A 72,089-nucleotide genomic window follows, 5' to 3' on the forward strand; every position below is an offset into this window, starting at 1 on the left:
CTTCTAATCCTCATATATTACCAACATCCATTCTCACCAGAAATAAATTTGTTACTATAATTGATTTACATGGTGCATTTTTTAGTATTGCAGTTGATGAAGCCAGTCAATACCTTTTGGCTTTCACTTGGGAAGAAAATAATTCACCTGGCCAGTAATGCCTCAGGGTTTTACTCAATCCTTCTTGTTTCTTGCAGATTCTAAAGGCTGACGTGGATGATATAAGGTTCCCTAGAGGTTCTACTTTTTTGTAATATCTGGGTGATTTGCTTCTTTTCTCTCCTTCTCAAGCCTCCTCAGAGGAAGACAGCAACTAATTGCTATAGCTTTTAGCCTTAAAGAGACATAAGGTCACCAAAGGACTTTGCAGATCCATAGAGACTTCACAGTGTCCTAAGTTTCCCCAAACCCAAAACTAAGTGCCAACTGCAAGATTTTCTCAGGCTAGTTGGTGCTGCTGAAACTGGATCCCAAACTTCTCTTTTGACTAAACCTCTATATGTTTTACTCAACGATAACAAGCCAAAAGCAATGTTATGGGAAGACCAGGATGATATTGCCTTTAAAATCTTAAAGGGAGAATTTGATGAACTCATCTACCTTTGGGCATCCAAATGATCAGATTTCCTTCCTCCTTTCTGTACATGAAAAAGAAGGGAATGCCCTTGGACTACTCACTCCAAAAGACAGGGATGACCATTGACCCAGAGGCTGTTACAGACAGCAACTGGACCCTGTTATATGGGGATGCACTCCTTGCCTTAGAGTGCAAGGCCCTTTTGGTTAAGGCCACAGAGAAAATTACTGTGGGCTCTCCTTTAACCATTACTTGTGCCATATGCGGTAGAAGTTCTCCTGAATTCACATCACATTCAACATTTCTCAGCCAGTCACCTCACCTTCGAGGTAGTCCTTTTGTTAAGTATTCTTCACATAACTCTTTTATATTGCAGTAACCTTAAAGATGCTTACTCCTTGGAAGGAAAGTTATGACCAACCTAGATAGCATATTCAAAAGCAGAGACATTACTTTGCCAACAAAGGTTCGTCTAGTCAAGGCTATGGTTTTTCCTGTGGTCATGTATGGATATGAGAGTTGGACTGTGAAGAAGGCTGAGCGCCGAAGAATTGATGCTTTTGAACTGTGGTGTTGGAGAAGACTCTTGAGAGTCCCTTGGATTGCAAGGAGATCCAACCAGTCCATTCTGAAGGAGATCAGCCCTGGGATTTCTTTGGAAGGAATGATGCTAAAGCTGAAACTCCAGTACTTTGGCCACCTCATGCAAAGAGTTGACTCATTGGAAAAGACTCTGATGCTGGGAGGGATTGGGGGCAGGAGGAGAAGGGGACGACAGAGGATGAGATGGCTGGATGGCATCACTGACTCGATGGACGTGAGTCTGAGTGAATTCCGGGAGTTGGTGATGGACAGGGAGGCCTGGTGTGCTGCGATTCATGGGGTTGCAAAGAGTCAGACACGACTGAGCGACTGAACTGAACTGAACTTTAAAGCCTGCTACTCTTCTCCCCTCCCTCACTGACAAAGTCTCTCATGACTGCTTAATGCTGACGGACCACCTCCTGATGCTGTGATGATCTACATGAAATTTTTTTGGGGTGGTTTTGACTTCTCATGGATTGCTGATAGTTCTTATTTAGAAGGTGACAATGGCAAAGGTGACAACGGTCCAACTGTGTTGGACATGCTATTTTTGCTATTGTTGATGCTGTAGCTTTACATATGGCTATTTCAGCCCAACCAGTTGAATTATTTGCTCTTACTTGGGCTTGTACTTTAAGCAAGGACAAAACTGGCAATTCTTATACTAATAGTAGTATACTTTTGGAGTAGCTAATGATGTTGGAATATTGTAGAAGCAACATGACTTCCTTACTTCCAGAAGAAATAAATTAAAAAAAAAATCTGTTTAGGTCTTTCTCCCACTTTTGGATTGGGTCATTTGTTTTTCTGGTATTGACTTGTAGCAGGCTGCTTATATATTTTGGAAATTAATCCTTTGTCAGTTGTTTCATTTGCTCTTATTTTCTCCCATTCTGAGGGTTGTCTTTTCACCTTGTTTATAGTTTCCTTTGTTGTGCAGAAGCTTTTAAGTTTAATTAGGTCCCTCTTGTTTTTATTTCCATTACTCAGGAGATAGGTCATTGAGGATCTTGCTGTGATTTATGTCATAGAGTGTTCTGCTTATGTTTTCCTCTAAGGTTTTTACAGTTTCTGGTCTTACATTTAGGTCTTTAATCTATTTTGAGTTTATCTTTGTGTATGGTGTTAGGAAGTGTTCTAATTTTATTGTTTTATATGTAGCTGTCCAGTTTCCCCAGTACTACTTACTGAAGAGGCTATCTTTGCCTCTTTTGTCAAATTGTTTGTCAAACAATTGCCTCGTTTGTCAAAAATAAGGTCCCCATAGGTGTATGAATAAATCTCTGGACTTTTTATCTAGTTCCATCGGTCTATATTTCTGTTTTTGTGCCAGTACCATATTGTCTTGATGACTGTAGCTTTGTAGTGTAGTCTGAAGTCAGGAAGGCTGATTCCTCCAGCTCCATTCTTCTTTCTCAAGATTGCCTTGGTTATGTGGTGTCTTTTGTGTTTCCATATGATTTGTGATATTTTTTTGTTCTAGTTCTGTGAAAAATGCCATTGATAATTTAATAGGGATCACACTGAATCTGTAGATCACATTTGGTAGTATAGTCATTTTCACAATACTGATTCTTCTAACCCAGGAACATGGACTATCTCTCCATCTATTTATGTCATCTTTCATTTCTTTCATCAGTGTCTTACAGCTTTCTGTATATAGCCCTTTTGTCTCCTTAGGTAGATTTATTCCTAGATATTTTATTCTTTCTGTTGCAATGGTGAATGGGATTGATTCCTTAATTTCTCTTTCTGATTTTTCAGTGTTAGTATATGGGAATGCAAGTGTATTGATTTCTGTGTATTGATTTTGTATCCTGAAACTTTGCTAAATTCAGTGATTAGCTCTAGTAATTTTCTGATAGTATTTTTAGGGTTTTTTTGTGTATAGTATCATGTCCCCTGCATACAGTGAGAATTTTACTTCTTTTCCAACCTGGATTCCTTTTTTTCCCCTCTGATTGCTGTAGCTAGGATTTACAAAACTGTGTTGAATAATATTGGTGAGAGTGGGCACCCTTGTCTTGTTCCTGATCTTAGAGAGAATGCTTTCAGTTTTTCACCATTGAGAATAATGTTTGCTATAGGTTTATCATATATGGCCTTTACTGTGTTGAGGTAGGTTCCTTCTATGCCCATTTTTTGAAGAGGTTTTTTTTTTTAATCATAAATGGGTGCTGAATTTTGTCTAAGGGTTTTTATGCATCTATTGACACATACAGATGGCTAATAAACACATGAAAAAATGTTCAACATTACACATTATTTGAGAAATGCAAATCAAAATTACAATGAGATATCACCTCACACCTATCAGAATGGCCATCATCAAAAAGTCTACAAACAATAAATGCTGGAGAGAGTGTGGAGAAAAGGGAGCCCTCTGGCACTGCTGGTGGCAATGTAAACTGATACAGCCACTAAGGGAGACAATATGGAGATTCCTTGAAAAACTAGGAATAAAACCACCATATGACCCAGCAATCCCACTACTAGGCATATGCCCTGAGGAAACCAAAATTGAAAAAGATCCAGGTACCCTAATGTTCATTGCAATATTATTTACAATAGCTAGGATGTGGAAGCAATCTAAATGTCCATCGATAGATGAATGTATAAAGAAGCTGTGGTACATACATACAATAGAATATTACTCAGCCATTAAAAGGAACACATTTGAGTCAGTCCTAATGAGGTGAATGAACCTAGAGCCTATTATACAGAGTGAAGTAATGGACATGACTGGGTAGGGGATGAAGGAGAGGGTGGGAGTTATGGAGAGAGTAACATGGAAACATACATTACCATATGTGGGAATTTGCTGTATGATTTAGGGAACTCAAACTGTGCCTCGGTAACAATTTAGAGGGGTGGGATGGGGAGGGAGGTGGGTGGGATGCTCAAGTGGGAGGGGACATGAGTAAACCTATGGCTGATTCATGTTGATGTTTGGCAGAAACCAACACAATATTGTAAACCAATTATCCTTTGATTAAAAATGAATACATTAAAAAACAAAAACAAAAAGAACTAAGATCATGGCATTTGGTCCCATCACTTCATAGCAAATAGAAGGGGAAAAAGTGGAAGAAGTGACAGATTTTCTTTTCTTGGGCTCCAAAATCACTGCAGATGGTGACTACAGCCATAATATTAAAAGACATTTGCTCCTTGGAAGGAAAGCTATGGCAAACCTAGGAAGCATATTAAAAAGCAGAGACGTCCTCTTTGCCAACAAAGATCCATCTAGTCAAAGCTATTGTTTTTCCAGTAGTCATGTCCAAACATGAAAGTTGGCCCATGAAGAAGATTGAGTGCCAAAGAGTTGATGCTTTCGAATTGTGGTGCTGGAGAAAATATTGAGATTCTCTTGGACTTCGAGGAGATCAAACCAGTGAATTCAAAATAAAAAATGGTCTCTATGTTCACACTGACTCAATGGATATGAATTTGAGCAAACTATGGAAGATAGTGAAAGACAGGGAAGCCTGGTGTGCTACAGTCCATGGGGTCACAAAGAGTTGGATACGACTTAGCAACTGAACAACAATGAAGTTCACAAATTATAGGATGCAATACTTTTACCTGATGATTTATCTGTTAAGATTCTCAAGTACTCTAAACTTCACTCTCTAGATGCTAAGGGAAATTAACTTGCTGTTATTTCTGCAAAGAATGCTGCTCTTAAAAAGACCACCTTCAGCCAAAATGCTACCATGGTCCAAAGGCATATTTTCCCAAATGATAACTTAGAAAAACTGGCTACAGAACCCAACAATTGACCTCTGAAAGGGAAAAACAAGATTGGAAATCCAACAATTGTTGGTTGATAAAAAGAGAACGCTTTGGTTTGGACCAAATAACAACCCAGTCCTAAAATCCCCACTCCTCACCACTGTACAAGCACTAAACCAAAGATCTACTGACACAATGATAGCCTTCATGAATCAATATTGGTGGAGAAACATAAACAAGACTGTAAAAGTGCTGCCACACTTGTTCCAGTTGTCTGAAATATAACCCAGGGACGACTGTTCTTACTGCTCCCAGATGTTTTAAACTGCCTCATGGCCCATGAAAGTTCTGGAAAATAAATTTTATACAACTTTCTCCATCTTGTGGATATAAATATGTTTTAGTCATGATCTGTATGTTTTCACACTGGACTGAAGCCTTCCCTTGCAGGCACGGTACTGCCTGTTCTGAGACTAAAGTCCTTTTAGAAAAGATTATCTCTACATGTGGACCTCCCCTTGAACTTCATGGTGATCAAGGGACCCGCTTCACTAGGCAACTTCAGCAAGTTGTGCTGTTTGGCCAGTTTTACAACACTTTCACTGCTCTGGTTTAGTCAAATGCACTCACTAATGGCATTGTTAAAACTAAGCTGACAAAATTTGTACAGGCATTCTAAATGCTTTGACCAAAAGCATTGTTGTTGATCTTTCTAAATCTTAAATTACCCTCTTAAAATCTCACTTGATAGTCACAGGGCACCCAATAGTCACTTTGCTCCTGCCTTTTTTTTTTTTTAAACCTAAAGCTGATAAAAAAAAAAAAGAGCTATTCCAATATTACATACAGAAGTGAAAGTCCCTCAGTCATGTCTGACTCTCTGCAGCCCCAAGGACTATATAGTCTTTGGAATTCTCCAGGCCAAAATACTGGAGTGGGTAGCCTTTCCCTTCTCTAGGGGATCTTTCCAAACCAGGGATCAAACCCAGGTCTCTCACATTGAGGGTGGATTCTTCACCAGCTGAGCCACAGGGAAAGCCCAATATTGCAAAAACCTAATTGTTTCTATTGAAATTAACCATATTTTGATAGAGCACTCTTCATAGTGCGTTCTCAGGAGATGAAGACCTGAAGCATCACATCTTGCAACCTGGAGGTTTTGTCTTTTGGAAAACATACCTCCAAAAGTGTTCTCTTCCACCTCACTTGAGTGGCCACTTTCAGGTACTGCTAACCTATCCTTGGGTCACCAAACTCCAAGAAACAGACTGATGGATTCACAAGACACACCTAAAGAAAGCACTGGATCCTGACTGGACCTGCATGCCATCTGGTGATTTAAAAGTGAATTATTTCTTGGAGTTGAAGCAGGTAACATCTGTTAAGATAGTCTTCCCTGGAGATCAGAACCAGACCTGTTGGAAGTTTATCCCCACATCTTTGATGATGACATATTGTTTCAGATGATCTCCAACATCTATGATCTTGAAAACACATGGACGTTAGACTAAAAAGCGCCTGAGAATTCTTCCTTGTACCCCTCCTTTTAACTCAAATGTGACCTTAGTACGTTTCCAATCTGTTTATTTTCCCTCTGACATGGACACTAACCTACGAAAGATCCCTTCTGACACTGAGGGACAAAAAGCTGCTGAAACTGCAAAACCTAACTCTTGATCAGTGATGCTTTCAGATAAAAATCTTAATCAGGAGGGAGAAATGTAAAAAACTAATAAACAGAAACCTCAATTAAACAGAGTTGGGAGGCCAGAAGGGACAGCTCTTATGCCCTGCAATGGTAACAGAGCCCAACTGAAAGTACAAAGACTCCTCTTCTTTTCTGGCAACAACTTGGCCAGTGAAAAGTCATGGAATCTTTGTTTACTATCACACTCTCAAATTCCTTTCTCCCCTCTATAAAAGAGTTCTGCTTCTCTTGTAGCATGAAGGCTTGCATGTGGCTCACCACAGTTGTAGACCTTAAACTGCAATTCTCTGCAAATCCCAAATAAACCCATCTTTGCTGGAGAAACACCTTACAGTCTATTTGTTTTAGGCCAACAGTACAAACAGGGCTCAATTTTCAAAAGCTTTCTAAATAGATGAAAGATATTATTTGCAGAGACAGAGATAAAAAAGAAAGATAGGAAGATAGATAGATACTGAGAAAGAGGTATAAAAACCATCTGAGTGTTCACAATCTCGCCACAGCGGTCTTATTTTATATTCCCACAACCACTATGTAAAGTATATACTATTAGCCTGATGTCCCTTTCACGGATCACTACCTTGTCATGGTGAAGGGGTTTGTATAACTCCATGAAGCTATTAGCCATGCCATGCAGGGCCATCCAAGACAGATGAGTCATAGTGAAGAGTTCTGACAAAATGTGATCCTCTGGTGGAGGGAATGGCAAACCACCCCAGTATATTTACTGTGAGAACCCCACGAACTACCTAAAAAGAGAAAGAGATGTGACGCTGAAAGATGAGCCCCCTGGGTTGGAAGGAGTCCAATATGCTCCTGCAGAAGAGCAGAGGACAACTACCAATAGCTCCAGAAAGAATGAAGTGGCGGGGCCAAAGTGGAAGCAACACTCAGTTTCAGATGTGCCTGGTGATGAAAGTAAAACCCAGTGCTGTAAAGAACAGTATTGCATAGGAACCTGATGTTAGGTCCATGGGTCAAGATAAACTGGACATGGTCAAGCAGGAGATGGCAAGAGTGAACATCAACATCTTAGGATTCAGTGAACTAAAATGGATGGGAATGAGTGAATTTAACTCAGATGACATTATATCTACTACTGTGGGAAAGAATCCCACAGAAGAAATGGAGTAGCCCTCATCATCAACAAAAGAGTTCGAAATGCAGTACTTGGGTACAACCTCAAAAATGAGAGAATGATCTCAGTTTGCTTCCAAGGCAAACCATTCAACATCACAGTAATCTAAGTCTATGCCCCAACCACCAATCCCAAAGAAGCTAAAGTTGATTAGTTCTATGAAGACCTAGAAGATGTCCTAGAACTATAGAAGGTTCTATAGGACCTCCTAATACCAAAAAAAGATGTCCTATTCATCATAGGGGATTGGAATACAAAAGTAGGAAGTCAAGAGATACCTGGAGTAACAGGCAAGTTTGGCCTTGGAGTACAAAATGAAGCAGGGCAAAGGTTAATATAATTAGAGAGAATGCAGTGGTCATTGCAAACACCCTTTTTTCAACAACACAGGAGATGACTTTACACATGGACATCACCAAATGGTCAATATCAAAATCAGATTGATTACATTCTTTGTAGTTGAAGATGCAGAAGCTGTATACAGTCAGCAAAAAGCAAGACCTGGAGCTGACTGTGGCTCAGATCATCAGCTCCTCATAGCAAAACTCAGGCTTAAACTAAAGAAAATGGGGAAAACCACTAGGCCAGTCAGGTACTACTTAAATCAAATCTCCTATAAATATATAGTGGAGGTGATGAATAGATTAAAGGGATTAGATCTAGTAAACAGAGTGCCTAAAGAACTATGGACAGAAGTTCATAATATTGTACAGGAGGCAGCGAACAAAACCATACCAAAGAAAAAGAAATGCAAGAAGGCAAAGTGGTTGTCTGAGAAGGCTTTACAAATAACTGAGGAAAGAAGGGAAGTGTAAAAGAAGGGAGAGAGAGAAAGATACACCCAACTAAATGCAGAGTTCCAGAGAATAACAAAGAGAGACAAGAAGGCTTTCTTCAGTGAATAATGCAGAGAAGTAGAGGAAGACAATAGAAAGGGAAAGACTAAGAGATCTCTTCAAGAAAATAGAAAATATCAAAGGAACGTTTCATCCGAAGATGGGCACAATAAAGGACAGAAATGGTAAAGACCTAATAAAAGCAGACAAGATCAAGAAGAACACTCAGAAGAACTACACTGAAAGATTTTAATGACCCAGATAACCATGATAGTGTGGTCACTCACCCAGAGCCAGACTTTCTGGAGTGTGAAGTCAAGTGGCCTTTAGGAAGCACTGCTGCCAATAAAACTAGTGGAGGTGACAGAATTCCAGCAGAGCTATTTCAAATTCTAAAATATGATGCTATTAAAGTGCTGCACTCAATCTATCTGCAAATTTGGAAAACCCAGCCATGGCCACAGGACTGGAAAAGATCAATCCTCATCCCAGTTCCCAAGAAGGACAGTACTAAAGGATATTCAAACTACCAGACAATTGAACTCATCTCCCATGCTAGTAAGGTTATGCTCAAAATCCTTCAAGCTAGGCTTCTGCATTACATGAACTGAGAACTTCCAGATGTTCAAGCTGGGTTTAGAAAAGGCAGAGGAACAAGAGATCATATTGCCAACATTTGCTGGATCATAGACAAAGCAAGGGAATTCCAGAAAAGCATCTACCTCTGTTTCATTGACTGTGCTAAAGCCTTTGACTGTGTGGATCACAACAAACTGTAGAAAACTCTTAAAGAGATGGGAATACCAGACCATGTCATCTGTCTCCTGAGAAACCTGTATATGGGTCAAGAAACAACAGTTAGAACCTTGTATGGAAGAACTGACTGGTTCAGAATTGAGAAAGGAGTACGATAAGGCTGTTTATTGTCACCTTCTTTATCTTATACACAGAGCACATCATGTGAAATGCCAGGATGGGTAAGTTACAAGCTGGAATCAAGACTTCTGGGAGATATATCAACAACCTCAGATATGCGGATGATACCACTCTAATGGCAGAAAGTGAAGAGGAACTAAAGAGCCTCTTGATGAGGGTGAAGGAGGAGAGTGAAAAAGCCAGCTTAAAACTCAATATTTAAAAAACCAAGATCATGCCGTCCAGTCCCATCACTTCATGGCAAATAGAATGGGAGAAGGTAGAAGCAGTGACCGCCTTCCTCTTCTTGGGCTCTAAAATCACTGTGGATGGTGACTGTAGCCATGGAATTAGAAGATGATTGCTTCTTGGCAGGAAAGCTATGACAATCCCAGACAGTGCGTTAAAAAGCAAAGACATCACTTTGCCAGTGAAAGTGCATATAGTCAAGGCTATAGCCTTCTAGTAGTCATGTATGGATGTGAGAGCTGGACAATAAAGAAGACAGACTGCTGAAGAATTGATGCTTTCAAACCGTGGTGCTGGAGAAGACTCTTGAGAGTCCCTTGGACAGCAAGAAGGTCAAACCAGTCAATCCTAAAGGAAATTAACCCACCCTGAATATTCATTAGAAGGACTGATGCTGAAGCTGAAGATCCAAATCTTTGGCTACTTGGTGCAAAGAGCTGACTCACTGGAGAAGTGAGTCTAATTTCCCTAATTCTGGGAAAGACTAAAGCAGAAGGAGAAGAGGGTGACAGAGAATGAGATGGTTGGATGGCATCACTGATTCAATGGACATGAACTTGGGCAAACCATGGGAGATGGTGAGGGACAGGGAAGCCTGGCATGTTGCAGTCCATGGAGTCATGAAGAGTCGGACATGACTTGGTGACTGAACAACAACAAGCCTTATTCTAGTACTAAGGAAACGAAAGATCCAAAAGTTTAGGTAATGTTCCTAATGCTACATAGCTGATAATAGAGGAGATTGAAGTCTAGTACTCTGCAACTTTAAAGGCCATGCCCTAAAACACCACCTAGCAGACTTTGACTCCCAGTGCTGGGGCACTAGGTTAATAGGGCAGGAGATATCTGCCTTGGGACAATGTTTCTCAAACAATCTACAATGGGGGCCAGTCTGTTTCAGATCAGTAAGTTGTTTATCGCACAGGACCCAATGACATCTCATGCCATAAATGACTTACTAGCAAGTGAGCAACATCATGACTATTCCAAACCTGTTCAACGGATCACAGCCTGGGATGTTACAGCAAGGTCAAATCACCTTACCGGTTTCTAATGCTCACTCTCACCCTCTGTTTTTACCTTCTTGTGACTTGGTAGCAAACCATTCACAGAAAAGAAGCACTTTGCGAACCACACTCAGTATCAGTGGTGCAGGGCCCAGCTCTTGCAGGGAATCCAGGCCTCCAGCAGGGCCCTGAGGTCAGGGCAGAGATGCTGCCCAAGGAGTTATCATTCTTCCTGCTAGCCACGTAGTAGCAATCTCTAGGCATTTTACAACTCAGCGGATGCACAGCTGGCTCTAGATAAATAATTTGACAATGTCCTCATTCATGGGGAAGAATATCTATGACTCCTTTGAGATGCTAAATGAAATATTTTCAAAGTTTCCTTTGCTCTCCGTGTGATGTTAATTATAGTGTATTTATGGCTGTTGCTATGCGTTTTTGCCTAGGAGGCAGTTGAATCATTTAAGAGCTGCCATTTCAACAAGGACTTGTTAAGGTGTTTGGACATCCTCACTGTTGGTGATTGTGCCTATAATTTTTCTTTTCTTGGAGCACCCACGGGGATTTCTTTGTGCTCCCGGTAAACACGTGTATTTAAATAGTCTGCTTCTCTCAGGATTATGATTTTTCACTGGCATACAAACATTAGGATTTGCTGCTATCTTTTTCTGTCATCAGTCAACACCTGAGGAAACATGTTTTCCAATCTGCTTCTTGGACCCTTGGCTTATTTCCTTCTGGGTGACTTTGCCTCCCTGTTTGCATATGGTTCACCTCCACAAACACCTCAGAGCAGAAAACCACTGTACTTGCTGGCTTTTGTCTCAGGTGTGCTTTTTTGGTGCCACCTAGTGGCAAGTTGGAGAAGGCAATGGCAACCTACTCCAGTACTCTTGCCTGGAAAATCCCACGGACAGAGGAGCCTGGTGGGCTGCAGTCCATGGGGTCGCTAAGAGTTGGACACGACTGAGCAACTTCACTTTCACGCATTGGAGAAGGAAATGGCAGCCCACTCCAGTGTTCTTGCCTGGAGAATTCCAGGGATGGCGGAGCCTGGTGGGCTGCTGTCTATGGGGTCACATAGAGTCGGACACGACTGAAACGACTTAGCAGCCAGCAGCAGCAGCAGCAGCAGAAGTGGCCAGTTAGGTTGATTTCAGGCCTTGGAATTGTGACTGGTGAACTTGGCCTCGCATTGTTTAAGGAACACCTCAAATGTTTGAAAAATGGATATCTAGAATTGTTTGGTTTTTTTTTTTTTCCCCCCAAAAGGCCCTACTGAAAGCAGAGTTTTGAGAACCTGAAACTCATAGTTTTGAGTCAGGTTTGGGTTTGAACGCTGACTGAGACTTGCTACCTGGGTGACACTGATCACATTACTTAACCTCTTTGGTCCTGGCTTACTCAACATGCTGGTGAGGATTAAATAAATATTTCTGGAATAAACAGTACTTGGAAGAACAGTCAGACCTGCACCCAGGAGAAGCCTGGAAACATTTGGTAGATGACACAGATGACAGCCCTGCTGTCAGAGCTTCAGTCCAATCTAAGAGCAGAGCATCTCTGCCCAGGTAACCTCTGGCTCGGTGCATTCAGGTATATAGGGGTTTGTACGCACGTCTTCATAAATTCAGGACAGATGCAGAAAAAGGAAGGGCATGGAATTAACTTTCCACACCTGCCTTCAAACTTACCTATTCAATTCCTGGGCAGTGGGGAGGTCAAAGGCAAGGAGGACTCTGCCTACAGATTTAATAAGTTAAGAAAGGGCTGAGGCATTTCACAGAAACATCAAGAGAGGTACTTTGGTCTCCCCCACCCCCAGTCCTGATCTTCTCTCTACTTGAGGGGTTCATGTGACCAGAGGAAGGGGCAACTCTGCCCTAACCCAGGCTCTCCATGCCTTCTCCAAAGGTTCCAAGAATGCATAGGAACAGAAGTCTGTTACACCTGACACTGTGGGTTCCTCTGCAAGGAGAAGGGTGTCTGCAGGCACCAGAGGGGAAGACTCAGGTCTCACTCCAGGAGCTGCTCTGAGGGTTCCTCTTCCATCTCATTAAAAACAAAGTGTGACTTCAGATGTGATGCTATGGGGCGGGGAGTGTACAGTTTCTTGCGTGGCAGAAGCTGCACTTTAAGGAAAGGACACATGAAACTGGAGATAAATTAAGGACTGGCTCTTTGCCCTGTGAAAGGGTGCTTTGATGTAGAAAGAAGATTTGTCATGAAATTTAAGATACTGGATATATGACCTGAGCTACAAAATCTCAATTTGTATGTAACATTACAAGAACACGTGTCTTTTTTATCTAAAGCTCATCTAAATATTGGAAGCTGAAGAATAAGAGGCCATTATCATAAAATAATAGAAACTGAGTCCAGATAGGGAAAAGTCATGGACTTCAGGTCATGCAGACAAGGTACTGAACCCTGTCTCTGCCCTTTACTCTGAGTCACGTGGTCTTAGAGAGGATGCACATCTAAATTTGTTCAGTGGGCAGGAAACCACACACCTCAGGGGTCTCATAAGGAGTCCACAGGCATGTAGCTTTACATGGCACTGAGCGGGCTTTTAGCAAAAGTTTATTTTTTTCCTGTTCCCCAAGGAGTTGATCAGGATGGTATTCTCACTGCGTTTGTGTCTGTGTATGTGACTGTGTATTAGAGTCTGTGTATGTGTCTCTAGACAGACTTGTCTGGTTTCAGAGGGAGCAGGGTAACAGGCTGGGCTTTGGTCTATAAGAATCTCCTGTCTTTATTTTACAGCTGAGTGAGGTCAAAGTGAAGGCAATGGCTAAAATTCCCTGCCAGTCCAGTGGTTAGGGCTCCATGCTTCTATAGCAGGGGGCACAGATTTAATCCCTGGTCAGGGAACTAAGATCCCACATGCTGCACAGCAAAATAAATAAATAAATGAAATAAAAAGTGAAGGCAATGACTTGGGTTGCTCTTCAGTTGCCTCTAGAAGGGCCCCAAGTTTCTCCCTCTCATGATGTTAGAGAAAAAGTACTATACATAAGGTAAAAACATTAGTAGGTTGACAAGTCCCTAATATTTAGTTACCAGAAATCATGTGAGATTGTACTTTATCCACAAAGTTGACCAGGAAAGCTCCCGTGTTCTAGCCAGGTGGGTGGGAGAGGAAGGGGTCCTAGAAGCAGCATAGCCTTCTACTGCTTCCTTGTCCAGGATCCTGGAGACCTTGACCTCATCTGACCACATCCATCTGTGAATCTGTGCCATAATGTCGTGTCCGACTCTTTGTGACCCGAGGGGCAGTAGCCACCAGGTGCCTCTGGAATTTCTGTCCATGGAATTTCTCAGGCAACAATACTGGAGTGAGTTGCCATTTCCTACTGCAGGGTATCTTCCTGACCCAGGGATCAAACCCACATTTCTTGAGTTTCCTGCATTGGCAGGTGGATTCTTTATCACTCCACCACCTGGAAAGTCCACATTCATGCTTCCCTAGGAAAAAAGGCTGGGAAACCAGCAGCAGAGTTCTGAACACTTAAATATCATTCTCTGCTAAAGATGCACGAATATGCTTTATTTTCCACCTCCTCTTCTTTAATTTTTTTAACAAATATTATTATTCCTTTTGAAGATTTTAAAAATATTTCAGATATGAATGCACTGATTTATCTTGTCTTCCCTTAGTACCTCTCTGTTCCTGTTCTGTCTCTTTGGGGGACTGACTTGCTCACTCGTGAATTGTGGAGGCCCCTCTCTTTCCCCTTCACACTTTCTCTTCTCTCCCCAGGCAATATGACCTTCATCTGCAGTTTCAGGAGATGCCACCTCAAGCCTCCTAAATTCAAATTTCTGTATGAAACTCATGTCCAGTTACCCAATGGGTGTCCTTATGGCATTGTCCCACTGCCATCTTAAGGTCACCATGCCTTAGGCTGACCTTATTTCCTACATGGATCAGAAAGTTGCTCAAGCCAGAGACCTGCATGTCCAATTTTACTGCTTTCTCTCCATCAACCCTCATAGAGAGTCAATGGCTGTATCCTTGCTTCTGTCCCTTCTTATGGTCAGTTCAGGCTAGATCAGGCCCCTGCATCATCTTCCTAACGGGTCTTTCACCTTCCATTTTGACCTGCTCCAATGTGTTCTCCAGAGAACCACCAAGTGTCTTTTTTAAGAATGCAGGTTGGGATATTTCTTTACTTAGAAACTTGCAGTGGCTCCCACGCCCCATAGAAGAAGCCTCACTCTTCCTAGTAAGCCAGGAAGGGGCTCTGAGGTCTGGTCCATCTCCCTACTCTGCCTTCATCTCCCTCCACCACCATGCTGTATCAGCATCAGTGGTCTTGCAGCTCACAAGCTCATCATGCTGCTTCCAAGCTGTGTTCTGTTTCTGGAAAGCCTTTTTTTCTGCTGTACACTTGGTGGACCCAAATGCATCCTTAGATGTTAATTTTTCCTCTATAGAGTTGTCTCTGCCTTTCAAAACTGAATTAATCACTCCCCCCTCTGGGCAACTGCTGTAACTCACACCAATGTACCTCTATTGTTGCACTTGAAATTGCTTTTGATGAGTTCATTTTTCCCACTAGACTGTGAGTGCTTGAGGGCAGGAACTGAGTCATATTCATCTTTGTGTCATCAACTTCTGGCCCGAGGTCATATTGTCAATATTAAATAGATCTCATGGTTCAGACCTCAAGTGTTTCATAGGAGGCTTTCTGTGCATTTAGTAGGAAGAGGCACAGGAAAACCATCTGTTCAGCCCTTGTGGCCCTTCCTGCACAGCTCCAAGAATTGCCTTGATATCTGAGAGCTGTTCCCTGGCCTCCCCACAGCATTTTTCTCTGGTCTATAAACTTTCTGAACTATTTTTTCTTCTGAAACTGTGTTCTATTTTGCTTTCCAATATGATGGATAAGCTAACCTGGTCTAATTTTCACAAAGGTACCGATGGCTGATAATGACATAAATACCAACTATAGGCAGTATTTGTTGTTGTTTAGTTGCTAAATTGTGTCCAACTCTTTGCAACCCCAGGGATTGTAGCCCGCCAGGCTCCTCTGTCCATGGGATTTCCCAGGTAAGAATACTGGAGTGGGTTGCCACTTCCTTTTCCAGGGGATCATCCTGACCCAGGGATCAAACCCACATCCCCTGCATTGGCAGGCAGATTCTTTACCACTGAACTGCCAGGGAAGCCCCATAGGCAGTATGAATTTACATAATGTAACTGCTCCTTGGGTTATTTATGCTTTAGTAGAGATGGAAACCTTATTATTATTTTTTTTAAGAAAGTTGGTTTTGTATGCATATTATGTCTCCTGCATTGCAGGCAAATTCTTTACTGGCTGAGCCACCAGTGAAGTCCTAATATAGTATTATGGTATGCATATTACTGGGCTTCCCAGGTGGCTCAGTGGTAAAGAATCTGCCTGCCAATAAAGGAGATGTGAGAGATGTAGGTTCAGCCCCTGGGTTGAGAAGATCCCCTGGAGTAGGAAATGACAAACCGTTCCGATATTCTTGCTTGGAAAATCCCATGGACAGAGGAGCCTGGTGGGCTGCAATTCACGGGACAGCAAAGAGTTGGAGTGACTGAACACAAAGTATAGATATCAATACGAATATAGAAAAAGAATCTCAAATAATTGCTGAACTTTAGCTAAAAGATTTTTTCTAGCATAAGAGAGAGCAGTTTTTAAAAAACTTAAATATTAAAATATTCATAAAGAAAGTTATTATATAATATCAGGAATTAGAGTCAGTATATTTGTTTAATCACCCATTTCAAATTCAGGCAGTGTCTACTGAGTCCCTTCTTTCTTGCTATAATTTTGTTTAGGTCTCACCCTTTTGAAGTGAAAGTGAAAGTTAGTCACTCAGTTGTGTCCAACTCTATTTGATACCATGGACTGTAGAGCCCGCCAGGCTCCTCTGTCCATGGAATTCTCCAGACAAGAATACTGGAATGGGTAGCCATTCCTTTTTCCAGGAAATTTTCCCAACCCAGGGACAGAACTCAGGTCTCCTGCATGCAGGCAGATTCTTCATCATATGAGCCACCAAAACTCACCCTCTTACATGTCCTAATTAATTTGTGCCCATCATGATAGTTCCATTCACCTTGTTAGAGAATGAATGAGGTCAGTTCTGGCAATGAAATGAGGAAGGGGGTCTGCAGGAAAGTCTTGAAAAAAATTTTGCCTTTTTACTCTTCTTTTGGAGACGATCACATCTACATGGATATTTGTAGATATGCCAATCATGGAGAGGGGGAAAGTGAGGGCCACCCCAAGATGAAGATCACAGGGTGGACACGTGGAAGTTATCTGGATCCTTCATGACATCACAGCTGCTGAATTAACCTACTTGGAGCCTCTCTACATGGGAAGTTTTACAATGTGAGCAAGTAAATCTTCCTTCTTGCTTACTACAGTGGTTCTTTGAAAAGATCAACAAAATTGACAAACATTTAGCTTGACAGATGAAGAAAATGAGAGAGAAGAATTAAATTAATACAATCAGGAATGAAAGAGGGAGCTCCATTATTGACCTTACAGAAAGAAAAAGGATTATAAGGCCATCAACAATGGCATGCCAACAAATTAGAAAACCATGATGAAGTGGGCAAATTCCTACAAAGAAAAAAACTATCAAAAGTGACTCAAGAAGAAATAGAACACCTGAGTAAACCTATATCAAACAATAAGGTTGAATTAGTAATCAAAAAATTCCCCCAAAGAAAATTCCAGGACCAGGCTTCACTGGTGAATTCTACCAAACACTTAAAAGAGAATTAAAGCCAATTTCCACAAAGTCTTCCAAAAAATAGAAGAAGAAATACTTCTCAATTCATCCTAAAACAAGACAAAGACAACATAAAACCCATAGATTAGTATTCCTTATCAATACAGACTAAAAATCCTCCACAAAATACTATCACACTGATACAGCAATATAAAAAAGATTATACACCATGACCAATTGGGAAGTTTCCCAAAAATGTAAGGTTTGTTCAAGATACAAAATTTAATCAATACAATATTAATAGAATAATGGACAAAAATACATAATCCTCTCAATAGATGCAGAAAAAGCATCTGACAAAATCAACACTCCTTTACGTTAAAAACACTCAATAAACTAGGTATGCAATGGAACTTTTTCAACCTGAAGAAGGGCATCTAGGAAAAACTTACAGCCAATATCATACCTAATGTTTAAAAACTGAAATCATTCCCCCTGAGATAAAGAACAAGACAAGGATGTCTGCTGTCACCATTTCTATTCAACATTGTACTGAAGGTTCTAATCAGGGCAATTAGACAAGAAATATAGGGCATCCAGATTAGAAAGAGGAAAAAAAACAACCTATCTTTTTGCAGATAATATGATTATATATATGAAATCTTAAGAAATTCACACCAAAAAAATCATTAGAGCTAATTCATTCAGAAAAGCTGTGGGATAGATGATTGCTATTCAAAAGTCAATTGTATCAATAATCCTACATACTGGCAATGAACAACCCCAAAATGAAATTAAGAAAACAATTTTATCTACAATAGCATCAAAAAATAAGTAAATAAAAAAGCATCATAAATCAAATACTTAGGAATAGATTTAGCAAAAGGAATGTAAACATCATACACTGACAACTACAAAATTTCATTGAAATGGATTTAAAGGCTTAAGTAAATGGGACGATATCTCAGAAACTGGAAAACTTAGTACTGTTAAGATGACAAATCTTCCCAAATTGATCTACAGATTCAGTGTAACCCCTATCAATATCACAAGCAAATTTTTCTTTAAAAACTGATAAGATAATCATAACGTTTGTTTGGAAATGCAAGGGACTCAGAATAGCCAAAACAAATAAAAAAGTTGCAAGAGTTACATCTCCCAATTTCAAAACGTAGGCCAAAGCAACAGTAATCAAGACTGTGGAGTACAAGTGTAAAAGGAACATGCTGTTACCGTTGTTGTTTAGTTGCTAAGTTATATCCAACTCTTTTGCAACCCCATGGACTGTAGCCTCTGTCCATGGGATTTTACAGGCAAGAATACTGGATTGGGTTGCCATTTTCATCTACACTAGATGCATACATTAATGTAAAACAACTGAGAGTCCAGAAATAAACCTTACATTAATGGTCAGTTGATTTTTGACAAGGGTACCAAGATATTTTAATGAGAATAGTCTTTGTAATAAATAGTGCTGGGACAACTGGATAGCCACATATAAAAGAATGAATCTGGGCCCCTCTGTCATACTACATACAAAAATTAACTCAAAATAGATTATAGACCTAGGTGCAGGAGCACAAACTATAAAACTTGTAGAAAAAAATATAGGAATAAATCTTTGTGAGCTTGAATGAAATAATGATTTCTTAGATATAACACAAAACACAGAAACAAAAGAAAAAATAATAAATGGAATTTCATCAAAATTAAAACCTTTTACATTTCAAAGGTTTCCAGCAAGAAAGTTAAAACAACCCACAAAATAGGAGAACATATTTGCCAATCATACTTCTGATGATGGACTTATGTACAGAATATATAAAGAAATTTTGTAGCTCAAAAATAAAAAGATAAAATTAAAGACAAAATAAAAATTAAAAATGGGCAAAGAATTTGAATAGTCATTTCTCTAAAGAAGATATTGTAATAATCGATAAACACATGAAAAAATGTTGAACATCTTTAGTCATTAGAGAAATGTCTATAAAACCACAATGAGATACCATTTCACACAAACTACGATGGCTAGAATAAAAAAGACCAACATTAACACATGTAAGCTAGGATGTGGAAAAACTGGAAACCTCAGACATTTCTGCTGGGAATTTAAAATGGTGCAACCTTTTGGAAAGAATTGGGCAGCTCTTCAAACTGCTAAATGTAAAGTTGTCATATGAGCCAGCAGTTCAACTCCTAAGTATGTACCCAAGAGAATTCCAGCATATATCCACATGTAAACTATTCATAGCAGCATTATATGTAATAGACAAAAAGCTGAAACAACTCAGATATCAACTGGTGAACAAAAAAATGCAGTATATATCTATACAATAGAATATTTTCAAACCATAAAAAGGATCAAGTACGATTCATGCTACAACATCAATGAATTTGAAAAGAGTGTATTAAGTGAAAGACACCAGTCACCAAAGGTCACATAATGTATGAATTCATTCATATTTAATGTCCTGAGTAGGCACCTCTGAAGAGACAGAAGATAGACTAGTGGTTGTCAAGGGCTGGAGGTAAGCATAATAGAATGTGACCAATAATGAACACAGGCTTTCTTTTTGGGGTGAAGAAAATGTTCTGGAATTAGATAGTGTGATGGTCACACAATTTTATGAATGTACAAAAAGTCACTGAATTATATACTTTAAAAAGGTGGATTTTTAAGGATATATCAATATACCTTAATAATTTATATTAAATGTAGAGAGAATAGGGATAGTTTATTGAAAGTGTTTCTGTTTCATATTCCTCTCTCCTAGCCCTTCTTGGAGAAGGCAATGGCAAGCCACTCCAGAACTCTTGCCTAGAAAATCCCATGGATGGAGGAGCCTGGTGGGCTACAGTCCATGGGGTCGCCACGAGTCGGTTGCGACTGAGAGACTTCACTTTCACTTTTCACTTTCACGCATTGGAGAAGGAAATGGCAACCCACTCCAGTGTTCTTGCCTGGAGAATCCCAGGGACGGCAGAGCCTGGTGGGCTGCATCTATGGGGTCGCACACGACTGAAGCGATTTAGCAGCAGTAGCAGCAGCAGCCCTTCTAAAGAACTAAAATCTGTCTTAATAGAGATGCCCTCTGCCTGTTCTGACTGGCTTTGATCTTGAAGCTTTAATTGAAGTACTAATGGATTTAATGTCATGGACATTGGCTACTGCTTTTATGGTAGTAAACTATTTTATTTACCAAAGTATAACATACTCAGAAAATTGCACCAACCATAAGTACACAAAGTGAACATACTTGTTTAACTGTGAACCAGCTCAAGAGAAAGAGTATTTCCAGGATCCTAAAAGTACAATTTGTATATCTGCCCATTCCATAACCTTTCTATTTTCCCTAAACATAACCACCTGACTTCTAACACCATAGATTAGTTTCATTCATTTTTGAAATTTTATAAGTGGAATTACACATTGTATACTCTTTTCTTCCTGACATCTTTTGCACAGCTCCATGTATGTGAGATTCATCCATGTAGCTTGTTGTATACAACTATAGTTAAGCATTTTTTGCTGTACTGACTTCATTGCTTGTATAAATAAAAGAGTTTTTAAATTTTTCTGCTGTGATGAACATTCGGCTTACTACCATTTGGAGGGCTATTGTGAATAATGATGCTGTGACCTTTGCTGCATATAACTTTTGGTGCACATGGGCATGAATTTCTCTTTCTATAACTTTAAAAGATTTTTAAAAATTAAGTAATTTCCTGGACACATATATAGGACTTTATGGGTTATTGACCATGTATATATTTAAATTTAGTGGCTACTGTCATACAATTTCCTAAAGCATTTACACAAATGTATATTCCTATCAGCAGTAAGTGAGAGTTTCAGTTGCCTTACATATTTGTTGAACTTAGTTTTGTCAGGCTTTTAAATTGAGGCATCTTAAAAATTATACACTGGTATAGTTTTAATATGTATTTCTTTTAATGAGTCTGGGCACATTTTCCTTTCTTAAAAAACTGTGGTAAGAACAATGAGATCTACCCTTAATTTTGTTTTTCTTTTATTTTTTTGGAGGACAGATGCTCTATAATATTGGGTTGGTTTCTGCCACACATCAACACAGATCAGCCACAGGTTACCCTCAATTTTTTTAAATGTAGACTACACTATTGTTAACTATAAGCATAATGTTGTAAAGAAGATTGCTAGAACTTCTTTATGTTGGGTAATGGGAGACTTTATACTTATTGAACAGCAACTCCCCAACCCCCTCCCCCCAACCAGACCCTGGCAATCACCATGGTATTCTCTGCTCCTAAGAGTTTGACTATTTTAAATATAAAAGTGGAGCCAGGCAATATTGGCCCTTCTATGACTGGCTCACTTCACTAAATATAATGTTCTGAATGTCTAATTCATGTTGCTACATATGGCAGGATTTCCTTCTTTTTAAAGACTGAATAAAATTTTATTATATCATATGCCATGTTTTCTTTATCCACTCATCTGTCAATGGACATCTGGATCGCATCTATGTCTTGGCTATTAGGAATAATACTGCAATGAACATGGGAGTGAAAATATCTCTTTGAGATACTGATTTTAATTTTTTGGGTAAGTAAACAGAAGTGGAATTGCTGCATTTTACTTTTAAATTTTTTAGGAACTTCTATTTTTAATTTTTTAAGGAACTTCCATATTATTTCTGTAGTGGTTGCATTTTGTACATACATCCATATATATTTAATATATATACACACACAAATATACATACATACATAATGTACACACATCAAACCCCATTGAATTATACACACACTATGTATGTATATATACATATTGGCTTCCCAGGTGGCACCAGTGGTAAAGAACCCAACTACCAGTGCAGGAGACATAAAAGATGAGGGTTCGATCCCTAGGTTGGGAAGATACCCTGGAGAAAGGCACAGCAATCCACTCTGGTATTCTTGCCTGGAGAATCTCACGGACAGAGGGGCCTGGTGGGCTACAGTCCATATGGTCGCAGAGTCGGACACTACTGAAGCAACTTCACACACACACACATAATGGCCATCCTAACAGGTGTGGTTTTAATTTGAATTTCCCTGGTGATCAGTGATTTTGAACATCTTTTTATGTGCCAAAGAAGATATACAAATGGGAACATTTTCATCGCTTGTTGGCCATTTAAATACCATTTTTGTGACTCATTCAAATATTTTGTCTATTTCTAAACATATTAAATTGATGGGATTTAAAAACTCATTGGTAGTATTTCTTAATATAGTCTGGATATGTGTCCCTTTTAGTGACATACAGTGTATAAAATCTCCCATTTTGTGGCTTGTCTTCTTACACTCATAGCAAAGTCTTTTCATGAACAGTTATTTTTACCTTGCTCTAATTTGTTATCTTTTCCTTTATGGTTAATAGATTTTGTGTTCTTTTCAGAAATCTTTGACTACTCCAAGGTCGTAAAAATATTCTATTTTTTCTTGTAGATCATTTTATATTTTGCATTTATGTAAACAATTCATCCGAAATTGATTCAAAGTAGCAATTGGGTTTCGCTTCTTTATGTACAGATATCTAACTGATCAGCAAGACTTAATGACAGAATTGTCTTTTCCCTGCTGCTTTCCATGCCATACTTGTCATAAATCAAGTGTAATACTGTATGGGTCTCTTTCTTGGCTTTCTGTCCAGTTCCATTTTCCTATTTGTGTTTTCTTGCACCAATACCATACTGACTTAATTACTACAACCTTATTACAAGTTCTGGCATCTTTTAGACATCTTTGAATTTATCTTGAATATTCTTGGTATTTTACACTGCCATATCAATTTTAAAGGGAATTTATCAAATTATATACACTATCACACACACACCATATCCTGCTGAGATGTTGTCTGGGATTGTGTTGAATCTAGAGATCAATTTGAAGAGAACTGACACATTTACAGTATTAAAACTTCCAATTCAGGGACATGGTGTGTGTATGTGTGTATATATATATATGTATGTATATATATATATATATAAATTTATTGTCTTGTTTAACTTCTCTCAATAATGCTTTAGAATTTTCTGTGTAGCCATCTTGTACATCCTTTCTCAGATTTATTTCCTAGGCATTTGATTTTTTAATGTTATTATAAATAGTATAAACATTTTTCCAGCATAGTTGCTAAGCCCATTTCTTAATAATTTATCTATAGTTTGTGTTTCTAGTTACACAACTATCTCTTATGAAAATTATGACAGTTTTCCTATTTTAAATTTTTTCCCCTTGCTTTGTTAGACTGACTAGGACTTCCAGTACAATGTTAATTAGAAATTAATGAGTTTCATTATTGTTTCATTTCCAATTTAGAGGGAAGGTGTCCATATTTCACTAGTAAGCATGACATATGCTTTTAGATTACTGAAGATCCCATTTATCAATTAGGAACTTCACTTCTATTCCTAGTGTTCTCAGATTTTATCATAAATAAATGTTAAATTTTATCAATCTTTTTTCCATGCCTATTGAATAAAATCAAGTACTTTTTCTTTTTTGTAAATGGAATGAATAACTTTGAGCTTCAAAACTTAAACCTCCCTTGTACTTCTGGAATTAACTTTTTCACCATTTATTATCTTTCTCATATATTACTTGATTCTTTTTGATAATACTTTGTTTAGTATTGTTGAATCCTGGTATTGTTTTTGGGATTCATGTGTTTGAATCATGAATTCATGTTTGGTATGAATTCCTGTTTGGTATGTAACTTTCCCTTCTTGTAACATCCTGTATCAGGTTTTGGTACTAACGTTATCCTAGCATCAAAAAATGACTTAGGACACACTCTCCATTAAAAAAAAAAAGTCTTTGAAAGGGTTTATAGACAAGTAATAGACCTTCTTTCCTAGTGACACTTGACTTTGGGAAAATCTGAATCTTCCAAGAAGTCCGAGGTAGATGCATTGACCCTCACCACATTCCCTCTACCAGACTCAGATCTTGTAGTGCTTGGTTTACTTAAGCTTTGTGCACACATTTGTTTCCTTACTTTATTATTAGTGTTTGGTGGTTTCCTTCTCTCTCTCTTTTTTTTTTTGGAATATAATTGCTTTACAATGTTGAGTTAGTTTCTGCTCTACAACGGAGTAAATCGGTTTTATGTATACATATATCTTCTCCCTCTTGAACCTCCCTCCTACCCCTCCTTACTTTATTTAAAGTAGTGTTATTTCTCTATCTTTTGTCTAACTTTTCAGTTTTAATTAATTTTTACAGAGAGACTCCAGCAAAAACAATGGTATTTTTCTACCTCTCAGTGAAAAATCTTCTCCTCTATTTTAATATGGGAATCCTTGCTTTAAGACAAAGAAATGAATATGTCTCTTCTAGACATCTAAGATGGGAGAATGGAGGGACTGTATTTGGAGAAGCGAGGCTCTTAAGAGAAAGACCACAACATACAGGAGGAACACTGGATCAGGAGTTAGCAGGCCTGGGTATTTGACTATGTTTCCTCTCTCTATTATTTACATGAGGCACTAAACTTCTTTGAGCTTTAGTTTCTTTTCCTATAAACCACAGAGAATAACACCAACCTTACAAAATTCAGAGGATTAATGGGAGGATCAATATTATTATCAATAATATTGGAGTAAACAATATTATTCTATTTGCAAAATACTATAGAAATACAGTATGTTATTTTCATGCCTTCACAGTGAACACTCTGGAAAACTGTCAGGGAACACGAAACAAAAGAATGTCATAGCTCCTGTTGCCTTTTTATTCCATTTTAATGAATATCCCCCAGCTAATCTGTAGTCACAGAGGAGTCACATTAATATGGAACTTACATAAATCATAAACTGATACAGCAGCCTGGAAAGGCTTTAATCAGTTGCCTTCACTCCAAATTATTTTAAAACTTCAATAATGGCCAAATGAGCTGCATGGCAGTTTAATTAATTTGCATTAAGCCCAGAGGTCCTGAAAGAGTAGTGAGTTTATGAACACAACGCCTAAGGGTTCGGCAGGAGTATGTCAAGCCTGAATGGGTATCTGGGCTGGTTCCCTTCCATTTCTCCCAAGTCAAGCTGTGTGTCTGTGTATGTTGCATTCACATGATTTGTCTCCCTGTTTATTACATTAGAATTGGCCTTGAAGCCTCTGAAAATGAGCTCGCTTGCTGTCACTTGCTAAAGAAAAGCTTTGGAATTGTCTGTGAATTCCAATTGCCTCTGCTCTCATTGCTCCAGTTTCTATGGTTAATAGCGAGCTGACTGCATGCCATTTTTATTTTTGTAGAGGAGAATTGATGCCTTTTATTCCCTGCCCATCACACTGGCTTGGTCATTAGTATGTTACAATGCAAAAATCCCACTGGGTGATAGTGGCATTCCTGAACTCTTTCAGTCTGAGCCAGATGCTGCACTGAGTTGGCCCTGCTCATTCTCAACCTGGAGGCTGTCTTCTCAGGCATGAGTCTGGGCAGGAGTTATCACCCACATTACCATCTCTCTGAGTTTTGAGTCATACCCATTCCATCAAGAGACATTTATAGCCAAATGGTCAGGAGGGCAAAGAGGAAGAAAAACAAAGTAGGTAAGTAGAGTCATTTATCTGATTCATTGTATTGGTCTTCTATTTTTATATCAAATGCAGCCACCAAATGTGTGATATTTTGCAATGGCAGCACTAGCAAACTAGTTCAAGGGATAATAATGTATTAATACTACATATATCCCAAATTGTGAAGATTTAATGATGTGCAGTCTGTGAAGCAGGTCCAACAGAATCTGGTGTGTAGTAAAAAGAGTGGATGTTTACTGAACATTTCCTATCTAAGTGTAAGTCCTCTTGCTGAAATGACTTATCACCCTGGTATGTGTTTAAACTCTTTGTGACCCCATGGACTGTAGCCCACCAGGCTTCTCTGCCCATGGAATTCTCCAGGCAAAAATACTGGAGTGGGTTGCCATGCCCTTCTCCAGGGATCTTCTCCAACCTAGGGATCGAACCTGGGTCTCCTGAATTATAGACAAATTCTTTACTATCTGAGTCGCCAGGGAGAATGAAGTCACTCAGTCGTGTCTGACTCTTTGCGACCCCATGAAGCCTGGCAGATTCCTCCATCCATGGGATTTTCTAGGCAAGAATATTGGAGTGGGTTGCCATTTCCTTTTCCAGGGGAACTTCTTAACCCAGGTATCGAACCTGAAGTCTACCGCACTGCAGGCAGACTCTTTACCATCTGAGCCACCAGGGAAGCCACACTTATTGAACATTTCCTATCTAAGTGCAAGTCCTCTTGCTGAGATGACTTTTCATCTTGGTACTTGTTCAAAGAACCTAGGGTAGTGCTGTTACTTAGATCTTTCTGTATTGATATGAATGTAACATACCACTGTTCAATATGATGCCATGGGCCACATGTGTCTCAAGCATTTGAAGTGTGACTAGTGAGACTGGGAAACTTAATTTTTATTGAATGTAAGTGTAAATAGCCATAGCTACTGTATGGGAAAGTACAGATCTAGACCTCACTAGAAGAGGCCCATTTAAACTTGAAATAGTTACAATACGATCTCATCCATCAGCATGGGGTATCACATTCCTTGCAGTCCTCTAAGATAGTCTAGAGTGCCATCAATGTCACTGTCACGAAGAATCACAGTAAATCCCCTATATATGAACATCTAAGTTGAGAACTTTAAAAGATGTGAATGTGGGTCTGGTTTCAGCCCTTCCTGGAACCTGTCCCATCAATGTCAGACATGAATGAAATTGTGGCTTGCCCTCCATCTCCTATTGTTGATGATCCTTCAGCTCTACCATCTCCCACTTCTTCTCTTTCCTCCAGTCAATAACTCTTCTTGCCTGTTTACTCAACACTAGCCCCTATATGCCAGCTGTTGTACTGTACTACTGTACTTTTCAAGATAATACTGTAAGATTAAAAATGTTTTATTATTTGTTTGTGTTTTTTTATGTGTTACTTGTATGGAAAATATTACAGTACAGAACTATACAATATTACATGCGTGCATGCTCAGTTGCTGAGTTGTGTTCGACTCTTTGTGACCTCATGGACTGTAGCACACTAGGCTCCTCCATCCATGGAATTTTCTAAGCAGAAATACTGGAGTGAGTTGCCATTTCCTCCTTCGGGAGGTCTTTCCGACCCAGGGATCGAACCCAAGTCTCCTGGGTCTTCTGCATTGGCAAGTGGATTCTTTACCTCTTCACCACTTACAGTACTGTACTATATATAGCTGATTGTGTTAGTTGGGTTCCTAGGTTAACTTTGTTGGACTCACGAACAAATTGAACTTACGAATGCATTCTCAGAATGAAATACTCGTTCGTATGCAGGGCACTTACTATACACAATGTCAGATCTTAAGTACCCGGCACATAATTTAATTGAATGTGTTGCTATTTCCATCCAAACATGTTAAAATCTCCATTGTTGCACATTCTAGTGGTAGAAAATAATATTTAAAGAATGGCCTGAAAGAACCATAAAAGGCTTTTATTTGGCTATTTGAGGGAATTTTCATCTCTGCTCAGGTTTGGATGGATCTCTGTGGTGTAAAAAGGAAAAGTTGAACGTGGTAAGGAGTTTTCTGAACAGGATGGAGGTATGAAAGTGAGGCGGAGATGGTGAAATGTGGTTTAGAGGTGAGTAAGGATCTGGATTCTCATTCTTTGCTTTCAAGGGAGAGCCTGATGGAGAAGCCTCTGCTTTTACCTTAGTGGAAAACCATTACCCCATAGCTTCAACATATTCTGTTGTGTCAGAAACACAAGTCCAGCAGGAAGAGCTGATGGTAGGAAGAGGAGGAGGTCTTTACTAGTTAAGTCAGTATCTGTCTATCACATGGGTATCAATCCTCTAGGCAGGGAATCAGAGAAGGCAATGGCACCCCCACTCCAGTACTCTTGCCTGGAAAATCCCATGGACGGAGGAGCCTGGTAGGCTGCAGTCCATGGGGTCTCTGAGGGTTGGACACGACTGAGCGACTTCATTTTCACTTTTCACTTTCACGCATTGGAGAAGGAAATGGCAGCCACTCCAGTGTTCTTGCCTGGAGAATCCCAGGGACGGGGAGCCTGGTGGGCTGCCGTCTATGGGGTTGCAAAGAGTCGGACACAACTGAAGCGACTTAGCAGCAGGCAGGGAATATAGTGAGCAAAAGTTGATGCTGTCCTTGCCCTCATGGCACTAGCAGGCTAGTGATACAGACAAACATGATTACATAGTGACTCAAAAAGCCATGAAAGTGAAAGTCACTCAGTTGTGTCCGACTCTTTGTGACCCCATGGACTGTCCATGGAATTCTCCAGGCCAGAATACTGGAGTGGGTAGCCTTTCCCTTCTCCAGGGGATCTTTCCAACTTAGGGATCAAACCCAGGTCTCTCGCATTGCAGGTGGATTCTTCACCAGCTGAACCACAAGGGAAGCCCCGCAAAACTGTAGTGACAAGCAAAAAAATTTGCTGAGGAAGGAAGGTCTGGGCTGAATTCTACAGGATGAGTCCTGGCTTAGGGACTGCCTCCTGTGACTGACGATGAAAGAGCAGAAGATTATAATACTTTTCACCCAATATCTTAGTATTTGAGGTACTACATTAGCTACTAGTAGAAGATGTAAATGTGACTAAGATGATTTCTTCCTTTGAAGACCAGGGGAAGACTTGGAATGGGGTAAACTGGAGGAGTAAGTGTGAACAAAATAGATGCCAAGGCAAATGTTAGAATGCAGTCAACGTCAAATGGTGGGGGAGGTCAAGAGATGGGGTTCAGAAGAGGCAAAGATCTGTCCTGATGGCAACATTGGGAAGGCCTTGTTGACAATGGGCTTTAGACTGGACTTTGGAAAAAGACAGGAGAGGGTGGAGTCCCCTGCTTCAACTTAACCAAGTGGGCTTGAGCAGTGAACACCATAGCTGACACCACCCTACTCAAATGACAAGACCATTTTCCTTTTAAACTCAATATTGTTTCACGGTGGTGGTGGGAGGGCAGATGTGAGAAAGAAGCTCACCAGTGGCTGAAATTTAATGTTTCTCCTGCTAGGCAATAGAGATTAGAACTAATTTAAGTTGATACAGAAGAAGAATGAAGTGATCTTTGCTGTACCTTCAGTTCAGTTCAGTCGCTCAGTTGTGCCCAACTCTTTGCGACCCCATGAATCACAGCATGCCAGGCCTCCCTGTGGGTCTGCAATGAAAGTCAAACTTTTTTCATACACTGCATGAAAGTGCATGATTCCTACCCTCAGAGAGCTTACTATCAGGAGGATGGTTGGATAAAAAAATGTGTTAATATTTTCCACAATGTAGTTAGTGCCATAGATGAGGCATCTTACAGGACATTCAGAAGAAGGAAAGGCCACATGGTAGAACAAAAAAAGCTTTAGAATATGAAACGATATTGGTAATAGCTCAAAGAGAACAGTGAAATTTCATAGAGGGGCGGGAATGGAACTCCAGTAGGGAAAAGTGCTTGAACAAAGACTTGTGAAATGTCCTTGTTCTAGGGGTAGAGATGAATTTAATCCTTCTAGGGAAGATTGGCAGAAACACCTTGCCTTCCCCTATCTCAGGGTCTGACCATTCTTTACTGGGACAAATTCCCGCTGAAAATCAGTATGTTTTTCTTGTATTCCCCAGATCAGGGATATTTTATTAAGATGTACTTCATGCAGTTTGTATTTAAAAAATGATACAAATATTATTTGAAATACATTGTAATATTGGACATGCTTTTTATAAGATACAAAGGACCTTTAAGGACCCTCCCTTTAGACTCTGACTCATTGTCAATCTTCCTCATTTGAAAATCATCAGAGTTTACTTGGGGTTAAGATATGTGTATGGGGAGCTATGAGAGTTAATATTGGGAAGCTTTGGTCAGACTTGGCAGTTAGTACTGAGTGGACACAGAAGAAAAGGATAAGATCAGAGGACTCTGATCAGAGGAGGATGGACTTAATCAAGGAAGACATCTTGGGAATGGTACCATGAACCAGGCATTGATGGGCAAAAAGAAAAGACGGTGAAAGGATAGTAGGGTAGGGGGAAGGAACACCCATGTAGTGCTGCATTGCAGAATAAGCAGTTAATGATTAAATGAATGAATTAGTGCAGGTGATATGAAATTATTCAAGATCCTATGGATAGAATGAGCCACTGAGAGAGAGTTTCTTCAAAGATGAATGAGTCAAAAAAATGCATGGCTCATATTTGGAACTCTGTATGTTGACAGCAGATAAAGAAAAAAAATAGTATTGCTACTATCACATGAGAAGAAAAGGTGTCCTTGGGGCTAATTGAAATTGAGTGCTACCACCAGACTGGTTACATGGAGTCAGCGGGAGCAGCTGTTTGACTGAGGGGTAACCTGGGAATTTTATCTACTCTCAGCTAAAAATCAGAGAGGTCTTCTTTTCATGTGAAATAACCCCTAAAAAATCTCCTGGGTCTTCAGTAGATTAACTGGGAGCAAAATTCAGGCAGAAAATAGAGGCAACGGGCTGATGGGCAGGCTGTGGTATTGGCTGTTGAATCCAGGGTGTGGAGTTGGATTTAATTCAGCAGAAAATTATTTTCAGGGTGAGCAGTCCACCCAGTTGGACTCCCAAGACTGAAGCAAGAGTCAGTAATTTTGGTGGCCTCCCCGCAGTGGGAAGGAGGTTGGAGGAACAAGTGCACTAGTATTTAGAGGGAGGAGAAGCTTGTTTTATCTGAGATGTAGGGCCTCCTGCCTAAAAGTCAGTCACATAGAGTTCAACTTAGGCTGGCCTTTACTGTGGGGATGTGGCCAGAGAACACTTTGTAGGTGGCTCTTGCACCAGAGTTCTACTACATTTTAAAAGAGAGGGGAAAGCACAGTAATTTTCTAGAAGGTTTGAAACCTGGTCAGCTCCCTTTCTCTGTCCAGGTCCTGAATGATTTGAGAAGACAAAAGAGAAGCGGATAGAAGCCAGGATGGTGGATATGGCTCTGGGTCTGTCAATGCCTCCAGAGTTAGGCATGCTCCTCCCTCTCCTCACAAGCTGGAGAGGGAAACATGTTCTGGAGGAGTTCCAGAAGCCACCTGCTCCCCAAGGGCAGCTTATTCCCCAGAGGAGAGAAGAGGGGCTGAGATAAGCAGATCCAGTGGCTCTCAAACTTATCAGTCTGGCCCATGATGGTGTGTGGTGCCAGCAGCAGGAGGAAATAAGACTGTCCTCCAGGATCTGGCTGAACCAAGTGGTTTTCCTGATTCATTTAGAAACTGACTCAGGACTCAGAAGATGGCAGCTCCCTTCACTCTTCCCTTCCCCATCTCTTATAGATCTACTATGGACTTTGAAATCAACTGGATTCTCTGGGGACTATACAGCAAAGGCAGCTTCCTTCTGTGCTATAGTTCCTTACTATAAAGGGACTGGAATGAAGTGCCAGTTTCCTTGAAAAGGTATCTAAAAGTGTTTTAGAGGTTGAAAGTGAAAGTGTTAGTCGCTCAGTTGTGTCTGACTCTTTGTGACCCTATGGACTGTAGCCCACTAGGCTCTTTTGTAATGGAATTCTCCAGGCAAGAATACTGGAGTGGGTTACCATTCCCCTTCTCCAGGGGGTCTTCCCGACCAAGGGATTGAACTCGGGTCTTCTGCATTGCAGGCATTCTTTACCATCTGATCCATCAGGGAAGGTTAAGTTTATTCAGTTCAGTGAACTTCTCTCAGATCTACTAGAGAAATTTTGGATTCTGGATACTGGGAGCTGATGATAAACCTGTACTCAGAATTGGCTATGTAATTTGAAAGGCCTACCATGAAGGGAAAAGCGGGTCCCAGTTCAAAAGTTATTAAGAATTGTAGGATGGTGACAGCATAGCACGGATCCATGTTTGGGACCTTATCTATACAAGGTCTGGTGCAACTGCAAAGCTCCCACACCATGTGAAGTTAGCCCTTGATGCTCCTGGATGTTATCTGTGGTCTGTAGAATAGTTTCTTCCCTGTCTGCTCTCCAGCCAGGAGCATCTCTTTCTCTCTCTGTCTTCATTTTACACATACACACACACAGACTTTAAATGTAATTTATGTTTAGCATGTATAAGAGAAATTTTACTTATCAGTAGTGTACAGCTTGACTGATCTTTCACAAAATAATCACATCAATGTACCCACACCAGTTCACAGAACATTACCAAAATCTCAGAAATCCCTTTATGTTTCTTTCTAACCATTACCTGTCTTTTGTGATTGGTTTCTCTCAGTCAGTTCTCTTTTTGAGATTTATCTGTGTTGCTGTACGTGGCTGAGTCAGTTCATTTACTTTGCTGTGTTTTAAGTCATTGTACTTATTCACTGATGTATTTATTCCTTCTATGGTTGATGAACATTTGGGTGGTTTCTGCTGCTGCTAAGTCACTTCAGTCGTATCCGACTCTGTGCAACCCCATAGATGGCAGCCCACCAGGCTCCGCCGTCCCTGGGATTCTCCTGGCAAGAACACTGGAGTGGCTTGCCATTTCCTTCTCCAATGCATGAATGTGAAAAGTGAAAGTGAAGTCGCTCAGTCGTGTCCGACCCTCAGCGACCCCATGGACTGCAGCCTTCCAGGCTCCTCCGTCCATGGGATTTGCCAGGCAAGAGTACTGAAGTGGGGTGCCATTGCCCTCTCCGATAGTATTTGGTTATTACACTTAGCACAGCTGTGAACATTCCAGTGAATCTCTCCTGGAGCATACATGCATTCATTTTGTTGGAGTTGCTGGCCATGGAGTAACCTTATGCTCAACCATAGTGGCTACTGGTATTTCCCCAAAGTGGCTGACTAATTTACCCTCCTATTAGGCTCAGACAGTAAAGAATCTGCCTGCAATGCAGGAGACCCCGGTTCAATCCCTGGGTCAGGAAGATTCCCTGGAGAAGGGAATGGCTACCCACTCCAGTATTTTTGCCTAGGAAATCCCATGAACAGAGGAACCTGGCGGGCCACAGTCTATAGGGTTACAAAAAGTGGGACACGACCGAGCAACTAACATTTTAAAATATATGAGAGTTCCGTATGCTTAATATTTAATACTCTTGCCAACATTGGTTTGTCTTCTTATAAAACTGTTTTTATTTTGACCATTTTGATTAGAAGGGTATATAAAATTGATTCATGTCTCCATTGTCTAATTCAGAAAGGATGGAAAATTTCTTATACTTGTGCATAAAACACACCTCCTAGCTAAGCTTCTCTCTGTCCAGTGGCTTTACTTTTGAATCATTTTTTTTTTCTCCACCTGGTGGCAAACAGAGCCACAGCAAATTTTTATTGCTGTCAGAATTTGGGAAAAGAGAAACCTATGGACTAAAGGAGTCAAGGGAGACTTTGTGGAAGTTATGAGATTTGAGTTAGATTTCTAAGAACATCAACAAGGTGGTGGGTTGGCAGGGAGGGATTCTTAGGTGGATTAAGGTGGAGAGAGTGGTCACATCAAACCTGCTCTGGCTGCAACGGCAGATTCTGCTTGGGAGCAGTAGTCAGTATGGCTGAGGGGCTGTAGGGCTAGAGTGCATGCAATGACTCCCCATGGCTGAGAAGCTTGGTTGCTATCCCTGGTTTGCTCATGTCTGGTTTAGGAAAATTAACCTGACCAAGGTCCATTCAAGGGAACCCAATGGAAGGGCTGGAAGCTGGCTAGGACAAGAGGAAAGGATGATGGGTGTGGGGGTCTGGATTAGGGTTTCCAGTAGTGCCAGAAGACCAAAAAGGAGTTGGATATATTTGGAAGGAAGGATGGATGTTCCTTCATATTCCTTGTTCCTATGCCAACATCATAGGAACAAGGATCATCAGAGGATGCTCATGGAGAGGCACCATGCTATCTCCTTGTCTGGGTCCTTCCCTCCCTGCCTCCAGTACAGAGCAACAAAATATAGATACGCATATTAGGTACATCTCATGAAATCCTTATCTAACTGACTAACAAAATTGTGGCAGTGCCTCTTGGCTCTGAATTTAGAAGAATATTACAGAGCTACCTGAAATCATACATTTCAACTGATTTCATGATTTTTCATTAAGGAAAGGAAGGACTGTTTTTGTTTTTTAATTTTGTAAGGATATAAAGATTGTTTTGGTAGTTGGAAGTCCCAAATATATGTTGAATATATTTGCATGCAGGACATGATATAGGCTATTTTGTGCAGTTCTTTTTCTCCATGGTTGCAAATGATGTCTTCCTGCCAGTTTCGCTGGAAAAGGTAAAAGTTACTGCTTCAGTTTCTTTCACACTTCAATACTTGCCTACCATGCTATTTGTATATGAAGTTGATTGCCTCTCTATAGGGGTGTATGCAGTTCTTTTAAATATTTAAAACAATATTTTCCCTAAAGACTCCACACAAAACTACTAGAACCGATAAACAGACTCAGCAAAGTAGCAGGATATAAGATTAACACACAGAAATTGTTTGCATTTCTTTACATAAACAATGAAATATCAGAAGGGGAATGTTAAAATTGCATCAAAATGTTAGGAATAAAATCGTATTTCATTCTACCTCATTCCCAAATGCCTATTTTAGGATGCAGGAGATATGTACTTAGCTCTCTTTTGTGTCCAGAAGGCATGAACTCATATACAGAATGAACTTTCAGTGGCTTGTGCTGAAGGGAGGTGGTGGTGGTAGGTGAGTTACCAGGGGTCTCTTTCTTTGCCAGGATCTCCAGTCTTTCTCACTTAAAGCCAAATGGTTGTTGTTGATGCATGTGGGTTTCTGTACATGTGGGCATCTTCAAAATAATCTGTGGTGGGTAAGAATTTGCAGAGTAGTATCCCGAATGAGGGCTCCAATTAGTCAATGACTAGGAATGGCTGTATATTTCTTGAGTGATGGTTTCCTGGCCTTTTTCCCACCATAAATGTTCATAAGCTTTAGGACCTCCCTGGTGGCTCAGAGGCTAAGATTCTGTAGTCCCAATGCAGGGAACCTGGGTTCAATCCCTGATCAGGGAACTAGATCCTGCGTGCCACAGCTAAGACCAAGAACAGCCAAATAAGTAAATAGTAAAGTGAAAGTCGCTCAGTTGTGTCCAACTCTGCAACCCCATGGACTATACTCCATGGAATTCTCCTGACCAGAATACTGGAGTGGGTAGCCATTCCCTTCTTCAGGGGATCGTCCAAACCCAATGATTGAACCCGAGTCTCCCACATTGCAGGCGGATTCTTTACCAGCTGAGCCACCAGGGAAGATTTTTTTAAAAACTGTCCAGAAGCCTCAAGACAACGACCTGCACTCACTGGACCTCAGTTTCCAACTGTTTAGGTTGAAGTTAAGGTCATTTGTCCTACTTTTCTCTCAGCTGTATTGTAAGCACCCCATACAAGGTATTGTAAGCAAGGTATATGGGAGGCTTACATAAAGGATTTTTGTTATTAACCAAATAAACACTTCAGAAATCCTTCAGAGATTCCCCTGTGAGACATTTAGACTTCGAGCATTTGACTTTATAGAGTTAGAAAGACAGGAAGAGAGAATATTTATTACCAATTCTTATTTACATAGAGTTTGCTTATCCTGTTTATCTAAAATAAGAGGCAACAATCTGGAATGGTTTTGATTGGATCTAAATATTTCTCCATATTTGAATGGACTCCAAGGGTATATTTCAGCATTTGGGCCAAGAGATCTGCACGTTCTGCAGGGGAGCAAGGTTGTCTGTGTGCGCAGTGGTCCTGCTCTGGCTGCACAGAGGCGATGATGTCATGCCCTCGCTACCCTAGCTGTCACCATCACCTGCCTCCTTCTGCTCTAAGCTGATGGTGGGCTAGGATCCCTGGAATTATGAGAAGCAAGCTTCTGCTTTTCGCAACTCAGGACACTCTGGACATTTTAACTCTGAGAAACTGGCCTTTGTTCAGGTACTGTTCATACTTGGGAGAGAAGAATTATCATAGCTAATATTTATTGAAAATTTATGTACCAGGTATAATTCTAAACATGGTCCTTTTGCTGACTCATTTAATCTTCCTAACAGTTGAGGTAGGCAGTGTTACTCTTCCTAGTTTACAGATGAGGAAACTGAGGTGTTTGGTTCAGTTCAGTTGCTCAGTCGTGTCTGACTCTTTGCGACTCCATGAACCGCAGTATGCCATGCTGCGGACATGGCCTCCCTGTCCATCACCAACTCCCAGAGTACACCCAAACCCATGTCCATTGAGTCGGTGATGCCATCCAGCCATCTCATCCTCTGTTGTCCCCTTCTCCTCCTGCTCTCAATCTTTCCCAGCATCAGGGTCTTTTCAAATGAGTCAACTCTTCACATCAGGTGTCCGAAGTATTGGAGTTTCAGCTTCAACATCAGTCCTTCCAATGAACACTCAGGACTGATCTCCTTTAGAATGGACTGGTTGGATCTCCTTGCAATCCAAGGGACTCTCAAGAGTCTTCTCCAACACCACAGTTCAAAAGCATCAATTCTTCGGCGCTCAGCCTTCTTCACAGTCCAACTCTCACACCCATACATGATTACTGGAAAAACCATAGCCTTGACTAGATGGACCTTTGTTGACAAAGTAATGTCTCTGCTTTTTAATATGCTGTCTAGGTTGGTCATAACTTTCCTTCCAAGGAGTAAGTGTCTTTTAATTTCATGGCTGAAATCACCATCTGCAGTGATTTTGGAGCCCAGAAAAATAGTCAGCTACTGTTTCCACTGTTTCCCCATCTATTTGCCATGAAGTGATGGGACCAGATGCCATGATCTTAGTTTTCTGAATGTTGAGCTTTAAGCCAACTTTTTCACTCTCCTCTTTCACTTTCATCAAGAGGCTCTTTAGTTCTTCTTCACTTTCTGCCATAAGGGTGGTGTCATCTGCATATCTGCATTACTGAGGTGTAGAAAGGCTTAATATCTTCAGTCCACCCTGTAGTAAGGGACAACATGGGTGATATTCAAAAGCTGTAATGAGTAGGATGATCCAGACATTGGCCAATCAGAGGCAAGACTGTGACCTCAGAACAGATGCTACATATAAGCAAAGGTGGCATGGCTACATAGGTCCTATTGGCTGAGCATCACTCCAAGTGGGGATTCAGACCTGGGCAGTCCAGCTACAGGGTCCACATTCTTGCCACTGCCCTGTAACATCTCTTTGCTCTGGGAAGATGCTCCATCAACAGTGGGCAAAAATAAGGTGCTATGATCCAAGTGCTCCCTTGCAGGCGGTGGGGGGAGTTCTGTTTTTTCTGTCTCCTGCCCCTCCTCTTGGCATTTATAACACCCAAAGCATGATTGTGCTCTTGTGGCACCATTCATAAGTGATCTTCTGGTTTCTGCTCCATGGTACTCTTTCTCTCTCCTTGTCAAGATCCAGGGTTCACTAACCTGCTTTCAGTCTCTCCACAAACAAACAACCCTTTACTCTACAGGTCAACACATCCAACAGTTATGCTTTTGCTCTTTTGTTCTATGCCATATGATGGCTTCCCTAAAGGCATTGAGAGTCTGTGGTTTTCAAGAGGTGGCGTAGGCTGGTCTTAGAAAATGTAGGGCAGGAAGAAGAGGCTCACACAAGGTTTAAAGACCAGCCTCAGTAAGCCCTTCAAGTTCCCAAGTGTCTTTTAGGGAAAGAAATAGAATATATAGACTGGAATTTCTCCATAGACAGAAAACTGACACAGAGGGCTTCTCTGTTGGCTTGGTGGTAAAGAATTCACCTGTCAATGCAGGAGACACAGGTTTGATCCCTGGTCTGGGAAGATCTCACATGCTGTGGAGCAACTAGGCCTGTACTCTAGAACCTGGAAGCTTCAACTACTGAGCCCACATGCTGAAACTACTGAAGTCCACAAGCCTAGAGCCCATGCTCCACAACAAGAGAATTCACTGCAGTGAGAAGCCCTTGCACTGCAACTAGAGAGAGCAGCTCCTGCTTGCCAAGACTAGAGAAAAGCCTGAGCAGCAACAAAGACCCAGCATGGCATAAATACATAAGTAAAACTATATATATATTTAGAAAGCTGACACAGACTTTCTGATTCAGTAGGTCTGGAGGGAATCCTGAGAATCTGCATTTCTAATAAATTTTCCAGGTGATGCTGCTATTGCTGGTCTGGGTACCACACCTTGAGATCATAGCACATTATTCCTCTGTCTTTAGAGCCAGCCCACCTTCCTAGTGATTGATTTCACCTAGGGAAGGCCTCCTGGTTCAAGGCTCAGGGCTTGTTCTAGTCATTTCTCAGTAGCATTGGCCGCATCCTCATTAAGGGCACTTGTGTGAAGAGTTTATCCTGACCCATGTCCAATACCTGGGCCTTGCTGGCCTGAAACCAAGGGCTGCTCTGAGTATGGTGTGGTATGGAGGTAGTCATGGGCAATCAAGAATGCTTGTGATCAGTGTCCACTAGGCAGCCATCAATCTCCAATTCCACATGCTTGCTACTGTCCCATTGGGATCCTGATGTCGAAAGGCACAAAAGGGTGCCTAGTGCAAATTCCCCCTCATACCGCTCCCCAACCCCCACTCCCAAGTTTTCCTCCTTAGAACAGTCTTACCTCTTTTCTGCAATCTTATCATTCCTCTGCAGCTTTCACTTCTGGGATTCCTGAGCACTCCTTCCCATCAGTTTTATGCCACTGATTTAGACTGTGAGCAGCTGGAGGGCGTGTCTCACTGCCTTGTTGATCCTTGTCAAAGTGCAGAGCACACTGTAGGCACTCTCTGAATGTTTGATTATTGTTGTTGTTCAGCTGCTCAGTCATTTCTGACTCTTTGTAAACCCATGGACTGCAGCACGCCAGGCTTCCCTGTCCTTCACTATCAGAGTTTGTTTGAACTCATATCCATTAAGTCGGTGATGCCATCCAACCATCTCATCCTCTGTCATCCCCTTCTCCTCATGCCCCCAATTTTTTCTAGCACCAGGGTCTTTTCCTATGAGTCGGCTCTTCACATCATGTGGCCAAAGTACTAGAACTTCAGCTTTGGCATCAGCCCTTCCAATGAATATTCAGGGTTGATTTCCTTTAGGAATGTTTGATAAATGAAACAAAGGCACCAACTAGGAAGATAACATAACACAACAGAGGTAAGGTAGTCTGACTCTGGAGTCATCTGACCTTAGTGTAGGTTTCAGTTTTGTCATTTGTTAATTGCAAAACCCTGTATAGGAATTACTCAACTTTGTTCTCAGTTTTCTAATCTGCAAAGTGGATACAACAGTATCTTCCTCATAGAGCTGTTGTATTAAGATAATACTTATAAAGCTTTTATCACTGGGCACAGAATAGATTCTCAGACAATGGTATTTATTAGCAAAAGAACCACTTGCTAAACATATGGGGGTGGGCACACAAAGAGGAATCTTGGGACCTTTATGTTTCAGGCTTTCACCCAATATCATATTTTAGCTTGATCTGAAGGCAATGGCACCCCACTCCAGTACTCTTGCCTGGAAAATCCCATGGACAGAGGAGCCTGGTAGGCTGCAGTCCATGGGGTCGCTAAAAGTCAGACACAACTGAGCGACTTCACTTTCTCTTTTCACTTTCATGCATTGGAGAAGGAAATAGCAACCCACTCCAGAGTTCTTGCCTGGAGAATCCCAGGGATGGCAGAGCCTGGTGGGGTGCTGTTATGGGGTCTCACAGAGTCGGACACGACTGAAGCAACTTAGCAGCAGCAGCAGCATTGAAGTGGGATAAAGCAAGAGACTTTACAGGGTAGATGTGTCATGTCTGAAGAGATAGAACAAGGAGAGTGCAAAGAGACAAGAAGACAGACCCAGCAGGCACTTCACAGCCTGTCTGGCCTTTGTTTCCATTTCTGTGTTTGTTTCTAATGGTGTTAATTCTCTGTCTGCTCTCTTTCACAGACACACTTTTTGTCTGTATTCATCAACAGATACAATAAAACCTGAATCACCCTGTGCTGAGAACTAGGACACCAGAGCTCTGTGTTTAATAGGTGTTTGGGAATGCCACTGCTTATTAGTATACACGATATATCAGGGCTGTTAAAAACACAGCTTGTTCAGTCCTCCAGGCTACGCTTGGCTCTTGCATTAGCTAACTTCCCTTTGGTGCTGTGGAGAGGCACACCACGTAACATGGTAGACATCCTGGGTGCCAACGTCACACTAGTATCATGTCCAGTTTTCCTTCCCTTCCAGGCATGTGGACAACAGGCCCCCTGCAGTTGAGCAGGGCCCTGAGCCTGGTCCTGGGTAGCTTGTGAGCAGAGGCCTTGAAAACCCCCCACAGCTCTCTTGCTGAGGGCATGCGATCCTGCAGAAGGCCTCGTTTTAGGGGCAGAGCTTCAAGATTAAAACAACCTGGACCCTGAGCTGCACCAGGAGGAAAGCTGCCTTAAAGAGGTACTTTCATCATCCCAAATCATTTGATGCATGAAGGCATTGAAATTTTGAGGTTGTTTGTGACTGTCAGATACCCTGGCTCATTCTAATTTTTAAAAATCAATAAGAAAATATTACAAGTCTTTCCACACTTTTTCCATCATCAGTAGGTTATCTGCTTGTGCTTTTCCTATAGTAGCCCAGGCATGTCAGTTTATAATGTTCTTGATAATTCTGTTTTTGGCCAGGAGCCTTTCTTCATTCTCCACTACCCACTCCACCCCCCAATTTTGTAGACCAGGTGGCACTAGTGGTAAATAACCTGCCTGCAGTGCAAGAGACATCAGAGATGCAGATTCAGTTCCTGGGTTGGGAAGATCCCCTGGAGAAGGAAATGGCAACCCACTCTAGTATCCCTGCCTAGAGAATCCCATGGACAGAGGAGCCTGGTAGGCTGCAGTCCACAGAGTCGCCAAAAGTCGGACATGACTGAAGTGATTTAGCCTGCACATAGCACACATATTTGCCAAAACTCTGCAAGAAAGATCTAGATGCCATCCTGGTTGGATCAAACCTATCCCTCTCCTGCTGAAAATTATTTATATTTTACTTGTGGTGAGAAAAGAGTGCCAGCTGCTTTGTAAACAGAAGCAGATCTCCAGATGGATCTTTTAGTGATAAAGTCTAGAGAAATACATGAACCAATAATTTACTTTATTTTTGTTTCTTGTGTGTGTGACCCCAAGTAAGAAGTAGCGCAGTGTGGATATCTAGATGAGGGACTGTGAAACTGGGCTTATGGAGGAGACTTGACTGGAATCAGCATTGTGGTTGAATGTAATCGTATGTCCTGGGTCCCTGCTCATGGGCCTGAAAGACACTTCCTATTGTGTGTGATAGAACTGGGGCCTCTGGGCTCAAGGAACACAGGTGGACTGCACAGCATGGCAGGCCCTGAATATGTCCCATCTACTTCTCCATTTCCTCACTGTGGAATGGGACTGTTACATATTTCCCAGGCCTTTGGAAAAGACACAATGCTTGGTACTTTACTGTGTAGCTTTGCTTCTTCTATTTTAATATGGGTAAATTTCTTAAAAAAATCCACAAACAAAAAGGATTTCCAAAGAACCTAGGATCAGAAACATGGATGAAATAAAAATTCTGACTGATTAAACTATATAAAACTCTCAGGGGTATATCAAGAGAGAGTAGGTTGAAGGGCTAGCCTACTCTCCCTAACTCCCATCCTGGGACCAGATCTGGACTCCTGATTACTTCTGTAAATAAAGTCTCACTAAAACACAGTCAGGGTTTCCCAGGTGGCTCAGTGGCAAAGAATCTGTGTGCCAATGAGGGAAACACAGGAGACACAGGTTTGATCCCTGGTCAGGAAGATTCTCTGGAGGAGGGCATGGTTACCCACTCCAGTATTCTGGTCTGGAAAATCCCATGGACAGAGGAGCCTGGTGGGTTACAGTCCAGGAGGTCGCAAAGAGTCGGGCATGACTGAGTATGCACTCTCACACAAAAACAAACTCAAGCTCATCCACCTTACACAATGTTCATGGCTGTTTTCATAGTACAATGGCAGAGGTAAATAGTTGTGACAGGAATTTATGGCTCACAAAGTTTAACATATGTAGGATTTGGTCCCTTCTAGCCAAGACTACAACAGTGGTTCTCAAACTTGAGCAAGCATCTTAGAATCACACGATGGACTTATTAAAATACAGATTTCTGAGCCCTACCTCTAGTTCAGTAGGTCTGGGGTAGGGCTCATGAATCTGTATCTATCAAGGTCCCATCCAGGTGATGCTGATGTTGCTTGTCTGGGGACCACATTTTGAGCACCATAGGACTAGAGATTATAGTTGGCAAGCTCTAATGATGAGACAAATTCTAATAGAACAGAATGGGCACCAGCTGTGTTTGGGACACTTCTCCAGTTTCCAGAACAGAGTCGAGGAAGAAGGGGGTGCCTCTTTCTCTAGGACTCCTGGACTGATTATTGTTGCTTGGCTTCATCTCACAAAGGCTACTTCCAAAGGCTCAGAAGTTGACACCCATCAGAAAGAAGTGATACTGGATGAACAAACAAACAAAATGGGATATTCCAGGGCTGCAGAGAAGTTACTGTGCATGTATTTGGGGAACTCCATGAATAAGGCTGTCTATAAAACAACTCATTTATTTGTGGGTGTGTGGGAATCCTGTAGATCTGCAGAGCCTGAGGCAAAATGCTTCTTATGTACAATCAGCAGGTACCAACTTGTAGCTATATAATTATTGAATTCCAGATGAACATGTCGAAATTCACCTGGTATCACTTCTTTCTGAGGGTTGTCAACTGCTGAGCTCTGGGAAGTAGCCTTTGGGATATGAAGTCAAGCAGTGATAATCAGGCTTTTTAAAATATTTACTTATCTTTGCCCCCATACCCGCTTTGGAACATTAGTTCATTGGTATAGGGATTGAGAGGAAGCCACTTGGTATAAAAACGGAAGATAGAAAGTGAAGTTGCTCAGTCATGCCCGACTCTTTGCGACCCCATGGATAGTAGCCTGCACCAAGCTCCTCCGTCCATGGGATTTTCAAGGCAAGAGTACTGGAGTGGGTTGAGGCAAAGTCAGTCCCAGAATAGGGAATGAAATGGAGGTTGCCAACAACAATTCTTGTGTTGGAAATTCCGCTGTAAAAGAAGAAGGCTAGAGTCTTCTTACCGTGAGGATTCAGAAATGAGATCCTGTTTTTATCACTTGCTTCTGAAAATTCTCTCCACACAGCCATGCAGCAAGGAGGATGAAGAAGAGGGAGGTTTATGGTCCCCAGTGTCCCATACAAATAGGACTTAATTGCCTTTCAGGCTGGGCTAGGGTTCTTTGGGAGGAAGCACTCAGAGACAGCAGAGGAAAGCTGGAATTCACCCAGAGCTGCCTCTGCCCATCCCCTCCACACGCTGCTGCTTGCCTCTTCATCTTTTTAACGTTGGGCCCTCCAGGTGCAGAGAAAACACAGCTGTTGTGATGGCCCCACATGGAATCACCGTGGCAGCCCCACTGCAGGTGGTTTAAATTAGCCCAATCTTGATGGTCCCGAACGGAGCACGATGGCAGTTAGGAGCCTGGCTGACCATTTACCCAGGGGCTGATGAATTAGGTATCAGGTTTGCAAAGCAAAACTCCCAAGTACACCTTTTGCGGCCCAGCCAAGGGGCACTTCTTGTTCTGGGGCTTGTCTCTTCCATGCAGGCTCAGAAGACACCAGACCAATTAAGAAGGGCAACTGAGATGCATGAATATTCCAGGGCCTCTGCATCCTCCTTTGTCTCCCTGGAGGCCTCCTTCTCACCCTGTAGATTCAGTGGTGGGATCACCCTTCAGTCCTGCAGAAGCAGGCTGGCTTTCCGCTTGTGCTAATTCTCCGCAAAGGTACACTCTTGCACAGGGAGTAATGTGCACAGTAATGTGCACAGGGAGCAGGCCATGGGGTGAGGGGTTTGTGGGTAAGGCATGCCGAGTGTTGGGATGCCTACAGGTGAGGCACCCCCAGTGGCTCACGAGAGGCCTTTCAGTGGAGTCTCTGATGTGGTTAGTAGGATCTGTGTTCCTTTGATGAATTCTGTTCTGAGCCCGGGCTGCTATTCTTTTAGTTGCTCACCACTCCCCAGCATGCGACTGGCAATTCAGCATTCTGAGGGGAAAGTGAAAGCAAAAGTCGCTCTGTCGTGTCCCACCCTGTGGGAGTCCATGGACTATACAGACCTTGGAGTTCTCCAGGCCAGAATACTGGAGTGGGTAGCCTTCCTCTTCTCAGGGAATCTTTGCAACCCAGGGATTGAACCCAGGTATCCCACATTGCAGGCAGATTCTTTACCAGCTGAGCCACAAGGGAAGCCCAAGAATACTGGAGTGGGTAGCCTATCCCTTCTTCAGCAGATCTTTTCAACCCAGGAATCAAACCGGGGTCTCCTGCATTGCAGGCATATTCTTTACCAACTGAGCTATCTGGGAAGCCTATTCTGAGTGGGGTGAGAGGCAAATGTCATTCTTTGGCAGTGACCAGCATAGTTGTAGAAGCAGGGAGTTTACTTACACACTCTCACTCTCCCCATGGGAAGAATCATGGGCTGATTCCTTGTCCAGTGATCTGTCTTGTCACTGAGCTGTGCCATCTTGGGGGAAGGGGTTAACACAGGTAAAGTGAAACTATTCCTTTCATCCTCTTCAGTGTGTAAAATCTTGGATTTTTTGTTTTTGTTTTTTGTTTGTTTGTTTCTGCTTTTGCTCCAGCAGTGTGCTGGAACTTCTCTGCTGGAATCCCAGGCTTCTGCAACGCCCTTCTTGTCCATTGGTGACTGTCAACATTGGTATTCTTTGAGGGGAAGGTGGTAGAAAACTTGTATTTTGCCATATTGATGATATCACTTTCCTCATTTAATCTTCATAATAACACTGTGAAGTAGGTATTATTATTATGCTCATTTTATAGATGAGAAGACTGAGGCAGAAGGAGGTTATAATTGCTCATGATCACACATCTCATAAGTGACAGAGCTGGTATTCATAACTAGGCAGTCTGACTCTGGAGTCTTAATTACAGTGCTATGCCACTTCCCCTTATGGGAACCGTTTATTCTTTTTTTCATCCTTTATTTCTAGTTTCTAACACCGAGCCAGGAATAAGGAAAACCTAACAAATGTTTTTGAAAAAAATAATAGAGCACTTATTTGCTAGGAAGACAGAGGACTGAATATTTTTTTGGAATCAATACATACATATTCCATTAATGGAATCCACACTGTGGTAGTTTATTATGTTATTTGTCTCTGGAATTATTTTCCTGACAAAAATATGTATGTGTGTGTATGAAAAATCCCTTGTAGATTTCTGTTACATATTTTCCACAATGTGCCTTTGTATATTTTCATATTAAAAAAAGTGAGAGTGCAAACATAGAGAATAAATAGACTTGTGGTTGCCAAGGGGGAGGCAGAAGAGGAGGGGGGAGGGGAGAGGCCTGTACTGAGAGTTTGGGATTAGCAGATGTAAACTATTCTACATAGAATGGATAAACAACAAGATGTTACTGTATAACAGGGAACTACATTCCGTATCCTGTGATAAATCATAATGGAAACGAATAAGAAACATAATATGTGTATATATATATATATAACTGAATCACTTTGCTATATAGCAGAAATTATCACAACATTATAAATCAACTATTGTTGTTGTTTAGTTGCTAAATCACTTCTGCCTCTATGCTACACTTCAATAAAATAAATTTAAAAAAGGCAAGAGTGGAAACTGTCCTGGACACTCTTAAATAATGAGTATTGGCATCCTCTGATGACAACCCTCTATGCCAGTGAACCCTCTACCCTCATTCTTTTTCTTTTTTTTGGGGGGGGGGTGCTGTTGCATGCTTGTGGGATCTCAGTTCCCTGACCAGGGATTGAATCCAGGCCATAGTAGTGAAAGCCTGGAATCCTAACCACTAGGCAACCAGGGGATTCTTATGCCTTTATTCTCTTGAGTATATTCCATAAAGAGGGCTGTTAATGCCACTGTAACCTCTCTTTCTGCTATGTATTTTGCACCCCAGTTGCTGCTGCTGCTAAGTTGCTTCAGTCGTGTCCGACTCTGTGTGACCCCATAGACGGCAGCCCACCAGGCTCCCCCGTCCCTGGGATTCTCCAGGCAAGAACACTGGAGTGGGCTGCCATTTCCTTCTCCAATGCACGAAAGTGAAAAGGGAAAGTGAAGTCACTCAGTCGTGTTCAACTCTTAGCGACCCCATGGACTGCAGCCTACCAGGCTCCTCTGTCCATGGGATTCTCCAGGCAAGAGTACTGGAGTGGGGTGCCAGCATCCCAGTAGATTATTTTAATCTATAGTTACTGACCAAGGAAATGTGTAAATTAAGGGTCTGAGCCTGTATCAAAGAAACAGGCAGAGGATCAAGTTGGATCTTAAAAGACAGGCAAGGTTGTTATCTAGATCTGGCAAAGTTGACCACTAGCACAGCTCTGAAGTGTAATATTCTATAAGCAGCTCTTCATCCAAGGGAAATCAGAGAACCTCTTCAATCACTTCTAAAGTGCAAAGCAAAGAGCCATGAACAAAAATATCTGGAGGCAGACCTAGATGACGGGACAGATTCAAACACTGTAGAAACCTACAAGGGTAAAATGTTTAAGGAGGGAGCCAGTATTGACCAGCAAGCTGCATTTGGATTCTCTAGCACTCCAAGGACTTCACAAGACTGATATTAACCCTCCCATCCTGTCTTCATTGTGGATAAACCTTGCCTTTATTGGAAGCATGTGTTAATAAGTCACTTGACTCTTGAGAAAAGAGCAATGCGTTAGATTGTAAAGTCACCAAAGATAACTTCTCATTCTTGCTGGGGACCATGCTTTGACAGAGTCTAATCTGAGCTCCATGACCGTCCATTATTAAATGAGAGCAAACACTTTGTCTTCATGTGGCTGCATTTGTTATACTGGGGCTGTGCTGTTACCAGACATGTGCATAACTTCCTGAATATCATTTTCTTTTATTCATATGCATTTTTTAATATACAACATTTAAATTAATCTGCTTATTACTTGTACTACAGTTTAAATAATCAAGCCCATGATTCTTAGTAATAAAGAGTTTGGGTAGTAGGAACACATCTCTATTGGGACTATTATAAAATGTACCTTTACTAAGCATTTAGTCAAGGCTCAAGTTTTCAGAAGCATTTACAGTACCAAATGCTATGTGCCATGTTCTGTGCTAAGCTTTTTACATATTTTATCTCATTCAGTAATCAAGATACAAACTTAGGAACTGCAAGGTTGAAATTGCAACCAGGTAATAAAATGCAGATATTATCCAAACTCATTAACTCCTTTGTGTGCGTTTGTGAATTGGTAGGCAGAAATTGAGTGCCTCTTTAGTACTGAACCCTCTTACTGAGCACCTGCAATTATACTAATTAACAAAAACATCTTTCCTTCCTTCATGACTAAGTAGGCGGTTGCTTATCCAATAATAATTGTTCTGTATCACTTAGGGCTTACATTCAGCAGCTAATATCGATGTTAAAGAATAGTGACTCATTCCAATGAAGAGTTTTATTTTTCTAATTCTAAGTATGGATATAGTCAGTTCAGGACTGGAAGGGCAACTCCATAATGTAATCAGAGACCCAGTAGATTCTAAAATCTTTCTGCTCCATCATCTTTAGTACATGCTTGTCTCATGGCCACAAAATGACTGCCATCCTCTAGCCAGCTTATTTGCATTCTTGGCAGGAAAAAGACAATGGGCAGGGGTTAAAAGGAACATGCCAGCTGAGTCAGCTTTCCTTTAATTCGGCTTTCCCAGATTTCTTATCTGTGAACTTCCTCTTGCTTCTCATTGGCCAGCTTTGTGTCTCATATTCACTCCTAAATGAAAAGGTGGCTGAGAAAATTAGTTACCTTTTTGAAAGGGACATATAAACCTGCCACGCATCTTTGAGCTTTGGTTCACTGTTTCCAGCTTATGTAGGGACAGGGTGGGTACAGACACAAGCAGACTCACAGCCACCTACATGGTGTGGATTAAGGAACACTGGGTAGGCTCAGAGGCCAAGTCATATTGTCAGATAGTGACAGAAGCTGGAACCAGCATCTTTGAGCCTCTCATGACCTTGCCAGTCTTATTCTTCACCTGAGAACTCAAATTCCTGTAAACTGACAGCCCACTGAGTAGCTGAGTGAATGGCTCCAGGCAATAAACGTTCTTTCTAAGCCATGTGACCTCCATGTGGCCAGTAGGACATTTACAACCCTAGGGCATCAGTTAAGAATGGAAAATGTCCAGATGGTGCTCTTTACTTCCCAGCCTCTGGGCAAAAGCAAAAGAGGATGGATAATTCTAGAGACAATTGAGCCATTATCTGTCTTTACTACAATCATAGATTGAGCTTGGAATACAGGAGGAGGGGAAATTCTTTATATTGTAAAGACACAATTACAGGACAGAAAAAAAAAGTGAACTACATACGTGGTTAAAGTCATTTTTGAAATGGTAGTGTTGCAGGGAGGCGGACCCCTTCCAGGGCCCAAAACTGGGCTCTTGTCTAACACTCAGAAGTGCATTGTCCGAGGAGACACATGTGGTGACAAAGCAAGAGATTTTATTGGGAAAGGGCACCCAGGTGGAGAGCAGTAGAGTAAGGGAACCCAGGAGAACTGCTCTGCCGAGTGGCTCTCAGTCTTGGGTTTTATGATGATGAGATTAGTTTCCGGGTGGTCTTCGGCCGATCATTCTAATTCAGAATCTTTCTGGTGGTGCATGCATCGCTCAGCCAAGATGGATGCTAGCGAGAGGGATTCTGGGAAGTGGACGGACACGTGGTGTCTCCTTTCGACCTTTCCTGAACTCTTCTGGTTGATGTGGTGGCTTATTAGTTCTGTATTCCTTATCAGGATCTCCCGTCATAAAACAACTCATGCAAATGGTTACTACGGTGCCTGGCCAGGGTGGGCAGTTTCAATCAGTGTGCTTCCCCTAACAGTAGGAGCCTCATAGTAGCCAGATTTTAGACAGAATTTAATAAAATCATGGATGACACAGTCATATAATTGATTTTCTCCCATCTTTGGGGCCAACTACATCCAGGAGCTCTATACTCATTAACACATTTAATCCAGGTAACACTTCTCGAAGCAGCTGGTTATCACCCTTGCACAACTGAGAGGACTCTAGGTTTAGCTGGTGAGCAGCTTGCCCTGGGACATATACAGTGGCTGGGCTCAATCTAGCTGTTCCTAATCTTGTGTTCTTCTCACCATCCTGTGCAAACCTTACAAGGCACTGCTAACATTTTCCATGCAAAAGGGAATAGATTTCTTTTCTCAAGTATCACAGTGTTTATTGATAGATACACATCTATAAATCAGGGCATGAACATGACTTGATACATTAAGCAGACTTAATTTCAATATAATAACAAGAGAGACAAGTGGAGCCCTGTACCAAGATCACAGGATAAAAGTCTCTGGAACTGACCAAGCCCATACCAACTGTTGCCATGAGCCTCTGGATCTAAACCGGCCAGTTTCCTGACCCCATTAGGTAAAATACCCACCCTATAGCATCCTAACCAATCACCTAATGCCACCATTCCGGTGGGAACTTTCTCTGTCTTGAAACTATAAAAATTGGCTACTGGCCTGAGAAAGAGGTCAGCTCTCCCTTGAGCTGCCCTGCTGTTGTAACAGCATCTCTACTCTAATAAACTGTATTCACCTCCCTTCTGCCTCATGTCTGGACATTCTTTTCCAACCCATGCAGGGACGACGACAGGACACATTCAATTTCTCACCAACTGCTTTATGTCTATGAAAGCCACTTTAAAGGCATTAACCATTTCTCAAAACTCATCAGTTTTGTGCAAGTAAATCATGTTTCTTCTAAAAAGACTTGTGTACCTGCCCAGGCTCAAGGATATTAAGTATTAGGAGATTGGAATTAACACATACACACTAATATATATAAAACAGATAACAACCAAGGACCTACTGCATAGTACAGGGGAATAAAAATAAATATCTGAATCACTTTGCTGTATACTTGTGAGACAGGAGGGAAGGGGGCAAGGCACAACCTTTAAAAGAATCACATGGGTGAAGGACATGACAAAAACTGGTTAGAACCAAGGCAGATACCACTTCCACTAGACCTTGAGCTTCATTATACACTCATTATAATACATTGTTGTTGCTGTTTAGTTGCTAAGTCATATCCAACTCTTTGTGACTCCATGGACTGTAGCCCACCATGCTTCTCTGTCCATGGGATTTCCCAGGTAAGAATACTAGAGTGAGTTGCCATTTCCTTCTCCAGGAGATCTTCCCAACTGAGGGATGTACTGCATTGCAGGCAGATTTGTTGCAGGAAGGGGGACCCCTTCCAGGGCCTGAAACTGGGCTCTTGACTATCAGTAGGAAATGAGTTGTCTGAGGAGACACATGTGGTAACACAGCCAGAGATTTTATTGGGAAAGGGTGCCTTGGTGGAGACCAGTAGGGTAAGGGAACCCAGGAGAACTGCTCTGCAGTCTCGGGTTTTATGGTGATGGGATTGTCTTTAGCCAATCATTCTGACTCAGAGTCCTTCCTGGTGGTGCACACCTTGTTTAGCCAAGATGGATGCCAGCGAGGATTCTGGGAGGTGGTCGGATATGTGGTGTCTCTTTTTGACCTTTCTCGAACTCTTCTGGTTGGTGGTGGCTTATTAGTTCCGTGTTCCTTACCAGGATCTCCTGTCATAAAACAACTCATGAAAATGGTTACTATGGTGCCTGGCCAGGGTGGGCAGTTTCAGTCAGTGTGCTTCTCCTAACAGATTTCTTTAGGATTGAGCCACCAGAGAGGCCCTATAATACATTCAGTTCAGTTCAGTTCAGTCACTCAGTCGTATCCGACTCTTTGCAACCCCATGAATCGCAGCACGCCAGGCCTCCCTGTCCATCACCAACTCCCGGAGTTCACTCAGACTCACGTCCATCGAGTCAGTGATGCCATCCAGCCATCTCATCCTCTGTTGTCCCCTTCTCCTCCTGCCCCCAATCCCTCCCAGCATCAGAGTCTTTTCCAATGAGTCACCTCTTTGCATAAGGTGGCCAAAGTACTGGAGTTTCAGCTTTAGCATCATTCCTTCCAAAGAAATCCCAGGGCTGATCTCCTTCAGAATGGACTGGTTGGATCTCCTTGCAGTCCAAGGGACTCTCAAGAGTCTTCTCCAACACCACAGTTCAAAAGCATCAATTCTTTGGCACTCAGCCTTCTTCACAGTCCAACTCTCACATCCATACATGACCACAGGAAAAACCATAGCCTCGACTAGACAGACCTTTGTTGGCAAAATAATGTCTCTGCTTTTGAATATGCTATCTAGGTTGGTCATAACTTTCCTTCCAAGGAGTAAGCATCTTTTAATTTCATGGCTGCAGTCACCATCTGCAGTGATTCTGGAGCCCAAAAAAATAAAGTCTGACACTGTTTCCACTGTTTCCCCATCTATTTCCCGTAAAGCGATGGGACCAGATGCCATGATCTTCGTTTTCTGAATGTTGAGCTTTAAGCCAACTTTTTCACTCTCCACTTTCACTTTCATCAAGAGGCTTTTTAGTTCCTCTTCACTTTCTGCCATAAGGGTGGTGTCATCTGCATATCTGAGGTTATTGATATTTCTCCTGGTAATCTTGACTCCAGCTTGTGCTTCTTCCAGCCTAGCGTTTCTCATGATGTACTCTGCATATAAGTTAAATAAGCAGGGTGACCATATACAGCCTTGACATACTCCTTTTCCTATTTGGAACCAGTCTGTTGTTCCATGTCCAGTTCTAACTGTTGCTTCCTGACCTGCATACAGAATTCTCAAGAGGCAGGTCAGGTGGTCAGGTATTCCCATCTCTTGAAGAATTTTCCACAGTTTATTGTGATCCATGCAGTCAAAGGCTCTGGCATAGTCAATAAAGCAGAAGTAGACGTTTTTCTGGAACTCTCTTGCTTTTTCCATGATCCAGCGGATGTTGGCAATTTGATCTCTGGTTCCTCTGCCTTTTCTAAAACCAGCTTGAACATCAGGAAGTTCACGGTTCACGTATTGCTGAATGACACACCCACCAGCACCATGACAGTTCTGAAGTAACCATAAATAACCCAAAAGTGGGTGGTGGCCCAATTCCTAAAAATCCTTGCCTTTTCCCCTGAAACATTTGGAATAATCCTTCCACTCCCCAGCCTATGAAATTACTCAGCCCATAAAAATTAACCACCCCATATATTGGCCCTCTCTCTAAGAGGCAACTTGTGCCTTTTGAGGGCCCACACTCTGCCAGCGGAGTGTGTTTCTCTCTAAATATATCCACTTCTTACCTATCACTTCGTCTCTGAATTCTTTCTTGACAAAGCGAGACCTAGAATTCACCAGAAGCATATTGGCAAAGCCAGCCAGAAGAATTCAGGATGCCTCAGCCTCTCGGCTCCCTTGTGTTTCAATCGCTGCCTCACCTTCCGCCATTACTCTCCCGCTGTCTGTTGCTTCCTTCCTACCTCACTCTTACTTTCCACTCTTATCTCTTACTCTGCTGGAAAATGGGGAAAAGAAGCCTTCCAGGCATTTTCCACCCTTCCTGCCAAGTCTTCCCCTTCTTACTGTATATGCACACAGGGAATGTCAGGGAAAGTTTCCAGCCGTCCTCACAGGCAGCTTGAGACATGAACCATAGGCTCTTTGCCCTCTGGGTTTGCCTTATCTACCATTTAATTAACTGTTAACAGGTCGAGCTGTGTAAAAACATGAAATACAGCTTTACTTAGAGTCTATGCCACTGTTAAGGTGGCGACAGCAGTCCCTTCTGGAGAGCTCTTGAATCGCAGGCAGGCAGTCTGCTCGCGCATGCTCCCAGGTGTTAGGAGTCGTGGATGGTCCTGCGCCACATGGTTGGCACTTCCGGTGGTGGGGCCATCAATCCCAACGTGCTGGTTGTGGCCAGCCCTTTCAGGGTCTGCCCTGATCCTACCTCCACTCCCTCCCTCTTAGGGCGGGACTGGCTACTCAAGCTGGGTGGGAGGTACACTTGGCACGGCCCTGGAGATATACTCCTGGGCAATGATTCACATTTGCCGTGCTTACCTCCTCCGGGTCGTACGATTGGGAGTGTCTTTCCGAGGTCCTGGGGTCCTCCATCTCCGTAACTGCAGTCACAGTGCCTCCTCCTGGGCTGCCATTTCTGCCTCTGAACCCAGCCCCACTGGCCAGAGCACGTGTGGGGAGAGGGAAGAGAGAGGATGACAACAAGGTCCCAGGGGTGCCTTCCACAAAAGGGAAAGGAAAAAGAAAGATTTTTTTCCCCCCCACAAACTCTCTTCCTAATAGCCAGTGCCTGATATTTGAAACTTACCACCTTTTAAGAGAAAAAGACTGGGGCTTAAATAGGTCTCAGAACAATGCGGATGTCTGTTCCAGGGGAACATATCCTGGAACACAAGGATTAATCTATAGAATCTGTAGAAAAACCTTCAGGAAGATCATCACGCATCATGGGTACCTCAGTTAGTCAGTTCAGTCGCTCAGTTGTGTCCAACTCTGTGCACCCCATGGACTGCAGCACACCAGGCTTCCCTGTCCATCAGCAACTCCTGGAGCTTGCTCAAACTCATTTCCGTAAAGTCCGTGAAGCCATCCAACCATCTCATCCTCTGTCAACCCCTTCTCCTCCTGCCTTCAATCTTTCCCTGCATCAGGGTCTTTTCAAATAACTCAGTTCTTCACATCAGGTGGCCAAAGTATTGGAGTTTCGGCTTCAGCATCAGTCCTTCCAATGGCTACTCAGGACTGATCTCCTGTAGGACTGACTGGTTTGATCTTGCAATCCAAGAGACTCTCAAGAGTCTTCTCCAACACCACAGTTCAAAAGCATCAATTCTTCGGTGCTCAGCTTTCTTTATAGTCCAACTCTCACATCCATACATGACTACTGGAAAAACCATAGCTTTGACTAGATGGACCTTTGTTGGCAAAGTAATGGCTCTGTTTTTTAATATACTGTCTAGGTTGGTCATAAATTTTCTTTCAAGAGCACGAGTCGGACACAACTGAGCGACTGAATAACAACAACAAATACTTCAATTAAAAAATAGCACATAAATCTCACTCTTATAAGTGGAAGTAGAAGGACTATAATACTGCAACAACAATCATCAAATGAGCTGGATATTCTCTTCTTCAACGGGACTCGTGGGGAAATCTGTCCTTTCTCCATGTTTACAGTTCTCCAGCAGATGGCACCAGATAGCTTAGAATCAGTTGCAGAGAGCGTTAAACTGAACCTAGCAGACGGCTCAGGTGCCTGTCAGAGGGGAGGAATCTCAGTACAGACTTGGTACTGCCAGCATTTAAGCATTCTCCATCTATTCAGGGAACTCTGGGCTGTTTCTGAGGTGTTTGAGACACGCAGCTCTCCGAGAATCAGGATGATTCATACATGAAAGGTGTTTGGGAGGAGGGCAGACTACCTGAAGGTGAGGCTGGCTTCTGAAAATGGGGATGTTGACTTCTGTGTAATTGGAAAGAAACAACAGAACAACCAACTTCATTCTGTAAGGAAATGGATCACTCGGTGAAATCTCCCCAGGGATCTCATCATGTTACCTAAATATTTATTCTGTACAAAGAGGAATGGGTTGTCTAGGAACTACAGAAGGTGGTGCTAGTGGTAAAGAACCCACCTGCCAATGCAGGAGATGCAAGAGTCGTGGGTTCAATCCTTGGGTTGGGACGATCCCCTGAAGAAAAGCACGATAACCTGCTCTAGTATTCTTGCCTGGAGAATCCCATGCACAGAGGTGCCTGACAGGCTACAGTCTATGGGGTCGCAAAGAATTGGACACAACTAAAGTGACTTAGCATGCCCACACAGAAGCCATAGGACAGGAAACAAGTATTGCCTCCAAGGGGTTTTCTTCTTGAGGCAAAACTGGAGGAAAAAAGAGAGGAAAACCAAAACCCAAACCCAACCCCAAACATTTTTTTGGGTCCAATTCCATGAAGGTTTGTCCACTAAAATGGCTATCTGCAAAAATACAGGTGACCCCCTCACCATTTCCCCTCGTTGCCATTAAGTTGAGAGCAGCCAGCTACACGCAGCACAAGGTAGGCCTGTGTCAGCCCTGAGGTGGGCTTCTCTGAGCTGCAAGGTGATGTCAGTAGCCTGCCCTTATCTCTGGAGCCCTTTCAGGTTCAATTTCACATCCACAAGTCAATCTCACCTGCAGCCTAGAGTCTCTAGGGATTTACCTGGGGGTCCAAAATGAACGTTCTCTCCTTCTGATGTTTCTATCTTTCCCTATTAAATGCATTTTGAATTTGCCATGGGTATAAAAATTTTTTTATAACAGGCATTTATAAATATTATAAAAATGTTAACACCTTGAAGCCATCTGGAGACAGAGACCTTGAAAGCAATCCAATTCAGAAACAGACTAACAGAGCACATTTTGAGGGTCTCCCCTTACCCTGCTGTTGTTTGCCTTAGAGAGCCCACGTGTGAATACATGCACTGGAAACTCAGAGTTGTATATTTCCTTCGTCCCTGCTACTTGAAATGTAGTTCATGGACAAGTAGTACGGACATCGTCAGGGAGCTAGTTAGACACGCACCCTTTTGGAATCCAGTTGCATCAGAAACTGCATTTTAACAAGATCTCTAGGATTTTGTATGTTTTTTAGAGTCTGAGAAATGCAGCCCTATGATACTCTTTTTAAAACTAGGAGCTAATAAGTCCAACAGGGTTGGGGAGGATCCCAGAGCTGGGCTCTGCCTCCTGGGGTGGATGTACTGTATTATTATTAATCGCCAGGTACTGTATTTTCTTCCTCACTGTCCTCTTTGAGGAAAGAGGGCTGATTGATAGGTATCAGCACATTGCGTTAGATAATAATAGGCAGGGGCTACATATCTATGCCATTTCCGGGCATGGGACATAGATAAGTGATACACAGAGAAAGACTGCTCTTCTGATGAGCAAGTGATGGGCATGGAGTGTCATGGAGGGAGAGGTGTCAGGAAGCGGCCAGAAAACAATGAAATCTCAGCACAGACATGCTCATTCAGGCTGCCAAAGATTACCTGGAATCATAAGGCGTCTCCTGAGATGAGAGTGGGGTGGGCAGTCTGAGCTGGAAGACTTCAACCTTCTCAGGCAACACCCACAAAGATCAAGAGATTTTCCATGGCCAAAGGATTCCTGGTCTTGTCTCAGACTGTGCCCGGGGACTGTCCCCAGCAAACTCTGTGCTAAATGAGACGATTTGACTGTCTGGTTAGGTGGCAGATGGAGATAGGGTAGAGGTGCACAGCTCTCATAGTTAAGAGATTTTTGTGCCCATTAAATAAGAATATTAGTGGCCCAAAGGGGCCATTCCAATTCTTTTCCTGACTATCACAACTGCCTGTCGTGTGGCAGAGATCAGATCAATATCTGTGTCTATGCAAGTATTACAAGTACTTTAAAATAGGATCTAACTTTTGCCTGGGATGAAGATAAACTCTTTCTATGATATTCTCAGACTAGTGGATATAATCTAATCTGATTTTTCTTTTAAAATGAAAACAATATTAACTGCCACTGTTAAGGGGATAACTGGAGTGAGAAAGGAGGTGTTACTCACCAGAGAGGCAGATTCACCTAGATTGTTTGGGGAAGGGAAGTGAAGGGGAGTGCTGGTGAGTGTTGGAGGGTGGAAGCAATGCCCTACTCCTTTTTCATATCTGCAAATGTCATTAGAAAGTCAAGCTGCCCTTTCAGAGCATGCTTCGTGTCTGACCTACTCTTGAATCTCCAAGGCCACCCAAGTGTTTGGAATTTCATCTTGAGAAGAAGTAATATTTCTCTCTCTCATTGGCTTGTTTTTCCCCCTTGGGGGCCTCAGTTACTCATCAGGCTTTAGTTTCTATCTACAGAATATTACCAGAGAGAAATACAACCCAGAGGGAAAACGGCAGCAGGTCACATGGGGCCTCTGCTTGGCATGTTGGGCCTTGAAATTTGGTCAGAATCCCAAATCTATAAGTTAAGGTCCCTGGCAGGCTGAAGTCTCCTCCGTGTGCCTCTGAGTTTCCCAGGCACAACCTGACACTCAGAAGCAGTCAGCCATCGGTTCTGGTTTCCTCTCGCCTGGAATGTTGGTCCCTGTAGGCCTGGGACTTGGTAATGACTTTGACCCTGCAGCCTGATGGGTTGGTTCAGCTTGTTCTCTGGGGGCATCTGAACCATTGATGGTTGGGGCCGGCCAACTGTGTTAAGTGTGTCTTTTTATTCTGATATTTGGACATCTGGTACCTTGCAGACTCTGGAGAGACAGCCTTCCAATGTTAGCTAATTCTTAGAGACACTAAACCACCTTCCTGGAAGTGCATTCTTCATATGCAAATCAGCCAACCCAGAACCCACACCCACCACCCTCTGCATCCGGCTTTTGGCTTTTATGACAACTGGAGACAGTCTCACAGCCTGCCCAAAATATTCAAATTAGCCGATCCTTGGCTGTTTACCTGCTTCACCAAGGCCTTCCCATGAAAACCACAATGAAGCCTTTTGCCAACATCTTTTCACTCTCTCTGCCTCCTGCCTGACCCTGGTGCTGTCCTGTGTGGCACTGCCTAGCACGCTCTGCCTCCTGTTTCTAGAGAACTTTGAGTATAAAAGCTTCTTCCTCCATGCCAACCACTTGCATGTCTCACCAAACCTAGTTAAAACAAATCTGGAGAACATTTCAAACACCATCCCTCCTACCCCTAGATTGAGATTGGGGCCTGCATGGTGTTTCCTGTACTGGATGGGTCTACCTCCTGCCTTTCTGACTTCCAACGTGAAATTATTTCCTTCCACATACATTTTGTAATTTTTTATTGTCACTTTATTTGATAGCCTAGGGCCAGCAACATCTGGAAAGTAGGAATATGACTATCATGCATACCTCAAACACTGTACCTGACCCACTGAAATGCATTTTCCCAAACTGGTGCTGTTATTTCTGTGGAATGGATTCCAGGAGTAAAACTTCTGGGCTGGGGGATGTGTTAATAGTCAATTTTGATAGATGTTTCCAGATTGCGTTATAAAAACAAAGCTGTCAAAATTTATATTTCCACCAGCAAGAGATGAAATGAACCCGTTCCCAGAAGCTCCTTGAGATTCCTAGAATCTAGCCCCTCAGCATCCCAGGTGGTAAACACTCTCTGCTGCCAAGAGGGTGGGGCTCCCAAGGGAGTGGGTGAGGCTGTTGGCAGCTCACAGATGTTAAAGCCACTTAAGGACCTGGGCTGATTGGTGAAGGCAGGGGTGCCTCCCACTGGCCTGCCCATAGTGGGTACTGCTTCTCTGAACTGAGATCATGCAGGCGACATTGTTTATGGTCCCCTTCCTTTCAATTGGGACCCCCAGGCTCAGATCACTCTGCAGGAGAGTCTGTTATTGCTTTTTAGTATCGATTTAAGGGACTAAGAGAGAAGCTTCCTCTCAAATAGCTCTTGCCAAATTTGCTTTCATAATTATTGAATATCAAGGACTTTATGGTTCCTGGTTTGATTTTTTTTTTTTAAATCTTTTTCAAACCATTTTGACTTCCAAGTCAGGACTGATCTTAGTGGCAATTATCTGCTGGGGTGGTGGGATTTCCTGGACACAGGGCTTGCTACTTACCTTCAAGACCACCCTAGTGACTCCCTCTTTTTATGCTCTAGGGCTCCCTATTAGGAATGTATTTTGCCTTTTTAGAAAATTGCACGATTGTTATTTTATAGGAGAAAAACAATAAACAGATAAAATATTATTTAAATATGACTAACCAGAACAAACTGTGGAAAATTCTTTAAGAGATGGAAATACCAGACCACCTTACATGCCTCCTGAGAAATCTGTATGTAGGTCAAGAAGCAACAGTTAGAACCAGAAAGGGAACAATGAACTGGTTCCAAATTGGGAAAGGAGTATGTCAAGGCTGTATATTGTCACCAGCTTATTTAAATTATATTCAGAGTACATTATGCAAAATGCTGGGCTGGATGAAGCACAAGCTGGAATCAAGATTGCTGGGAGAAATATCAATAACCTCAGATATGCAAATGACACCACCATTGTGGCAGAAAGCAAAGAGGAATTAAAGAGCTTCTTAATGAAAGTGAAAGAGGAGAGTGAAAAAGTTGGCTTAAAATATTCTTTGCAGCCAAAGATGGAGAAGCTCTATACAATCAGCAAAAATAAGACTGGGAGCTGATTGTGTCTCAGATCATGAACTCTTTATTGGCAAATTCAGACTTAAATTGAAGAAAGTAGGGAAAACCACTAGATCATTCAGGTATGACCTAAATAAAATCCCTTATGATTATACAGTGGAAGAGAGAAATAGATTCAAGGGATTAGATCTGATAGACAGAGTCCTTGATGAACTGTGTACGGAGGTTCATGACATTGTGTAGGAGTCAGGGATCAAGATCATCCACAAGAAAAAGAAATGCAAAAAGGAAAAATGGTTTTTTGAGGAGACCTTACTAATAGATGTGAAAAGAAGAGAAGTGAAAGGCAAAGGAGAAAAGGAAAGATATACCCATTTGAACGCAGAGTTTCAAAGAATAGCAAGGAGAGATAAGAAGCCTTCCTCAGTGATCACTGCAAAGAAAGAGAGGAAAACAATAGAATGGGAAAGACTAGAGATCTCTTCAAGAAAATTGGAGATACCAAGGGAACGTTTCATGCAAAGATGGGCACAATAAAGGACAGAAGATATTAAGAAGAGGTGGCAAGAACACACAGAAAAACTGTACAAAAAAGATCTTCACGACCCAGATAATCACAATGGTGTGATCACTCACCTAGAGCCAGACATTCTGGAGTGTGAAGTCGAGTAGGCTTTAGAAATCATCACTACAAACAAAGCTTGTGGAGGTGATGGAACTCCAGTTGAACTATTTCAGATCCTAAAAGATGATGCTGTGAAAGTGCTGCACTCAATATGCCAGCAAATTTGGAAAACTCAGCAATGGCCACAGGACTGGAAAAGGTCAGTTTTCATTCCAATGCTGAAGAAAGGCAATGCCAAAGAATGCTCAAAATACTGCACAATTGCACTCATCTCACACACTAGTAAAGTAATACTCAAAATTCTCCAAGCCAGGCTTCAACAGTACGTGAACAGAGAACTTCCAGATGTTCAAGGTGGATTTAGAAAAGGCAGAGGAACAAGAGGTCAAATTGCCAACATCCGATGGATTATTGAAAAAGCAAGAGAGTTCCAGAAAAACACCTACTTTTGCTTTACTGACTATGCCAAAGCCTTTTACTGGGTGGATCACAACAAACTGTGGAAAATTCCTAGAGATGAGAATATCAGACCACCTGACTTGCCTCCTGAGAAATCTGTATGCAGGTCAAGAAGCAACGGTTAGAACTGGACGTGGAACAAAGGACTGGTTCCAAATTGGGAAAGGAATACATCAAGGCTGCGTATTATCACCCTGCTTATTTAGCTTATATGCAGAGTACATCATGTGAAATGCCAGACTGGATGAAGCTCAAGCTGGAATCAAGATTGCCACAAGGAATATCAATACCTCACATATGCAAATGACACCATCGTTATGGCAGAAAGTGAAGAAGAACTAAAGAGCCTCTTGATGAAAGTGAAAGATGAGAGTGAAAATCTTGGCTTAAAACTCAACATTCAGAAAACTCAGATCATGATATCTGGTCCCACCGCTTCATGGCAAATAGATGTGTAAACAGTGAGAGATTTTATTTTTGGGGGTTCCTAAATCATTGCAGATGGTGACTGTAGCCATGAAATTAAAAGATGCTTGCTCCTTGGAAGATAAGTTATGACCAACTTAGACAGCATATTAAAAAGCAGAGACATTACTTTGCCAACAAAGGTCCATCTAGTCAAAGTTATGGTATTTACAGTAGTCATGTATGGATGGGAGAGTTGGACTATAAAGAAAGCTGAGCGCCAAAGAATTGATGCTTTTGAACTGTGGTGTTGGAGAAGACTCTTGAGAGTCCCTTGGACTGCAAGGAGATCAAACCAGTCAATCCTACAGGAGATCAGTCCTGAATAGCCATTGAAAGGACTGATGCTGAAGCCAAAACTCCAATACTTTGGCCACTTGATGTGAAGAACTGAGTCATTTGAAAAGACCCTGATGCAGGGAAAGATTGAAGGCAGGAGGAGAAGGGGTCGACAGAGGATGAGATGGTTGGATGGCATCACCGACTCTATGGAAATGAGCTTGAGCAAGCTCCAGGAGTTGCTGATGGACAGGGAGGCCTGGTGTGCTGCCCTCCATGGGGTTGCAAAGAGTCGGACACGACTGTGGGACTGAACTGAAAACTCAACATTCAAAATACTAAGATCATGGCATCTGGTCCCATCACTTAATGGCAAATAGTTGAGGAAACAATGGAAATGGTGAGAGACTTTATTTTCTTGGCCTCCAAAATCACTGCAGATGGTGACTGCAGCCATGAAATTAACAGACGCTTGCTCCTTGGAAGAAAAGTTATGACAAAACTAGACAGCATATTAAAAAGCAGAGACAGTACTTGAACAACAAAGTTCCATCTAGTCAAAGGTATGGTTTTTCCAGTACTCATGTATGGATGTGAGAGTTGGACTATAAAGAAAGCTGACTGCCAAAGAATTGATGCTTTTGAACTGTGGTGTTGGAGAAGACTCTTGAGAGTCCCTTGGACTGCAAGGAGATCAAACCAATCAATCCTACAGATCAGTCCTGAATATTCATTGGAGACGCTGTTACTGAAACTGAAGCTCCAAATCTTTGGCCACCTGATGTGAAGCGCCGACTCATTGGAAAAGTCCCTGATGCTGGGAAAGAGTGAAGGCAGGAGGAGAAGAGGTCGACAGAGGATGGATGGTTGGATGGCATCACCGACTCTATGGAAATGAGTTTGAGCAAGCTCCGGGATTTGTTGATGGACAGGGAAGCCTGGTGTGCTGCAGTCCATGGGGTTGTCAACAGTCAGACATGACTGAGCGATTGAACTGACTGAACCAGAAATAACTGTTACTAACATTTTGGGTAGATTGTTTTCCAGACTTCTTTCATGAAAAAATTATTATTTTCGCTCTGTCACCTGCATAGGACAACCTAAAAAATCATATGCATCATTCTTTGTCGGTATATTGGTTTGCAACAGCACTTTCCATGGATGCACGGGTATTTTGTCATGCCTTATATTGTTTAAACAATTCTGTATTGTTTGATTTTCTCAGATTTTTGGTATTGTAATAACTTCTATAATAAACAGCTTTGCACATATGCCTGTATAATTGCCCAATTATATTCTTAGGCAAAATGCCTAGAAGTGAGATTACAGAATTAAAGCATAGCTACTTTTTAACAGCTTTGAGTTGAATTGTATGCTAGAAATTGTGTACCAATTTACTTTCTCCCAAGAGGTATTTGAGTAACTATTTCCCCGAACTCTCCTCAATAGTTAAGATTTGTAAAAAAATTTTGGCCAATTGTTAGGTACATTGGATATATTTACCAGTAAAGGCAATAACCTCCTATCCTCAATTCTAATAAAGCCTTATCCTTTACCACCTCACCATCTAACATGAAAGGCTAAGAACTTGGGGTCTGCAGTCAGAAAGACCATATTTTTATGACCCTGGGTTAGTCACTTAATTCTTACGTTTCAGTTTCCTCAACTCTAAAATGGTGTAATAAAAAAACTTTATATCACTGATTATTGAGTGTTTAAGTGAAGTAATGTAGAAACAGTGCTTACCCATGCTTGACACAACATGTACTTTTAATAAATATCTTTTTAGAGAATCCTCACAAATGTCCCATGGAGGATGCTGGAGGAAGAACCTTGGCTACTTGGCTGCACACACGGAGGAGTAGTGAATGAGGACACATGTCTGCGTGCTGTCTTTCAATGCACGAAGAAGGGTAGGGAAGAGAGAGATTTTATACGGCTTGTTTTTTATTTTGGCCATGCCTTGTGGCATGCAGGATCTTAGTTCCCCAACTAGGGGTTGAACCTGTACCCCCTGCAGTGTAAGTGCAGAATCCTAGCCACTGGACTGCCAGGGAAATCCCTATTACAGCTTCTCTGAAGGAAGTTCTGCCAATCTGATAGGGTCAGATGAATTGATCAAATGTCTTATCTCCCTTCTTGTCACTTCAACTCCAGTATCAGCTCAGGAAGATGATTCCCCCTGAAAACCTTGAATGCAAATGTACGAGTGAGATGACAGCGTCACTAGCGCCCCTGCACAGGAGCTCCTCATAGGAGGACGTCTGTCAGCACTAAGACCAATTTCACAAGACCCTTTTGGGTGACTGCGAATGGACACCCCCTCAGGGTCCAGCCTGAATGTGACATCGGCTCTCCTGGCCTCCACTCCACCATCCCAGCCTCTCCCTTCCCTCTGGCCACCCTGTGAGACCCAAGCAGGTCTGGAACCCTCAACACAACCTCGGAACATTTCTCAGAATCTTTTGATTTGCAGTTTATTCTAGCAACTTTCGTTATCAGACTCAGCCAGTAACAGATGAAAACAAAGAATTGTAAAGCAGAACAGAAGGTATCCAGAAGGAAAAGGGATAGTCGACAAGAAGGCAGAAGAAAGACCACTGACACACTTTGGGACTGAGTCATAGACTGTGTGCACCCAGCTAAGAGGCTGCCCGGAGCCCCTTGGACGGGCTGTCAGTGTGAGCCGACCTGTCAGTGAAGACTCTGTTCTAGCAGGAGTGGGGTGCCTGTTACCCAGGCAGGTGCCTGGTGGTGCGCTTGACTAAGAGGCGCATGGAGCTTAGACTTGCATCCCATGTCTGGCACCGATGAATCAGATTCCTTATGGTGAGGAGATGTCTATCAGGCCCTCTGTGTCTGGTGGACGCCATTTGGAAACCAAACACAATGCCAGGTACATATTAGGCCTTTTGGCTCCCTTTCTCCCAGCCTGAGTTTGTTGAGGGTGGAGTTTGGACCTGGGGCAAGAGGAGCTGGGTTGTATACTGAAAAGTTTTAGTTTCATAGCTGCTCACTTCTATTTCTTAAGATCCGTTGGAAGATGCACCTAAATTTTGGAGATGTTAAAAAGGAAAAACATATGTATCTTAGAATTGATGACATGTATTATTGGTTTGGGAAATTCTTGCCTTTGGGAGATTTAGCCAGCTTGTCAATGTGGTAACATCTCCAGAAGTCCTGGACTAAAGGCACCTGCTTAACTTTGAGTTCTCTTCTCAAAGAGAAGGGTTCCCTTCTCTGAGTCTGTCAGAGAACACTCTCTGTATGGCTCCAATCAGCATTCTTTGGAACTTGCACTTCATGGGACATATCTTAAGTTGCCTTAAGTCACTTAGAAAAGTTTAAAGTTTATTCAGTATACCTTCTTCATTGACCTTAGTTCTATGATATGATACATTTTAGGAAGATTTTTGTTAAACATGCTTAAAGACATGTCAATTTTAGCTACAGATTTGCTTAAGTGCTTCAGGGAGCTTGGGACACTCCTGGCTTGCTCCAGGGGCTGATTTGTATAACGTACTCTAGGTTTGGGGGAAATTGCTGGCCAGGCCTCCCTACATTTAGGTTAAGACTGTTCCCTCCAAAAGGGGTGATACAGAACATGTGGCCATCCCAGGACCACCAAAAGCCAGAAGTACCTTTTGTCCCAGTGTCTTCCCGTAGCTAGTGACTGGTGCTCAGCTGTAAAAAGCCTTGTCTGACAGTGAAACAAACCCTGTAGTGAAATAGCCACATTAGATCACCCTACAGAATCAGGCTTAGGCTGTGATTTTGCCTCAAGTTCCCACCTTGCCAAAGTTTTCTCTTCCCCTTCTTCTTCCCTGATTCACTTGCCAGGTTTTCCTGGTGTCACTTCTCTGATAAAGCACTGGCATGTAAGTTTTGTCTCAGAGTTTGCATCCACGGATCCTAAACCCAGACAGGCCCTAAAAACGTAATACTTCTTAAGCATTTAACACATTCAATTTGCATAAAATTTTCACCAGTGTTTCACTTATTTCTTTTACTAGTTTGCTTTTTGCATCAGACTCCAAATATGATCCACATGTATCAATAGGGAGACTTTTAAAATCCCTTTTAGTCTCTAGGTTCCCTTTATTTTCTTTCCCATTGCAGTTGTTTTAAAAATTTGTTTTGTTTTTGAGAAATGATCCTGTTTTCCTGAGAGTTTTCCACAGACTGGATTTGAGTGCTGGCATTCTCTTGGTCTTATTTAACATTTTCCCCTGTCTTTGCTTTTCCTATTAATTGGAAGTCACCTCTACAAGCGGGATTTGATTCAGATTTTATTTTTGACAAGACTCTTTCTTAAGAAGTAGTGTACTCTTCCATCAGAAGGTATCTAATTTATGGTTGTTCTTCTCTTTGTGATGTTGGTATCATCACAGTTGAATACTGATGCTCTATACTCAGATATATTAATTCTTTGGGGGTTGCCAAATGGTGATATTCAGATTCTAATATCTCTTCTTCATTAGCACAAATATCTTGAGAAACTTTCCTTTATCAACTATTTGGTTATGTTGAAGTATAGTTTGTACAGGGAATTTGAAGAAGAAATATTTGATTTTTATCCTTTAATAGCCTATTTTCAAAGATAATGAGTTGGTCTCCTAGCATGCTTGAAAGTTTTCTTACCTTACTAGATTTCCTTTTGTATCATGATGTGCTCAGGGATTTATCCATAGAGCGTGTTTTTCAATCCACTTTCAGAAGAAAGTGTTATCCTGCTGTATATTTCACTTTATAATTTCCATTTAAAAGCCTTTGAAGTACAACTGGCAGATCTTTTCAGGCTTGTGTGAAGATCTACGTCATTCTTTTCATTGCTACTGAGTGTGACACTATATACATGTCTTAAGGTTTACATTAGAGTGTTCCGTACTAGGCTGAGCCTTTTGTGTGCATTATTTCATATAGTCTTTAAGACACCCTATGATAGAAGTATGTTTTGGATGCAGAAGTGGAGTTCAAGGTCATCTAGCTTTGAAGAGGTAACCTGGGATTTGAGCCCAAATCTGCTTGAATTTGGAAGCCCTCTTCTTGACCACCGAGTCTCCGGCTGGTCCAAGTGAAGATGCTTTTCTTTTCCAAGAGAGTTCTTCACATGACCCCTTCTTTGTCTGAGTCCAATCCTCCTCTGGGTGGAACCTCCAACCTCCTTAGGAATCCTGCTTTAATCAGTTATCCCTCTGGGTACACACATCTGCCTCTCAAGTGGAATCTTTCCCTCAGTAGTAAAACAGGCTCCATCCTAAGAAGACAACCTGCTCACCCCTTGACACTGTGCCCTTTGACACAGCCCACCTCTCTCTCCCACAGCTGCTGTTTATTTGATCAAGTCGGTTGAGAGTAGGGTGGTCTGTGAACTGGCTTTTTGTCTGCTCCCTGAGTGATCTTTGGGCCTTTGTACCTGTCTTGGAGGGACTATCTCAGCCCACCCACTGCAGTTAGCTCAGTCTCTGTAGAAACCCCTACTATTGCTCCTACCTGCACTCCCCTGGCTCAAGCCTGAAGAGCGCGTAAATTTTGGAAAATCAAACATGGCCTTTGCGCTTCTGGCTTGGAGATGTTGGGAAAATTGCAAGAGAAAAATCTTATCTTAAAGAAGAGTATTCTTTTCATAGCCAGGAAATATGTTTCCACAACCTGGATATTCATTCTTTCTTGATGAATTTTTCCTTGATGTGCTCAGCCTTCATTAATATGTCTTTTTCTGTCCAATTATTTACAATTTTCTGCATATTTGGGTTTCCCTGGTGGCTCAGACAGTGAAGAATCTGCCTTCAATGTGGGAGGCCCAGGTTTGATGTCTGGGTTGGGAAGATCCTCTGGAGAAGTAAATGGCTACCCACTCCAGTATTCTTGCCTGGAGAAATTCCATGGACAGAGAAGCCTGGCGGGCTTGTTTGTAGGGTTGCAAAGAGTCAGGCATGACTGAGTGTCTAACACTTTCACTTTTTCACTTTTTTTGCATATTCTGCTTTGCATTGTTAGCCAGGTTAGAATAAACATACTTATAAATCTTTGAGGGCTGGTATGTCTCCTATTCCCTTAAAATTACCTAACCCACTAATTACCCTCCACATGATGGGCACTCAGAGTTGTTGGAAGATGGTTTAATTTATTGTTCTTACCAGCCTTTGGGGAATAAATGAAGTATAACAGACAACCCAGACAAACCAGGCTTTAGAAGTTATCTACTGATTTAAGGGATCAGACTGTGGTGACATTCCTGGGTAATGTCTTGCATGAGCTCCCCCTAAAAGCCTATTTCTGACACCATTATTGTCTGAGATATCTGTTTTAGAATTTTCTGCTATTTCTATGAGCTCTTCAGAGAGCCTCATTGTTCCTACCATAGCTGAATTATGGGGTTTCCTGGTGTCCAATCTTTTTAACATTAAGTAATAGGACTGGGATGGTATTCCTTTTGCCTGGCAAGAATCCCTTATGCTTTTTAAGAATGTATTTTCCTTGAAAGACCACCCTGCACCTGTAATCAGTTCTCATAGTTGGGGTAGGCCTGATTTTCCCTCTTCTTGCCCCAGTTCTGGGTATGTGCAGATCACATGACCCAAGTCAGGCAAATGAAGCTCAATTTTGGGGGCATGACCAAGAAAGACCCTGTCTGCTGGACTTACTAAAGTGGAATTAAGAAGCTTCCACGAAGACAGAGACTTTCTGAGAGAGATGCAAACACACAGTGGAATCAGAGCAATCAAGACAGAGCCAGGACCGATGACACTGTGTGAGCTTCTGGATCCATCCATGCCTGAAGCCTGAATTCTCCCTGCATTGACAACATTGAAACAACCGGTTCCTCATTTTGCTCAAACCAGCCTGTGTACATTTTCCATCACTTTAAACCTAAAGAGCCCAGTGAGCTTAATCGCTCAGTTGTGTCCAACTTTGTGTAACCCCAGTGACTGTAGCCCACAAAGCTCCTCTGTTTATGGGATTCTCCAGGCAAGAATACTGGAGTGGGTAGCCATTCCTTTCTTCAGGGGATCTTCCTCACCCAGAGATCTCACCCAAGTCTCCTGCATTGCAGGCGGACTCTTTGCCATCTGAGCCAACAGGGAAGCCCATAGGGCCCTAACTCATAGCATATCTTCCACATTTAAGTTAGATTGTTAGAAGAGTACAGTGTTTACAGGGGAGGAGCTCTGTTAACTTTGGTTTTTCCCATGGGTTTCCTATTTTCCTAAATGTTTTGACAGTGGTCTAGTGGGGAAAGGGAGCAAATCAAAGCAACAGACTCATGTTGTATGAGAACCTCCTTCTCCATCCAAGGAAGGGGATGTATCACTGGGGTACATCAGTTATAAATATGTTTGGCTTTAGGTAGTAGAAAATTCCAACAGAGACTTAAACCAATAGGCATGTAATTTTGTCATGTAACAAGAATTCTGTAGGTAGGTGGTTGGTGTAGATGAGGAGAGTAATCATGTCTGCCAGTCCTGTGGTGTTTATTGTTCTTCCTTCATACTGTTGCCTCATAGTCATAAAGTGGCTGCTGCCACCCCAGACATCACATGCACATTTAAGACAAAGTGAAGATGGAACAAAGAAGGGTGTTACTACCTCCATGGCTCCCCTTCCATTTGAAAACTGGAAGCTCCCTGAATCTCTGGGAAGATTTCTGTTTTCATCTAATGTTCCAGAACTTAGTAACATGATCAGTCCTACATTCAAGGAAAGCTGAGGGAAAAAAACGTTAAGCTAAATGTATTGATTTATAACCCTTACAATTATACAGTACAAGTGATAAATAGATTCAAGGGGTTAGATCTTATAGACAGAGTGCCTGAAGAACTATGGATGGAGGTTCATGATATTGTACAGGAGGCAGTGATCAAGACTATCCCCAAGAAAAATAAATGCTAAAAGGCAAGATAGTTGTCTGAGGAGGCCTTACAAATAGCTGAGAAAAGAAGAGATGCTAAAGGCAAAGGAGAAAAGGAAAGATATACTCATTTGGTTACAGAGTTCCGAAGAATAGCAAGGAGAGATAAGAGAGCCTTCCTCAGTGATCAGTGCAAAGAAATAGAGGAATACAATAGAATGGGAAAGACTAGAGATCTTGTCAAGAGAATTAGAGATACCAAGGGAATATTTCAGGCAAAGATGGGCACAATAAAGGACAGAAATGGTGTGGACCTAATAGAAGCAGAAGATACTAAGAAGAAGTGACAAGAATACATGGAAGAACTGAGAGGGTAACAGGCAGGAAGGCCAGGGGTCTCCAAATAGAGGAAATAGCCTGCAAGTGTCAGACATTTTTATCTCTCTTAAGCGGCAGGAGGAAACAAACTAGCAATATTGTGTTGCCATAATGACACCCGGCTTCGCCTGAAGTTAACTATTCTCGAGTCTAGAGATAACCAATGCCTTTTTCTTATGGAAATGTTTGTCTTAAGCTATGCTAATGTACTATGCCTTTACCCCAAACTCTGTCTCCAAGTCGGTTCGCCTCTTGGCCCAGAACCTACTTGACAAACCAGTATGGATATTGTTCCCCTAATCTATGTAAATGAAACTATTTGTATGGTGGTCTGCCCTTCTTCAAGATTTAAGTTAATCATTTTATGGCCCAAGATAAACCATTTGGTGCCGAGATTATCCCAAAATGCATCTTATGGGTGAGGGCCTGGTGCCATTCTGAATTTTAAGACATTCCTTTCTTTCATTAACAGACTGCTAGTGACTATATAACATCCAGCTAAAGACTAGCAGGGGGTACTCTTTCTGCCCCCTTCTGATGCCTATGTCAGAAGCTTTCTCTATCTCCTTTATACTTTAATAAAACTTTATTACACAAAAGCTCTGAGCGATCAAGCCTCGTCTCTGGCCCCGGATTGAATTCTTCTCCTCCGGGGGCCAAGAATCCTGGTGTATTCGCGTGATTCAACAACAACCTTTCAGAACTATACAAAAAAAGATCTTCATGACCCAGATAACCACTATGGTGTGATCACTCACCTAGAGCCAGACATTCTGGAGTGTGAAGTCGAATGGGTTAGAAATCACCACTACAAACAAAGCTTGTGGAGATGATGGAATTCCAGTTGAGCTATTTCAAATCCTAAAAGATGATGCTGTGAAAATGCAGCATTCAATATGGCAGCAAATTTGGAAAACTTAGCAGTGGCCACAGGATTAGAAAATGTCAGTTTTCATTCCAATCCCAAAGAAAGGCAATGCCAAAGAATGTTCAAATTACTGCACAATTGCACTTATCTCACACACTAGCAAAGTAATGCTCAAAATTCTTCAAGCCAGGCTTCAACAGTACGTGAAAAGAGAACTTCCAGATGTTCAAAATGGATTTAGAAAAGGCAGAGGAACCAGAGCTCAAATTGCCAACATCTACTGGGTCATCAAAAAAGCAAGACCGTTCCAAAAAAACACCTACTTCTGCTTTATTGACTACGCTAAAGCCTTTAACTGTGTGGATTGCAACAAACTGGAAAATTCTCAAAGAGATGGGAATATCAGACCACCTGACCTGTCTTTTGAGAAATCTGTATGCAGGTCAAGAAGCAACAGTTAGAACTGGACATGGAACAAAGGACTGGTTCCAAATTGGGAAAGGAATACATCAAGGCTTCATATTGTCACCCTGCTTATTTAGCCTATATGCAGAGTATATCATGCGAAATGCCAGGCTGGATGAAGCTCAAGCTGGAATCAAGATTGCCAGGAGGAATATCAATAACCTCAGATATGCAAATGACACCACCCTTATGGCAGAAAGTGAAGAACTAAAGAGCCTCCCATGAATCGCAGCATGCCAGGCCTCCCTGTCCATCACCAACTCCCGGAGTTCACCCAGACTCACGTCCATCGAGTCAATGATGCCATCCAGCCATCTCATCCTCTGTCGTCCCCTTCTCCTCCTGCCCCCAATCCCTCCCAGCATCAGAGTCTTTTCCAATGAGTCAACTCTTCTCATGAGGTGGACAAAGTACTGGAGTTTCAGCTTTAGCATCATTCCTTCCAAAGAAATCTCAGGGCTGATCTCCTTCAGAATGGACTGGCTGGATCTCCTTGCAGTCCAAGGGACTCTCAAGAGTCTTCTCCAACACCACAGTTCAAAAGCATCAATTCTTTGGTGCTCAGCCTTCTTCACAGTCCAACTCTGACATTCATACACGACCACAGGAAAAACCATAGCCTTGACTAGACGAACCTTTGTTGGCAAAGTAATGTCTCTGCTTTTGAATATGCTATCTAGGTTGGTCATAACTTTCCTTCCAAGGAGTAAGCGTCTCTTAACTTCATGGCTGCAGTCACCATCTGTAGTGATTTTGGAGCCCCGAAAAATAAAGTCTGACACTGTTTCCACTGTTTCCCCATCTATTTCCCATAAAGTGATGGGACCAGATGCCATGATCTTCGTTTTCTGAATGTTGAGCTTTAAGCCAACTTTTTCACTCTCCACTTTCACTTTCATCAAGAGGCTTTTTAGTTCCTTTTCACTTTCTGCCATAAGAGTGGTGTCATCTGCATATCTGAGGTAATTGATATTTCTCCCAGCAATCTTGATTCCAGCTTGTGTTTCTTCCAGTCCAGCGTTTCTCATGATGTACTCTGCATATAAGTTAAATAAACAGGGTGACAATATACAGCCTTGATGAACTCCTTTTCCTATTTAGAACCAGT

This window comes from Bos javanicus, chromosome 2 (assembly GCF_032452875.1).
Source record: "Bos javanicus breed banteng chromosome 2, ARS-OSU_banteng_1.0, whole genome shotgun sequence".
Classification (NCBI taxonomy): Eukaryota; Metazoa; Chordata; class Mammalia; order Artiodactyla; family Bovidae; genus Bos; species Bos javanicus.